The sequence below is a fragment of the Erythrolamprus reginae genome, chromosome 1, assembly GCF_031021105.1.
Source record: "Erythrolamprus reginae isolate rEryReg1 chromosome 1, rEryReg1.hap1, whole genome shotgun sequence".
Classification (NCBI taxonomy): domain Eukaryota; kingdom Metazoa; phylum Chordata; class Lepidosauria; order Squamata; family Dipsadidae; genus Erythrolamprus; species Erythrolamprus reginae.
This window is the reverse complement of record NC_091950.1, coordinates 199,575,586-199,636,533: the sequence shown is the minus strand read 5'-3', so window position 1 is coordinate 199,636,533 and position 60,948 is coordinate 199,575,586. Positions and strand designations below refer to the sequence as shown.

Here is a 60,948-nt window from a genome sequence, read left to right as displayed (position 1 = left end):
TAATTTATGACATATAAAATGTCATTACTATAGGACAATCTCACAGTAGCAAATTGCTTGGTCAATTCCAGTAAATTCCTTACTAGAAATATAAACCACTTCACTAAACCATTTACATGCTTTCCATCTTGATAATCTGGATCTATTTCAATATAAATTTTAATAATTTTATGAAACACTTATCAAGCAATATTTCAAGGCTCATTGGAATAATTTTGTTCATGAAAACAACAAATGTGACATTATTTTAGCTACAACCCAGAATTCTCTCATCCTTAATTCAAGAGCTTATTTTTCAGATTTAGGACATTATCAAATTTAGCAAGATACTGTGATTTACCAATTTTGATATATTCCTTCCGAAATCATAGATAATAATTTTAAAGGCAATCACTATGAAAACCTGCTTCTTAATAAGTTGATATATGCAGAAACAGAGTTGAATATTTAGATTCCTGAAAAAAAAAAAACTTAATCTATTAGTAAAAAAATTAAATCACTTTCAGAAAAAAAAATCAATGTATTTATATTTCATTATAGTTTGTTTGATGTAGCAAAAATGAACACTGGAAAAATAAATAGTGCCATCACAATTCATTCTCTATAAATAACATTAATAGGCTTGTTGAACATTTACTTTTGCTATGAAGAAACTTTTTCTAAAGGAGAAATATTAAGATGTCCAATTATATTAATATTCCCTTTGCAAACAGGTATGCTGTGATATGTTGTGGTACTTAAAAAAACATATGTAATCTTAAATCCATAAGTCTCTGCAGAGTTGGGAAATTAAGGCAAAAAAACCCCCATGAGGAGTAATCCAAAAAAGGGCTGGAGGGAGAAAAGGACTGACAAAGAAACAACTGGATTTGCATTTATGTATAATTTATACATGAAGTAAAAAAATAATGGCAATCTTGAAGAGCCATTTTACTATATCATTATATCAGCTTTGTTTCCTTCCTTAATCCAGTTGGAAGCCAGTAGAATTCCAGGAAGATTTCATTTACTAGTCTACAAGCTTCAATTTTACATTCAATATCAACTTACAGTAAAAAAGATTGTACACACTTCTCTGGATATGGAGCAAGGAGTTGCCTTTTAACAGCTAGATCCAGCAGTGAAATTATTTTAATCCCCAGTGTTCTTAATCCTCTTTCCAAAGAATAGGTTTTTGGATTTGTACATAGGCTGTTGATTTCAAGCTAGACACAAGAGACACTTTTGAAATGAATATAAAAGCCCAATTTCTAAGACACATCAAAGTTCACATCAGTCAGACAGTCCTCTTACATCATTGCTTTGCAATAAAACATTAGGATAGCTTCTGAATGCCATAAAACAAAAGGCAAAGCAAATATTTAACGTTAATCCGCCTGGCTCATACATTTTATCTAAAATGCCAATGTAATACAGTAACTCATTTTTCAATTATGTGCAACTTGTTTTTACTTTACTTCTATATAAGAAAGAATGCTAGAGTTCTCCACTAAGGCAGATGACTCAAAGCAGAAATCTAAACTATCACAAAAATTACAGTAGAGATCCATAGAAGAATAAATTTGGGGAAATCTCGGCTCATTCTGGATTTTTGGTTTGGTTTTTGGAATCAACAAAAAGGAGGGATATGCATTTGTATTCAGAATCACTACCTCGAGATTACAGCACAAACTGCATTCATCTGCAAAACTGCTTTTGTTCAAGTCTACTGTTGCCTGCAAAACATGCATGTATACTGGGATCAATATTTTCAATCATATAGCCTTTATTTTACACTTTTGTCAGTCAGTTGTGTTTAATATGGAAAACAGAGCCCCATTCTAGAGTGTCAATTTATGAGTCTCCATCATGAGCATGTTTGCTTTAAAAATTTCTGATCAATTTCCGCACAGAAAACAACCATTTCAATCTATCATTATACAATATATATATCTTAAAATTAAATCATTTAAGCACACTTAACTTAGATGCAGTTGTGCTTTGATCTCCTTCAGGACCTGACAGCAACATTCAACTTTATATTCTGTGAAAAATTAGCTAATCTTCTACTTTTGACATTTCATTACAATATCTGTAAAGGAATATTTTCGGTGTATTATATGGATAGTTTATTATGAAACTGGTTAAGACTGAATCAGAAAAATTGGCGAAATATTTCTGCTTTAATGTTCTTTCCAGAATCACATGAGGAACCAAGCACACTCCATTTTAGATAAACCAGATGAAGACAATGTTTGATTTGCCTGTTCATTCTTCTAAATCAAATATGATTTGCTTGTTCATTCTTCTAAATCAAGTGTATTTAGTTCTTCTTCTAGTTCTTCCAAGTCCTCGCCAGTAAATAGATTTTCATCAACAGGTACAGCATCAATTACCCCATTTTCAGGGTTGTCTTCCATGTCACTGTCAGGATCTAAATCACTTTGCTCTCCATTTTCAAGTCCACCCCCTGAAGCTTCACTTAACTTGTTGTCTGAAAAATAAAATAATTCTTATTAGCATTTGTGTATGTGTGTACATTTCAGATCCTGTTAACCTCTGGCCACTCCCCAAAGTAGTCCCTGCAATTTTCTTGGCTAAATTTCAGCAATGATTTTCCTTTGTTTGCTTCCTAGGCTGAGAGATTGTGACTGGCCCAGTGTCCCAAAATTGGCTTCATTTGTAAGGTGGGATTCAAACTCAACGTCTCACAGTTTCTAGGTCAGTTCCTTGATCACACTACACAAACTTGTCTCTATGTATTCACCAATCATATTTAATATCATTAATAAGACTTTAAGTACCTGAAAAATATACCAAAGCTAAGAAACTACAATGTAAACCCATCAAAGCATAATAAACTTTGCAAAGCATTATAAGAAATAAACTTTTGAAAAATCAGGTGTCTACTACTTTACCTCCTAGACAAATGTATGTATTTCAAAAGATGCAAACAGTTCTTTCTGAGCAAACAGATTTAGGACTTTAGCTTTATTTTCAAGAAGAGGTTTTTTATGTTATAACATTTTTATGTTATTTGGGGTAACTTAAGAAACATTCTGTACTTTTGGGGGAAGAGAACCTTGTCTTTATATTTTTCTATGCATATGTTCTTTAAATTGGGTTGCATATTTCAATTCCAGTTCTTTATTTTAAAATAATACAATTTAACTGATGTCTAAGATTGAAATCTAGAGTGACAGAGCCATCTCCAGTCTCTTTTATTCTACAAATATTTTTAATTTAAAAAATGCTACCTAATTTATTACTGAAAGCACTACTTTTCTCTTAAATGAGTTGCAGATAGCTGTTTATCCTAACTTTGTTAGTTAACTCAAATTTTATTTCTTTCCATTTCAAATACTATTTTTTTATATGAATTGGGAGACTACATATGTAATAAATAAATATTTTATAGGATTATTAGGATTTACAAAGTATTCTGTCTGAAGAAGTCAATTATCCAAACAAATCACATATGCAATAGGAGTCATATTTTGGGATTCACTAATAGAGAATATTCAGAATCCAAAAATTACACAACTCTTCCTCATTAGCATAAAACAGGTTCTTAAATGCCTTACCATCTTTCTCAGTAGAAACATATGTGCTAAATCGCTCCAAACTAGCTACAGTAATTCCAGTCTCATCCACATCTTTTGGAACATAAAGATTCAAGTCGATATCATTTACACGGACAAGTTCATCAACCTGAAGTGGAAGAAACATGGTTTTCCACAATTATTCTTTTATAGCTTAAAAATTATTTCAAAATTAATCATCGTATTTAATAACATTTACACAGGACAGGGGTAGGTTGCTCCCAGTTGGATCGGTCTGCCTGAACTGGTAGCGACCTGCTGGTGATGTCACCGAACTGGATCAAATCAGTGCCAATCCATGGGCACCACCATTTTTTATTTTTTTTTATTTTTTCCCTTCTGACCATGTGTGCACAGAAGCAGAGTTTCAGAACTGTGCATGCAGTTTTTTCGGCTTTGTTTGTTTGTCTTTTGTTACTGCCCATGGGTGTGAGAGGGAGTGAACCGGCACGAGGTGAGTTGGAACCCACCCGACACTGGACTACAATCATAAAACAAATCCTGATAAAGGAGTTTAGCAGGTGCATTTAACTACAGGATTCTTGAATTGTGGAAGACTTTTTTTCTCACATACACATTGCTCTTACCTCATCTTCTCCTGTCTCTTGAACATAATGGGTGTCATCTGCTTCTTCATCATCTGCATCAACTAATTCTGGACGGAACTCAAACACTTCACGCCCGCTGATCTAGGCATGGAGAAAAGGACCAACATTAAGTGGAAATGTAACAATTACAGAGAGATGGATTTCAAAACAATGTGCATTAATAATGCTATGGCTTAATTTTGCTATATAAAAAAGCAGAACATACCACCAATGCTTTACCAGCTTTAAAGTCCGCTTTCCTTCTTTCCATATCTTGCTCAGCCTTATCAATTTTTTCTTGTCTTTTTCTTTTCTTCCATGCAAGAAAAGACTCTAAAGTAATTTTAGTAACATTTGCTCCTAAGGCAGAACGCTGCAAAATAAAAAAATGATCACTGAGTGGGACCTAAAAAGATTTCCTTTTTTCTCCTTTCTCTCTCTCTCTAGTACAATAAAATATAAATGTATCATCAAATGTAAATCTTTTCAGCAAGATGATTAGTGAATATATATGGCTTAAATCCCTTGAATTTCTAGGCAGGACTTCATGTTTTTAAATTGTGGGTTCCAGAATTAACAAGGACTTGGAAATATAAAGTATAAATTAAAATTAAAGTTAAAAAAAACCCTCCACCGATATTAATTTTATATTATTACTATCTAATGACTCATGCAAGACAAATTTATTACCATAAGATACTCAGTTAAGATAAATGGGTGCCCCCTGGAGGCAAATACTAGTAATCATTTTCATAATGTCTTAATGTTACAGAAATTAAAAAGCTTAATCTATTAAAAAGCTAATAGAATACCACAGCTCTATAAATATTTCCCAATAATTAAAAAGTTATTGCAATTTAATAATAATATCTTTAAATTTAATATTGCCAGCTATACTCAATTAATGCCCAAATTCATTGCCCAAATTACTGCATTCACTCTCCCACTCTCTCTATTTCAGGATATGTGTCTACATTACCTCTTTTTCTATTAGATCTTCTAAAGAAATTTCTTCTTCTTTTTCTTCTTTCTTTTTGTCCTTTTTGAGCACAAAACCAGGAGGAAGTGCATGACGGTACATACAATTGTCACCTCCACCAGGACAGACCCAAAACCAGCCGTATTTATTGTTTTCAATAGCATCAAGGAAATACTTGCACACCTGCATTAAAAATTTAGCAACAAATTCTGTTTTCTATTTTATACCCACAAGAGAATGCTTCTTATTCCTGGGGACAAAATGCAAACATGAATTCACCTGGAGAAGTATTAAAGCCGCTTGAGAAAGTAATATGGCAATGTTTGCTTTATTTGCACAAAATGAAGTGTCCACGTTCCTCCCCCTCAAGAATATAATTGTTTTAGTTAAAATGCTCTTATTTTTGTATTTGATACCAATCCCTTCAGATGGTATTACATTTCGTATCCCATTCTCTAGGCATATTAGCATTATCATAGTTACTTAGTAACTATATAATCCTGAATACATCTGAAGTAGCTCTTTATGATTGGGAAAAGGTAGTTTATACAGTACCTATATTTCCAAAATTATTCCTTTATACTGACACATGTATCATTCCTTGAAATAGGATTTGTTTTCTCTACATAAATCTCAAGCCCACCTTCATGCCTTTCATGTCTAAAATAAAATAGAAGTAGTAAAAACAATGTTGGAATTCCATTCAGAAAACATTACTATGGCAAAATAATTATATGCCTGAGATAGTTCTTATTCTATGGATTCCATATTTATTTGCATTGTATTATGTTTATATGCTATTACTGAGGTTAATTTGTCCAGGCTAAAATAAACTATCCTTTTGAATTGTGGATTTTTTGAAAAGCTTCTTCTATTATTACAATAACCTTCCATAGCACACAGTGAGTATTTCAGTTCATTTTATCAACAGCTTTCTCTTGTAGTATTATCTTCTCTTCGAGAATACACAATGAAATAACATGTAAATTTACATAAACTAGTACAAATTCTTCAATTAAGAATCAAAAATACATACAATTTGTGTTTTAGGTTTTTTCTTTTCAGCTTCCCCATGCTTCTTGTTCACTACCTCCTCCAGCTTTTTTTCATCCCAGTTATCCATTGTGTCTAGACAGAACAGCAAAATGTTTCATGAAAACAAATGTTTTAAGAAAGTGCCTTAATCGCCGTTAACAACCTCTCAATTACATGCAAGGACAAAGAAATATTTCATCTGTATGTTTGTGAATATTTAGGATGTAAAGAGGAAAATGAACAAAAAGAAATATTAAACTTTTAGGTATGAATTCGTTTATACAAAAAACAGGGAAATATTGTCAAAAAGATAGTAAATGTTTGATTTGAATACCTTAGCAAATATTCATACTGGCATTTTAGACAGAATATGATTTAGCATTATATTAATGAATTATACATTCAGGTAATGTCATCCAATCCCCTTTCCTAGTTGATTGATAAGACTTGAAATTTTTCATTGACAAACTGCAAATCTGTATTTTCATGCACTACTCATGAAACTGAACAAGCCACAATATTTGTCTAGATTTAGTTATAGCACTGAACTGTGGTTGAGTAAAAAAAAATCCATCCCCCCAAAATGATCTCCTTACAAATATACCTAAATAGTAAACAAAAAGCACTATTCCATGCTTAATAAGATGCACTTACAATACTACCACACTGTTTCTGTTATTATGAAAGCCTTTACCAACAGCATGATTTGAGGTTTTTTTAAAAAAAATATTGTTATTGTTCTGAATTCACAGGTAGCCAAGATATATCTTGTTAAAATGGTAGAAAACAGATTTCACAGCTATTTAAAATTACAAATTCAACTAAGAGAATACCTATCCTAATTATGGAACTGTTTTTCAGAAATAACCTACCTTTTTCAAGCTCGTCATCTCGTGCATCAATGTAGACACTTCTCTTTTCACACTTTCTCTCTAAAGACAAGTCATGAGAGAATTTGCACTTGTCTCCTTTTGTGCATTGTCCCTGCTTGAAGAAGGCACAGACTACCGATTTTGGATCTGCTCCTGTAAATTTTGCACACTGTTTAGTCTATTTTTTTTTTCATATTAAACAAATAAAGCTGAAATGCAACAACTAAAAATATGTAGATTTATTAAGAGAATATTACCTTTACTTATTTTTTGGGCTGCAACAACAGGTTTGAAAAGTTCATTCAGTTCTTGCAATTCTTTCTTCTTATCATCTTTCTTAACTTTTTTGTCAGCATCTCCTTGAGCAGCCTAGTAAAAAATATCACCATTAATGTGCATAAGTTATGGTTTGGTATTTAATTTAATATAAAATTATACTATCCATAGTCAAATGGCTATAACTGTAGATATAATAAAGCAATCAAATCATGATATGAGCAAAGGGAAAAGAGGGAAGCCTAGTAAATATATTTACTTACCTGCCGTGGGTTTTGTTGACCAAATTTAACTTGGTGGGTCACTGCCTTAATAAACTTTTGTTGTTTTGCTCCTTTCTTGTTCTTTAAGCCAAATGTTTTATCCTAAATTTGAAATATTTACATCAATGTTAGCATTACATTTTACAAAATTTATATAAAGCAATCCAGTTTTTGAAATTTATCCTTAGTAAGAACAAACTCTAACTAAAAACATGTTATTAGAATACAATTAACATTTAAGAGTTTGTCCTCTTGAATAATAAAACCTCATTTTTAATGAGAAATGCCAATTCAAAGGAAACATACAGACTATTTATTGATTGATTTATATGCCATCCAGGGACTCGGGGCAGCTTATAACATATAAAAAGAATAATACAATACAAATTCTAAATCCAATTAATATAAAATCCACTTATCTAAACTAAAATCCCCATTATATTAAAAATCAATCATTCCCATTCAACAACAACATACATATCATTTGTCAGCCAGGGGGCTAGCATCTACTGGCCCCAAGCCCAGTGGCATAGATGAGTCTTTAGACTTACAGAATGTGAGGAGGGTGAGGTCAGTACGAATATCCAGGGGGAATTGATTCCAGAGGGCCAGGCCCCCCACCAAGAAGGCTCTTCTCCTACATCAGGGGTAGGCAAAGTTGGCTCTTCTATGACTTGTGGACTTCAACTCCCAGAATTCCTGGGCCAATCAAGCTAGTTCAGGAATTCTGGGAGTTGGAGTCCACATGTCATAGAACAGCCAAGTTTGCCTACCCCTGTCCTAGGTTCCGCCAAGTGACATTGTCTAATTGACGGGACCTGGAGAAGGTCGATTCTGTGGGACCTAACCGGTCGCTGGGAGTCATGCAGCAGAAGGCAATCCCGCAGGTAATCTGGTCCAATGCCATTCCTTATCCATCAGTCCAACTTCTTGCAATATACAGTGGTCCCTCGATCATCGCAAGGGTTCCGTTCCAGGACCCCAAGCGATGATCGATTTTTCGTGAAGTAGCGGTGCGGAAGTAAAAACACCATCTGCGCATGCGCAGATGGTGTTTTTACTTCCACCGCCGCCCACCCCGTTGCTCGCGCCTGGGGTTTCCCCGCGCGCGTGCCGCCCGCCCGCCCACGCCGTTGCTGGGGCCGCTTCCCAGCTGGGAAGCGGAGCTGGGATGTCCCCAAGCGCGCGCGCGTTGCTGGGGCCGCTTCCCAGCTGGGAAGCGGAGCTGGGGTTTCCCCAAGCGCGCGCGCACCGCCCGCCCACGCCGTTGCTGGGGCCACTTCCCAGCTGGGAAGCGGAGCTGGGATGTCCCCAAGCGCGCACGCGTTGCTGGGGCCGCTTCCCAGCTGGGAAGCGGAGCTGGGGTTTCCCCAAGCGCGCCCGCCCGCCCACGCCGTTGCTGGGGCAGCTTCCCAGCTGGGAAGCGGAGCTGGGATGTCCCCAAGCGCGTGCGCGTTGCTGGGGCCGCTTCCCAGCTGGGAAGCGAAGCTGGGGTTTCCCCAAGCGCGCGCGCACCGCCCGCCCACGCCGTTGCTGGGGCCGCTTCCCAGCTGGGAAGCGGAGCTGGGGTGTCCCCGCGCGTGTCGCCCGCCCGCCCACGCCGTTGCTCGCGCCGCCGCTGGGGTCTTACCGGGGCAAGAGGGGGAAGACCCAGGGAAGCCGCCCAGCAGCTTATCTGCCCGGCGGGAAACTCCACCATCTACGCCTGCGTGGCCATAGAAAAAAGGCACGCATGCGCAGATGGTGGAGTTTACTTCCGGGTTGAAAACTAGCGATATAGCCCTTTCGCGATGCTCGAGGACGCGAAACTCGAGGGATCATTAATTTTCTTCCCAGACACAATGTCTGGGTTTTATCCATATAAATACAGTTGGTCATTGTGTTTGATCTTGGGTCATAAATAAAATTGGGAGATTTTAAATTGGTTTTAAATAACTGAAAGATTTTAATTTCTCAAAGCCCTGCAGATTCAGGATAATGATAAACATGCTTAGGTAACAGAAAAACTCAAGCAAAATATTCTGCCTACAAAAGAAGCTAAAAAGAAAAAAGAACTGTGTACATATATTGTAAAATTCTATCAACAACAATATCAGGCTTTTAAAGTAGATGGATTACAGATATTTGAACATAATTAGGGTGGAAGCCTTTAAGCATTTTTATTTTCCCTTCATATAACATAACATAACATGCAAACAGCCATAAATATAGTTCTGAATACCTCTTTGGTTTTTCTCTGCTACAGTGTTACAGCTCAGCCAGTTAAATCCCACATTTTTATAGGTTAATGTATTTTTCACTCCAAATGAGTCAACCTTGAAACTTGTCTCTAAACTTTCTTTGACAACAACAATCAAGTTATCCATTTCTATTTTTAGCAAGATATTCAAACTTTTCAAAACCTGTTAGAAGATCGTAAGATAAATCTCTCACTTTGTTGTTTAAAAAATGAGTTCAATTGATATTATATCCATAGCCCTGTGTTGTCTAATTATTACTTTATTTTGCCTTATCCTGAGGTTTATAAATTTGGCAATTATTTTGTATAATACCTTATAAAAAAATTAACAAGAGAGAAAGAAGCAAAAATGATACCTTAGACTAGTGATGGCGAACCTTTTATTCCTCGGGTGCCAAAATAAGGCACATGCACGCTATCGCCTGCGTGCATGTGCCCACACCCATATTCAATGCTCCCCATGCGCCCCTCACTACCCCATATTCTGAATTCCAATGGGCCCGATAGGCCCATTTTTCACCTTCCCCAGGCTCCACAGGCTTTCTTGGAGCTTGGGGAAGGCAAAAACACCTTCCCCTGCCCCCCTGGAGGCCCTCCGGAGGCCAAAAATGCCCTCTCAGAGCCTCTGAGCAAGCCAAAATCAGCTGGTGGGTGCCCACATGTGCGCTGGAGCTGAACTAGGGCAACGGCTTACGTGCCAGCAAATATGGCTCTGTGCGCCACCTGTGGCACATGTGCCATGGGTTCGCCATCATGACCTTAGACTTTACTGGAGAATGATTAAAATTTTAGTAAGAGGAACACTTTCTGCCTAGCAAATTAATTTTTTCAGATATAAAGTGATTCAAGAATATTGTTTCTAAAGAACTGCAGCAATGTGTTGAGTTATTCCCAGAAAGCCTGAATATGCCAACTGATGTAAATCTTTACATTGCTTAAAATTTTAAATATCATAGAATCAAACCACACTTTCTTCCAAAGTTTCATTCTTACTCATAATATTACCCTTCCTCTACTACTTTCTCTTAGAGATAAGTCAAAGCCAATCTTTTCGAGTCTTTTAAAACTAGTCTCTTTCAAACCTTATTTAAACTGAATCAGAGGATACACAATTGAAATAATCTTACATTCTTCCTATGCCTCCACTTCTTTTCCTCTGTAGTTTCACTGTCTCAATTTTAGATTTTAAATACTTTGAAAAATGGACTTGTGAAGTATTTTATTAGTTAAGTATCATTCACTTACACAGCTCTATATAATAACTTAATATATCCATATCCATAGGTTGTTTTAGTAGTCTAAATTAACGACCCAAAGTCATATATATATATATATGATTGTATTCTGTATGTATGTATGTGTGTGTGTGTATACATATATATATACATATATACATATATACATATATACATACATACATATACATACATATACATACATATACATACATATACATACATATACATACATATATATACATATACATATATATATATATATATACAGTGGAACCCCGACATAAGAGCTGCTCTACTTAAGAGCAACTCGAGATAAGAGCTGGGAGGGGAGAGATATTTTTGTTCTACTTACAAGCCCAAATTCGAGATACAAGCGCCAAGGAGCTGTCTCCTGAAGCCAAACGCTAACTTCCGCGTTCGGCTTCAGGAGACAGCTGCGAAGCGGCGCGCATGTTTTAAAAGGTTGCAGCCGGCCTGGGGGGCTCGGGGGGGTGCTTGCAGCTTTCTTTCTTGCTCTTTTTCTTTCTCTCTTTTACCTTCCCTTCCTCTATTTCTTCTTTTCTTTCTCCTTCCCACCTTCTTCCCTCCCTCCCTCCCTTCACTCATTCCTCTCTTACTCTCCCCTTTCATAAGTTTCCTTGCTTCCTTCCTCTGTTCCTGTCCCTTCCCCCTTTCTTTCTTTCTTTCTTTCTTTCTTGCTCTTTTTCTTTCTCTCTTTTACCTTCCCTTCCTCTATTTCTTCTTTTCTTTCTCCTTCCCACCTTCTTCCCTCCCTCCCTCCCTTCACTCATTCCTCTCTTACTCTCCCCTTTCATAAGTTTCCTTGCTTCCTTCCTCTGTTCCTGTCCCTTCCCTCTTTCCTTCCTTCCTTCCCACCCTCCGTCCATTCATTCACCCATTCCTCTCTTGATCGCTTAAAGCCGGTCCCTGGTGCAAAAAGGGTTGGGGACCTCTGTCCTACAGGATTGGGTGGCAGAGAAGTTGAACATATGTAAATTTAAAAGTTTAAGAAAGTTTACAAGTTAAGTGAAAGAAACTTCATTATTCATTTATATGTACATGTACATTTCTTCATTAAAAACATGTCTTTCTGCATAATTTAGACTAACTTTGTGAGTTTTTTGAGGGCTGGAACCAATTAAAATTATTTACATTAATTCCTATGGGGAATTTTTCAACCCGGAAGTCAAAATACCATCTACGCATGCGTGCCCATTTTTTCTATGGGCACGCATGCGTAGATGGCAACCGGCTTCCCTGGGTCTTCCCCCTCTTGCTGGCGTCAGCGAGGAGTTTCCCCACCGCCCACGCAAACTCCTCGCTGCCGCCCGCCCTTCGCCCGCCCACGCGGTTCATTCTCGCCGCTTTCGAGCTGAGTCCTGAAGCGAATTCGCTCCAGGACTCAGCTCGAAAGCGCGGAGAGCCAGCGTGGACAAGCCGTTCGCTAGCGCTGGCTATCGGCGCTTTTGAGCTGAGTCCGGAAGAGAATTCGCTCCCGGACTCAGCTCGAAAGCGCCGAGAGCCAGCGCGGAGGAGCCGAAGATTGGGGGCGGCGCGGCTATTTTAAAATGTCGCCGCCGGCATGGGGGGCTTGCCAGCACCCCCCGGACCCCCAACCCGGGTTTGGGGGGCTGCTAGGAAGCCCCCCATGCCGGCGGCAAACAGCCGCGCCGCCCCCAATCTTCGGTTCCTCGCTAGCGCTGTGGGAGTAAAAACACCATCTGCACATGCACAGATGGTGTTTTTACTTCCGCAGCGCTACTTCGCGAAAACCCGCTCGTTGCGGGGGGTCCTGGAACGGAACCCTCGCAACGAGCGGGGGATCACTGTATATATATATTGCTGTATTCATTTTGGTATACTATACTATAATATAGTATACAGTATAGCAGGGGTCGACAAAGTTGTTCAGAATCTAGGAGCCAGCCAAAAAATTTAGGAGCCAGAATTTTTTTTAAGCAAACTTGGTTTTTTGCCGAGTCTCCACCTGACATCGCTTTCACCCCCTCTGTCTCCTCCTTCCTCTCTCATCTCTTTCCTTCCTCTCCCTCCCTTTCTCTCTTTCCTTTCTCTCCCTTTCTGTCTATCCTTTCTATCTCTCACCCCTTCTCCCTCTTTCATTCCCTTTCTCTCCCTCCCTTTCTCTCTCATTCCTTTCTCTCCCTCTTTCCTTCCTATCTCTCTTTCTTTTTCTCCCTCCTTCATATCTTCTTTCTCTCCCCCTTCCTCCCTCTTTCCTTTCTCCCCCTCCCTTTCTCTTCCTTTTTCTCTATCCTTTCTACTTCTTACTCTTTCTTTCTCTCCCTCCTTCATTCAATTTTCTCTCCCTCCCTTTCTCTCCCTTTCTCTCTCTTTCCTTTCTCTCCCTCCCTTTCTCTTCCTTTTTCTCTATCCTTTCTACTTCTTACTCTTTCTTTCTCTCCCTCCTTCATTCAATTTTCTCTCCCCCCCTTCCTCCCTCTTTCCTTTCTCCCCCTCCCTTTCTCTTCCTTTTTCTCTATCCTTTCTACTTCTTACTCTTTCTTTCTCTCCCTCCTTCATTCAATTTTCTCTCCCCCCCTTCCTCCCTCTTTCCTTTCTCCCCCTCCCTTTCTCTTCCTTTTTCTCTATCCTTTCTGCTTCTTACTCTTTCTTTCTCTCCCTCCTTCATTCAATTTTCTCTCCCTCCCTTACTCTCTCTTTCCTTTCTCTCCCTCCCTTGTTCTCCCCTGGGGCTGCCTGTGCCTGCCCTGCACCACCCAACACGGACGGACAGCCCCCGGTCGTCGGTTCGTCGCCCCCCACCCCCCCACGGAGGGAGATCAGGCTGGCGAGGGCGGTAGAACTACGTCACCAGCCACTGGAGGGAGATCGGGCTGGCGGGGGCGGCGAATCCACCTCCCCAGCCGCGCGGAGGGAAATCCGGTAGGCGGGCGGGTGGCCGCGGCTCCCTGCGCGCCCCTGGAAAAGCGTACAGGGAACAGTGCCCGGGGCCGCTTTAGCCGCCCCCCGCTCCCCCCGCCATCTCCCCGCGACTGCCTGTGCCGCTGCAGCCGCGGCCTCCCCCGCTCCCACCGCCAGTGCCCTCCCGCCGAGCCCCAAAGGACACTTGCCGATGACGACAGGGAACCTTCAGCTGGGCGGGCGCTGCCGTGCCGGTGCCTCCGACCTCCCGGTTCCTGCTCGATGCCGCGGTTTCTGGCGCTCTCCTGCTGGGCCCCAAAGAAGGAAGGCGGGAAAAAGGCGCGAAGAATGGAGCTCTCCTTCCTGCCTGCCTTCTTTGGGACCCAGCAGGAGAGCGCCAGAAACCGCGGCATCGGGCAGGAGCGGAGAGGTCAGAGGCACCGCAGCGCCCTGCCCAGGCGGCACACCGGTTGGGAAACGCTGACATACAGTACAGCAGGCAACATTTTCTAGGCGCCAGACAACATTTTCTAGGCGCCACTGGCGACCAGGCGCCTGGGTTTGTCGAACCTTGCAGTATAGTATACTATAATAGAATACTGGCCTTGTGGGTGAACATTGATGTCCTTGATTACTATTTCAGCAAACATTAATATAATTTCTTTTTGCACAAAATCCAGTTCTATCAGTTTTATCCCAAGATTCAAGATGACATATCATCTGTGCTGTTGCACCACTAAAACTTTTTTCCTTCCTCATAACATCATAAATTAGCAGTGTAAATCATAAAATAGTTCAAAATAAATTTGGCTTCATGTGATTGTTATATAAAGGCTGTTCAAAGCTTTAAAAAGATATTCTTGTTTCAAAGATTTAGGCAGCTTCCGTTGATGCTGCTTTGCAGTCCCTTCAAGGCAAACTACTCCAGCACAGTAGTTATTTATGGGTTGAGGTGGTTTGAGTGGAACTCTGCGCACTGAACAACAAGCCATAAGTCCTGGAGCCCCTTAGGCACATGCCAAATATTGTCCAGACAAAGTTGCTTCAGTGCATGTTGTATCCTGCTGCACTGGTCCCAACTATTTATAAACCCAATGCAAATTACTTCACAGAAATAAATTGCATTAATTCTAACCAAGAATCCCATGAACCCCCATAGTACAAATCTATTCAAGGAAGGAAAACTGTTACTCAATATAGGTTTAATTAATATACTTTTATAGCTAACTCCAATATGCATTCTGTTGTATACAGGTACAAAACAGAACTTTAAGCCTGATACTTTGATTGATGGTGTTAATGTCTTGAAATTATATCCATGTGTTTGTAGCAACACTCCAGTGTTGAAGTTTTTAGCTTCATATGTAAAAATCTTTTTTTGTTAATTCTTTTTTGATTTTTAACTTCTATGAAAGGATTCACTGGGGCTTGTGAACCAGCACTTTTCATAAATTGGTGTAATTTCAGTCAATATGGAGAATTAGGGAAGCCTTGGCTCAAATATTCTCTCACAAAGTTCACTGGGTGACTTTGCACCATTCCTTCTTTTTCTCAGCTGCACTGACCACACAGAACTGTCATTGAAAGAATTAAATTAGGAGAGGTTACCATATATCCATCCTTCATAGTACCTAAAATAAAACATTAGCTATATGGGTAATAAATCCATAATAATAGCTGGATATAGAACGATTCTGAGAAAGCTACCTACAATTAGGAACATTTTCATACAGTCCAAAATCAATTCTAGCATCAGTTACAAATGTCAACAGATGCCTTGGTTTCTTTACATATCTTTTTTGTTGTTGTTTCATCCCAAGCTTCAAACTAAGACTGAGATTAAAAAAAGGCTTCTAAAAGTTTATTTAGCGAGTAACATAAGTCTGTTGTATATACTGTACTTTTAAAATCTTAATAGAACCCAGAGAAGTCTTTGTCTAGCCAACAGGTAGCCCTTAACTTACAACAGCTTGTTTAGTGACCTTTTAAAGTTACAACAGCATTGAAAAAAGGGACTTTTGACCATACTTAACAACCATTGCAGCCACACTTAACCATCATCATGTGATTGAAACTCAGTTGCTTAGCAACTGACTTATTTTTATGACAGTTGCAGGGTCCCAGAGTCAAACGATCCCCTTTTGTGCCCTTCTGATAAGCTGGGGAATCCAGCTTCACTTTTAACAACTGGGTTACTAATTTAACAACTGCAGTGATTTGCTTAACAACCGGCAAAGTCTTAAAATGGGACAGGCCTCAGGACAAATTTCTCATTTTAGCACCATGCATTCTGGGGCTCAATTGTGGTCATAAGTTGAGGTACAGTCCGTCTACGGTAGCGACCAAGAATAGCACGCATTAATGTAACATGCAAAAGCATTTCTATTTGTATTTTAGCAATGTTAAACTCTAAAGAGTCTCTGTGGTGCAGTGGTTAGAGTGCAGTACTTCAAGCTACTGCCAGCAGTTTGAATGTCAGTAGGCTCAGGGTTGACTCAGCTTTCCATCCTTCCAAGGTCGGCAAAGTGAGGACCCAGATTGTTGGGGGCAATATGCTTACTCTCTGTAAACCACTTAGAAAGGGCTCTAAGCACTATGAAGTGGTATATAAGTCTAAATGCTATTGCTATTAATCTGCAGTGATTCGTTCACTTAACCACCATGGCAAGAAAAGTTGTAAAATGGGGCAAAACTCACTTAACACATTTCTCACTTCGCAACGTACATTCTGGACTCAATTGTGGCCATAAGTCAAGTACTACCTGTACACTGTCAAATTTTCAAATATTGTTTCTTTTGCTCCCTCAAAGGGTTGTCTAAGGAAGGCAAAATGAGTCCAAAAAAAGAAAAAGGGGGAGGACTTCCTCTACACATTTTTTCCTCTATTAAAAGTAAACCCAAGGAGGGGGCATGGCCTTTTGGGTCTAACAGTCCTCCATTTATACTCCTCCAGGCAGAAAAATGTCACTACAGAGCACTGCACACCAAGACAACTAGACACAACAGTTTTTTCCTGAATGCCATCACACTACTAAACAAATAATTCCCTCAACACTGTCAGACTTTTTATTAGTTTTTTTCTCATCATTCCTATCACCCATTTCCTCCCACTTAGGACTGTATGACTGTAACTTGTTGCTTGTATCCTAAGATTTTTATTAATATTGGTTGTTTCTTCACTGCTTATTTGACCCCTATGACAATCATTAAGGGTTGTACCTCATCCTTCTTGACAAATGTATATTTTCTTTTATGTACCACTGAGAGCATATGCACGAATTTGGCCAATAAAGAATTCTATTCTATCCTATTCTAAAATTGGCATGTCAGGGAGAGGAGAAGCCCCGTTTCCCTTTTCCCCGCCAATGCTCCTTTGCCACAGGCAGGCAGGCAGGGAGAAAGCCGGGAGGGAGAAACCACCGGGAGCCATGCGTGAAGCCTCCCCGGCTGAAGAGGACTCAGGCCCGAGGACTCACCTCAATTATCTTCTCCTTCTTTTTCTGATCCGCCTTTTTATTCCCAGGCGCCGATGGCGGGGGTGGTTTCTTCGGGGGCATTTCGGGACGGGAGGGGGGGAGGAAGGGGAAAGAGAGGGGGGAGAAGAAAAAAAAAAGGCCCTGAAGGAAAAGCAACCGCTCGCTTTGGCTTAACGGCAAGTGAGAAGCAGAGGGGCGACCGACGAGCTAGTGACGAAACGAGCGGGAGGGAGGGAGCACGGCCGGAAGAAATGCTCCAAGTTTTTGCGACAGGCCGTCAGTGAAGGAAGCGGCGGAAACGCAAGACGAGAGTGCGGTTGCGCAGAAGCGGAGGCGACGGGCCAATCGCAACGCCGGCGAATGTATTCATTGGACAACGCCCACAATGCATTTTTGCAAGGATAGCTCTTCGTGTATTACGTCACGGAGTTCTTCCGATTGCGAAATCGGGCGTGTGTGTGTGTGGGGGGGGGGGGGAAATAGAGAGAGGGCGGGATTAGGGCGAGATTGAAAAGGCGACGCGTGCCGAATTCACGCTCCCCCCCAAGTTGAATAGAAAAGAAAACAGAAAATAATAGAATGGAATAGAATATAAAACAGAATAGAGTTGAATAGAAAATAGAGAATAGAATTCTTTATTGGGCAAGTGTGATTGGACACACAAGGAATTTGTCTTTGGTGCATGTGCTCTCAGTATACTTAAAATAAAAGATAAATTGCGGACGTTCATAGCTGGGTCCGCACAAAGGGATCTGCTATTACCTTCTGCATTGAGAGGTCCTGTATCTCAATCTCCTCTCTGAGCTTGCTTTTTTTTTTTTTGCAGACGTTTTATTACCGAAGCGAGCTAACATAATCAACGCTGCTAATGTTACCTAGTTTGGGTAATGAAACATCTGCAAGAAAACAAGCAAGCTCAAAGAGCACCAAGGATCCCTCATGTCAAGCCTCAGCTACAGTTATGTTCTTTATATTTTCTGGATTGGGTTATTGTTTTTTTAACGTCTCACTCTAACCCTTGGAACATCTCTGGTGACTTTCTGTCCAAATCCTAGTTAGCCTCACATTTGCCTAACTTCAAAATTGACAAGATCATTGATTTAAACCTTATGTCTATGGTATTGTCCTTTCCACCCATATATCATTGTGTATATGGGAGGCAGCTTTATTACACCAGAGGCTTCATGAACCTCCTTTTGTAAAGATATCCATTGAGATTGCGGCAATGTAGAGAACAAGAATATTAGCCAGGATACTGTGATTTTGGTGGTTTGGAAAGATAAACCCCAAAACTTGATTGAGCTGTAAATTGATTTCTCATCCCATTTGTATTTTGGATACTTCTGATTTTGGAATTCAGACAAACTACTTATGCCAGTGGGAGGATATTTTGGCTCTACAAATTTTGAACTCTGCGCTTGACTCATTATTTCTTCCCCATTTTTGCTTAGTAAAAAAACTGATGTAGGAGCATGTTTGGCTTTTGGTCAAAAACTAACTGTAGCAACAAAGATTGTTTAATGATACAAGAACCCAAATCCTGTAGGCTTCAGTAAATAAAATGAGTATTAGGGTTTGGCTAATACTTGCCTGCCTTCTGTAGTTTCTGTTCATGCTAAACAATATATCAGGCTCTGGGCCCCATCAATTCAGCCAGAAGTCCCCAAAATTGGAAACTTTAAGACTTGTGGACTTCAACTCCAGAATTCTCCAGCCAGCTTGGCTAGAGAATTCTGGGAGTTGGTCCACAGGTCTTAAAGAAGTTTGAAGACCTTTGAATTAAGCAGTGCCAGCCTGATGTAATTGAGAAAATGGATTTTACTGGTGTCTGCCAACTGGAATGAGATTCCTTCAGAAATGTATATGCTCCAAGTTGACTTTATTTAGCTGAATCCTTAAGACCTGGTTCTTCTCAGTCTTTGGGCTAGAATGGGAGACAGACCTCACCTTGTAGGTTGTGTGAACTGTAAAGTATTGGTGGTTCTTTTTTGTACTTCATGTAAATTGTTTTATTTTAATTGTTTTGTATGCTAACCAGAACTTGGCAGCTTGTACATTTAAATAAGAACTTTTCTTTGAAATGTTTATTGTCTCTCCATCTCTGTATTTGATTGATCTCTTTTTTTAAGGGAAAATATAAGAGATATTGATGCTGACACAGCTGTTCTTCCTTATTCAAAATATTATGAAGATTCTAGAATCAATAAGATGCAAACTACAAGACTATTTTTATATGTTTGAATATATAAAAGAGTCAAATGTTTGTATATATAAGGGAGTCAGTTTCTTTCCTCCTTAACCTGTAAAAGGACTTGCTTGTAAAGAAAGACAGATTCAAACTTCCACCCTTCCAAATTAGCAGCTATGCTTCTCATCTTACAAGGAACCCTGGGTAGGATTCCCATTAAACATTAAAAGTACTGGAAACATAAAAACTTATTAAAACTATTTAAACTGAACAGATTAAAATGGGTACAGTTAGAACTATGTGTCAAGCCTACAAATCTTTTTTGCAGGTAGTCTCTATTCTGGATAATTTTGTCTCCCAACTGTAATGGCTTTTGTTGATAGATTTATTTTATTTATATGTTGCCCATCTCATTCTGCAAAGTGATATTGGGTAGTTTGCAATTAAACTCACAAGTATAGAAAATATTTAAATCATTAAATACACAGGCAAGCGGAAAAAAGATCATATCAAAAAGATTAACTGGAGCAGCCTCTTGCCAGTTAAGCCAATCACCTCCAACAAGTGCCCCTGTCAAGACCCCAGACTAACTAGCAGAGACAAATTTTTAATACCCTTCTAAAGGCCTCAGACCTCACCTCAGGTAGGAAGATATTCCAGAGAGCAGGAGCCACAGGAGAAGTAACTCTTCTAAATTAGGATGGTGTATTTGTTTATTAAACCTTATTTTGGTGCAACCCAAAATCACCATATTTTTCAGTGTATAAGACGCACCTTTTAACCTCAAAAAGTGCTTTAAAAATTGGGTGCATCTTATATAGTGAATGTTGCTGAGGCTGCCTGGCAGCCTCCGGCGGGAGGCCAGCTGCTCGGCCCCAGGGATGGCTCCAGTAACACCGCACACAGGGGGATTGGCTGTTGCTTCGTCCCTGCCAGCCATACAGTCACTAGAAAGTTGCTCGGGTAGGCCTTTGCCCACGCTCCCTTAGCCGGAGCCACCAGTAACCCTGTGGCCTGTGGCAGGTCCTAGGGAATGGGCTCATCCAGGCTCTGAAGCACAACCGCTGTAATTGTAAATGATTCTATCACTAGCCATTTCTGTGACTAAAGGAAAAACAATTGTCCTCGTGTGTTTGTTTTGTTTGTTTTTTTGAGTTGGGTCTTCAAATCTGGCAAGTTTAAGGCTTGTGGACTTCAATTCTCATTTCTGAGCTAGCATGACTGGTGGGGGAATTCTGGGAATTGAAGTCCAGAAGTCTTGAAGCTGTCATGTTTGAAGTTTGTAAAAAGTATACATGGTTTTAAAAAGTATATATGGTTGTAAAAATATTCTGCTACACTGGTATTTTATTAAACAGTATAATACTACACCATTTGGTTCAGAATACTTTTTTCCTTGTTTTCCTCCTCTAAAATCTAGGTGTGTCTTATACACCAAAATTATGGTATTACAGTGGAACCCCGACATAAGAGCTGCTCTACTTACGAGCAACTCGAGATAAGAGCTGGGAGGGGAGAGATATTTTTGTTCTACTTACAAGCCCAAATTCGAGATACGAGCGCCAAGGAGCTGTCTCCTGAAGCCGAACGCTAACTTCCGCGTTCGGCTTCAGGAGACAGCTGCGAAGCGGCGCGCGTGTTTTAAAAGGTTGCAGCCGGCCTGGGGGGCTCGGGGGGTGCTTGCAGCCGGCCTGGGGGGCTTGCCAGCACCCCCCCGAGCCCCCCAGGCCGGCTGCAACCTTTTAAAACACGCGCGCGGCTTCGCAGCTGTCTCCTGAAGCTGAACGCGGAAGTTAGCTCTTTTTCTTTCTCTCTTTTACCTTCCCTTCCTCTATTTCTTCTTTTCTTTCTCCTTCCCACCTTCTTCCCTCCCTCCCTCCCTTCACTCATTCCTCTCTTACTCTCCCCTTTCATAAGTTTCCTTGCTTCCTTCCTCTGTTCCTGTCCCTTCCCTCTTTCCTTCCTTCCTTCCCACCCTCCGTCCATTCATTCACCCATTCCTCTCTTGATCGCTTAAAGCCGGTCCCTGGTGCAAAAAGGGTTGGGGACCTCTGTCCTACAGGATTGGGTGGCAGAGAAGTTGAACATATATAAATTTAAAAGTTTAAGAAAGTTTACAAGTTAAGTGAAAGAAACTTCATTATTCATTTATATGTACATGTACATTTCTTCATTAAAAACTTGTCTTTCTGCATAATTTAGACTAACTTTGTGAGTTTTTTGAGGGCTGGAACCAATTAAAATTATTTACATTAATTCCTATGGGGAAAAGTCGTTCGAGATAAGAGCTGCTCGACTTAAGAGCCCAGGTCCGGAACGAATTAAACTCGTATCTCGAGGTAGCACTGTACTTTAAAAGTTCAGCTTAAAAAATCCATGTTTTTTTAAAATAAACAATATAAAATATTTTTTTCGAATGCAATATAATGGTACATTTATACTCATCATTAATTAATTGTTTCTGGGAGGTGGGATGAGTAATAAAAATAATGAGTACCAAACATATTTTACCCATAAGGAATAACGTAGTGAGTTACAAGGCAGATGACAGTGACAAAATCTAGTGTATGTGTTGAGTAACAAACAAACAATGAATACAGCACAATTTTTGTGTGTGTCAAAATGCATTGCATACCAATTTTGATGAGTTTCAAAGCAGTTCGGTACCAAGATAACACAAAAGTAGACATGAGGAAATTCCCATTGGGAAAGCCCACTGAGACAGGACTCTGACGTGATTCTGAATTTTAGTGCATTTATATCAGATTCTGCCTGCCTTTTAGATAGTTCTTGCTTTTTTCATAAAATTTGTTTAGCACCATTTCTTCAGTTATGTCACATGTAAACATAGCCTTGAATTCCTGAATGATAATTCATGTAGTTTTTGGTTGCTAGCCAACTAAACCTATGGAAGCAGGTTACACAACTTCCCTGATTTAAATGATAGATAATTTGAACAGTAATTCCCAGGCTGAGAATGGACTTTTTGAGAGAGAATTCATTCTGTGTTGATACATACATAGATTAATTTTTAAGAAAAGAAGAATAAGAAACAAGTACCCACACTCATGCAACACTTATGTCCATGAGGTTACCAGGAATTGAGCTTGACTTAAGACAGATTTTACTTTTTAATGAAATGAATGATTATGTGTATATAAGAACTACCATACACATTTCTTTTAGATATGCTAATTTATGATAGTGGTGGTAATGGTAGAATATTTAGTCTACCTTCCACCTGAAATCTGACATCACATAATATTCCTGCATTGATTGATCCTGCATTTTATTAGGCTGAAAAAACCTTATTGGAGCTAGATGGACATGTAGAAGTTTTCAAGGTTAGCAGCAGATGGCAGTCAACATCTGCTCCAAGTAACAACACAATTTTAATTCTTTTTATTTCAAAAGCCAAAGAATACATCAATATTGAAATACTTTAATTGAAGCTTAAGTATGTTGAATGGAAAATTATATTTCATTTATTGAGAAATATTAGAGTCCTTGAGGAATTGATAAAACCCAGTGATATATTCAAAGGGACAATGCCTGCTTTAACTATTGTTATTCATCCTAGCTCTTGAAATTTTGAATAGAGATGTAAGATGTGATGAAAGTATTGCTGGGGTGAATTTTTTTAAAAAAATAATATAACCTAAGGACATTTGCAAATGATTTGGTTTTAATTCTTTTATAGTAGATGTTAATGGACAAGAACAAAACAAAATGCAGATATAAAAAAATACAAAAGACCCCAAAAATTAGTTATTCAAAATTGTTTTCAGTTTTTAAAAATAATGCATTAATTGCTTATTTGACCCCTATGACAATCATTAAGTGTTGTACCTCATGATTCTTGACAAATGTATCTTTTTCTCTTATGTACACTGAGAGCATATGCACCAAAGACAAATTCCTTGTGTGTGCAATCACACTTGGCCAATAAAGAATTCTATTCTGTTCTGTTCTATTCTATTCTATTCTATTCTACTGTACTCTACTCTACTCTACTCTATTCTAATGAAATATCTTTTGGGCTTTTTGCTCACTTGTCTTTGATTCTCAGATACTCCTTAGACAGGTCTCTGCAATTATCTTCACAAGATTTTTAAGCAATGGTTTGCCATTGCCACCTTCATAGGGCTGAGAGTGAGTGACTGGCCCAAAACCATTCTCCGGCTTTGTGCTTAAAATGGGATTAGATCTCCTGGTTTCTAGTCTGATGCCTCAACTACTACACTAAACTGGCTCTCAAAATACCTGCATATTAAAATGTAATTTTAATGTGATAAGATTTGTACATTATTTCAAAATAAGTATGTAAAGGTTTGGAATTAAATTAAGAAGTATGCACTAAAATGGGAAAAGGTAAATTCATTGTTGGGGAGATGTTGTAGGATAATGATTGTACTATCTAGAATGATTGTTTTTTAAAGCAATACATGTTTTTACAAATGACACACCTTTTAAACAACGGCAAAAGATGTATTTAGATTTATATGGCAAGGAAGAAAACAAGGTTTAAATATAAAATTCTCCAGAATACAAACAAAAGAGGAAGATTAAGATTATCTGATTTTAAATTGTAGTTTGAAGCCTGCTGTTTAGTTTGAATGAAAGAATGGGTGATTCTTGACCAATAAGAGAAATTTAGAACTAGAAGGGAATGACCTGAGATTTGAATGGCATGGTTTTTATGATATGATAAAGTTAATGTAAAGGTAAAGGTAAATATTTCACTGCACAGCTCTATGGGCAGTGGTAATCTCCCTTCCTTAGTCAAGGGCATCAGCATTGCCCAAAGACGCTTCCATGATTATAGGGCCAGCATGGCTAACCTTTACACCGAAGTGGTACCTATTTATCTACTTTCAAACTGCCAGGTGGATGGGAGTTGCGGCAAGTAACGGGAACTCAACCCATCAAGCTGTGCCAGGGTCTCAAACCCAGGTTGAAGATTTAAAAAATACTGTCTTAGAATATTAAATAGATATAAATCCAGGCTGTGCCAGAAAATGCCTTTATTTATTTCAGCACAAGAAGCATTTTATATAAAAAAATAAACAGCAAGGAAAGAAAATAGTTAATGTATCAACATTAGCTAAAGCAGGAACTCAAAGAACTTAAATTAAAATCAAGAGATCAGAGGGATTTAGTTTCTAATAATTTTACTATGCATCAAGTCTTCGGAGAGGGGCGGCATACAAATTTAATAAATTATTATTATTATTATTATTATTATTATTATTATTATTAATTATTAAAAGAAAAATTTAATGTAACTGAAATTGATGATAGCTGAAACTGAAGAACATAAAATGAAATTTGAAATGGAATTATATACAGATGATTAATATATGTAATTGCTAAAATATATAAACTTTTGCTGAGTCTTGAAATTGAAGAATGGGTTAAAGAATTCATGATAAAATGGGCTAAAAATTGTTATAATGTACTGTACTGTACCCCAGTGGGAAAGAATATGATTAAAATGATTAACATTCAAATTGAGTCATAATTTAAGAGAGAAGTTTTATAAAATAATGTATCATTGGTATATGACAAGGATCCCCAACTCCTGGTCTGTGGACCAGTCCCAGAAACCAGTACACAGAAACACGTAAAGCCCCATCTGTGGGATGAACACAAAACCACGCCCCCTCTGTCCACAGAAAAACCTCTCTCCATAGAACTGGCTCCTGGTGCCCAAAAGGTTGGGTACTGCTGGTATATGGCACTGAGAAATTACCTAACGTATATAACTACTTCTAATCAATATTGGAAGTGTGGAAAACATGAAGGATCATTTTACCAGTTCTTGATATTATTGAACTTGAATTCCCAGCCATCCCACTCAGCAAGGATTATGGAGTTACAGTTATAGTTCATCAATTTTCATATTGCCACATTTTTCTCTCGCGTTGAGATAGGACCCCTGTATACATGATTGGGAATATTGCAATATAAAGGAAGGGGGAGTCTGAGGAAATGCATAGCATCTTGTGTATATTTCTAAGATCACTATAGTATTTCCAAAAAATAAATTATTTTGAAATCTGCTTGGAATAGGTAGGTGATACGTAGATAGATAGATAGATAGATAGATAGATAGGTAGGTAGGTAGGTAGATGAGAGACAGACTGGATGGATAGATAGACAGACAGACAGACAGACAGACAGACAGACAGACAGACAGACAGACAGATAACTGCAAGCCCTGGAATTCCCTTTTAACCTTGAATTTGGGGCTGTGATTTATTAGTTCATAGATAAGTTCTTGAATTATATTAGGATTTTATATGAATCAGCACAGTGTGTGGCATTTGATTAACTATGTAACAAATGTTTAGGAAGATGATGAAGAATGACAATTACCCATTTGGGTTATTGCTCAAACTAATTGAAGTTGGCCATGGGCCAATATTTAAACTCATTTTAGCACATTTAAAGCATATGCTGATTCCTTCTTCCTAATATCTAGATTGGGACTCTGCAGATAATAGATGGTTCCATATTAGAGTCATTTACCACTGCTGGGTCATTTATTTTTTCCCCAGTGATCTTGAAGCAGAAATGAATGGAAGGTAGTTTTTTGTTTTTTGATTTGCTATAAATATTAAATATTATCTGGCCCTCTCCTCAAGGTTCTCCTATAATCTTTGAAACAGGCAAATCTTATCAAGTAGCATTCCTCTTGTAGATTCCTCTGTTTTGTTATCAATGTTTGTCTTGAAATCAGTGATGGACTCTCTTAATTGCTCTCTGGGCAATCTTTCTTTGTCACTTCCTCTTTTGGAGGTGGGGGCATGAGGCTTAATTATCAATTTTATTTTTTCTTAATTTTCATAAATATTCTTAAAATTACTAACCAGGAACAAAATAATAGTTTATCCATATTTATAAGCTGTAATAAACAATCAGAAAGCAAACTTAGAGCTATTTTGTTTGAAGGACAGATATAACTTATAGAATGGATTTGGTTGGGAAAGGAGTTTAGTGAAGACTCTACGATGTGCTTGGTCAACATAGCAGGCCAGATGCTCTCCATATGAATTATGACAATTATAACACTTGAAATAGAATGGCAGACCCAAAGATGACCTTTATCTGTTAATTCCAATAGCCAAAGATTTGTCAGGTAATTATTTTCACATAAAATGTTCAGGGAAGTGTCAATTAAGGCATGGCATCTAAATTAGAGGAGGAGGGAAGGTAGAGTTGGCAAATAATGAAATTAGTGTCATGATACAACTATATCCCTTTTTGTACATGTCCATATGCTTAAGGAATGAAACTCAATTCACACTGCTTGGTTTCTTGTTCTTGAATTCTGTGCATGCCTCTGAACTGAGATGTATGAATAATGGATATAAACCCATTCTGACTATGTTGCTCTAGCATAGAAATGTAAAGGTTCTATAGATAGAATTTCCAAAGGGGAGAGGAACATCTTGATGTAATTCCAGCCAATGTAACAGCAACACAGGTGCATGGACAGGTGCATCATCACAGTTGATTTTCTCATTTTTTCTTCTTCTTTCCATCATGTCTACTAATGCAAAATATGCAGGCAGTCCTCCATTTTTTTGGAATAATGACCAATAAAATAAGTAATGTCAGAGAAATCTATATAATCTATATCAGTCATTGGGATCAGAGGTTTAGTCTTCTGAGCTTTTGGACTCACACTGGAGCCCATCCTTAGGGAACTACTTCTCTAATTTTTAAAAAGTTCCCTGAGGATGAGTCCAAAACCTCAGAAGACAAAACCTCTGGTTCCAGTGACCGACCCAGATTGGATCCTGCAACATTATTCTGGGATACACATATTTGCTTTCATTTGTGTTTTAGTTATGTCATACCACATATTTTATATTGCTAGAATGTATAGGGCAGTGATGGAGAACCTATGGCACAGGTGCCACAGGTGGCACGTGGAGCCATATCTGCTGACACATGAGCTGTTGCCCTCGTTCAGCTCCAATGTGCATATGTGTGCCGGCCAACTGATTTTTGGCTGGCACAGAGGCTCTGGGAGGGCATTTTTGGCTTCTAGAGAGCCTCCGGGAGGGACGAGGGAGGGCATTTTTACCCTCCAAGGAAGCCTTTGGAGCCTGGGGAGGGGAAAACATAAGCCTACTGGGCCCACCAGAAGTTGGGAAACAGGCCATTTCCATCCCCAAGAGGGCCTCCGGGGGTGGGAAAGTTATTTTTGCCCTCCCCAGGCATTGAATTATGGGTAAGGGCACTCATGCATATGCGATAGCATGCACACATGCTCTTTCAGCACCTGAGGAAAAAAAGGTTCGCCATCATTGGTACAGGGAAAGAGGATGACAAGATGTTGAATATTTAATTCAGTTGTAGCCGCACATATCTTACAATCCTGTCTAAACTCATGGGGTTTCTAGAGAAAGCAAACTCGAAAAGTGCAGTCCTCTAGAGAAACTTTCCTTTAGGCTATTTACACTTGCCTGGCTGATAATCGCAAGATTTATAAGGAAATAATTTTATTTCTAAATTAAGCAGCAGGCATACTGTGCAATGTAATTTAAAATTGATTTCATTTCTCAGTCTAACTGAAAAGTATTAAGGGTGTCAGATTGATGCATGGTATCTAATCAAAGGGAGAGTATCCTAGTGCAGCTTTGTATCATTAACATTTGAATGTTTTCATATGATAATAAATCCTTGGTGCTTGCAAAGTTCTTTGATATTCCAATGGTAACAATATTACTCCAGCAGCTTCATTGTGATCGTTTTAATGTGTTTTCCTTTTCGGAGCTTGTTTGAAAAGCAAATGACTGCCATTATGAATGCTGCCAGGACAAAAGAAGAAACGTTTTGAGGGTGTTATGGATATTTATGCATTGCTCAATGTATGGGGAAAATAGTCTAAAAGCTGGGAATTTTTTAGTGAAATATGTTTAAGTCACTTGAATGATCTAATATTTATATTTTGATATAAATTAACTGTTTTGGGACAAGAAATATTTTCTTGAAAGATCCTTAAAAATAATTAGGGTTTTGCATCATGTTCAATTAATTTCTCATTAAAGTTTGATGTAGACCAAATACGTGATGCAGAATGAAGCACCAAAATCAAGCTCTGAAAGTTTTGGAAATGATTTGGTGATTCAGATGGGTTTGGACTGGTTGAATTAGGTGCTTAAAAGCAGCTAGATTGAGAAATGGAATCAAGTTCTAATCACAGAAGAAAGGTTCACTGTGGTGTTTGGTAAAGCAGAGATGATGGATGGCTTTTCAAGTGCTGATATGTTAAACGTTTTACCACTTTTTCCATGGTAATGAACACTTGGATGTCAGGAATTGTACCAGCACAACTTCAACTCTTTTGGACAAGGAAACGATGAGAGTTAAATGCCTATATGCATCCTCAATTCCCAAAGAATTTTTTCATAGAGCATATAGCTATCAGGGATAGAAAGATTGCCCATCTATGATGACCTAGTGGAAAATATTCTGCCATTATGGAATATTTTTGTTCGGACTGCAGTACAGCATCTTATAAATTTACAGGGTATTTATGGTCTGTTTGAATACCTGGATGACTAAAATAGCATTGCTCATGCAAAGAAAGAAGGAACTTGTATTGTCAGGATAATCTATTCAATGAAAGAAACAGAAATGGAAAGACAAAGAAAAAAGCAAAGAAAAAGAAAGGGACAAATTCCTTCCCAAAGCTGATGAGTGAACATGCTCAATGACCATGCAATATGGACCAACAGTGAGAAATGGAAAAGAAGTTGCCATTTGTTAGACAGTATGTGCCACATTTTCTCCAGAGGTTTTCAGGACCAATCAGTAAAATGTTTTCCTCCATTCCCCTTTTTCATCAATCTTAGAGGGCAAGTTGGCTGAGAATTCCAGTCATTTAGTGAACCTTCATGACTGAAGATGGACTTGAACTTGGATCTTATTGTCTTATTCAGCATATTCACTGCTATATCATACAAGCTATCACAGAAGATGGGATTTCAGCCTAGCTGGCACTTGAATCAAAATTCCCTACACTATAATGTTATGTTACAGAATCTGATTTTTATATACAAAAAGAGAGAGAGTTATAACATTTTACTGTGGACTTTTTTTTACACTTACAACATGTGATACAACTTCCTCCTCCTCTTTTCTCTCTTTCTTTTTATAGACTTCTTTAAAAAAAATAAAGTTTCAGTATAAGATAAAAATATAGAAAAGACAAAAGTTAGTAAACTAAAATAAAGTGGTAACTTCTGACCTTTTTCAGTGCAGTAAAATAAAAAATAAATAAATCTTCAACCTTTTGGTTTACATTTCCTAACATTTCAAGCCATCTCTATAATAACAAAATCATTTTAATAATCAAAATCTAAAATCAACATTTCTTTTTTTTAGTTTTGAACAAAAGTCCAGAAGCAGTTTCCTAGACAAATTTATCTAGACATTTTTTTCTCTTTAATTACCTAAAACAGTTTTACTATAACATCATCACCTTTACCATCTACTCTTTCATTGTGGGAATTAACATATATAAGAACAAAATCCCAAATTTTCTTTCAATTTCCTTGTCCATCAAACCTAAAAGAAAAAAAAAACTTCTGGTTTTAATTTTAGATTTATTTTAGGAGTCATCTGTATTGGAGTAGGAATCTGGTTCCAGTACTTCTTTGCTTTATCAAAAGTTTCTTTCTTTACAATTGAAATGTGTGGCAGAAGGTTCTACCTATCTCCTAATTAAAAATTTAGAAGACCATTGGGAAACATAGGCTTTTGCTCTACTCTTGCTCTACTCTTACTGGTAATATAAGCATTATCAGATAAACTATCAGATCTAAGTGGGAAATGGACTGAGCACCCCTCCCTGATGACCAATCCACAGTGTTGTTGACCACTTCCTATTATGCACAACAATTTGCACAAAATTTTGTAATTGCAGAAGTAAAAGGCTGGGACTGTTGGGAGAGAGTAGACAGTGGTGCTACTGCCAGCTTAGACTATAATACGAGATAAGAGTAGACAAAGTAGGAGCCTGCAAGGAAATAGGAATTGGAAGAATTGGGGTCGTAACTGAGCCCCCATCTGCTTCTGTTTGCATACTCAGCGGTGTGTGTGTGTGTGTTCCATTTCTTGCCCCTGGGTCTCTCATTCCGCCAGTTCAGTCACTCCAACTTTATTCACTCTATCCAATCCATCCACATCATCACACAAACATACAAGCACATACCACCAAGGACAAAAAAATATAAGTATCAAGCACAGCAAACAGTTAATGAAGGGAAATTCAGGGAAGGCATGGAAGGCATATGTACTAGCCCCCCAAACCAGCATGGGTTTGTCTTTTCTGGAGGGGAAGATTTTCTCCACCTTCAAGACTTTCTGTAGCTGTTTGTCATTCTCTCCCACAATGATGTTGGTCCTGCAATTTTTTGTAACATAGTAACAGGCCTCGGAGGAGTTGGTAGTATAGAAGCCAACAGCAATCCCCTCCCCACCAGCAAAAATGGTGCCCATGTCGGCCAACAACCACCCCCCACGAATTGAAGCTGCCTTCGCTTGAGGAAGCAGTTAAGCAGTTGGAGTTAAGCTTGGATTGCTTACATCATGATAAATAATAAACTAATGAAAATGTTAATAAAACATAATCTATGGATTGAGTGAATGAGAATTGAATGTTTTTAAGCTTTTAGGATGTTTTTTAAGTCTTATAACACTTATTAATTGGATCAAATTGTTTTATTATGTATTCTATGTTTGTTGTGAGCCGCTCCGAGTCCACGGAGAAGGGCGGCATACAAATCCAATAAATAAATAAATAAATAAACAAACAAACAAACAAGACAATGATGGCAAACCTTTTTTTCCTCGGGTGCCAAAAGCGTGTGGGCGTGCACTATCACACATGCGTGAGTGCCCATACCCATAATTCAATAACTGGGGAGGGGTAAAAACAGCTTCCCCCACCCCCAGAGGCCATGTTTCCCAACTTTTGGTGGATTGTGTTTTGCCTTCCCCAGGCTTCCCTGGAGCCAGGGGAAAGTAAAAACGCCCTCCCCTATTCCCCCTGACGTTCTTTGGAAGCCAAAAATGCCCTCCCAGAGCCTCTGTGCAAGCCAAAATCAGCTGGCCAGCACTCACATGCATGTTGGACCTGAGGTAGGGCAACGGCTCACATGCCAGCAGATATGGCTCTGCATGCCACCTGTGGCACCCATGCCATAGGTTCGCCATCACTGCTCTAAGACATCCCTTCTCCTTTGCTTAATTAAGGTTTAAAGTTTCTGAAACTGTAGATCACTTTTCAAAATAATGTGTTGTGAAACATTCCCAAAGAACACACACCCTTATTGATCATTAAATGAATATATATAGCATTTTTATAAAGTGGAAATGAAGTTATTTAAACCAAAAGGATATGTTCTCTTTTAAAAAAAATCTTTGTAGATAATAGCTTAACTCCCCATCTTAGATATTGAAGTGAAATTCACAACCCATATCTGAGCTTTTTTTCCTCCTGCTCAAATCCAAGTCTTTATGTTTCAAATGGGCAAGAGTAATCACCAGCTGTGTGTTCTGCTTTAAAAGAATTTATTCAGTTAGAGTAATGTGTCTTATTTTAAAAACACCAATTGTAACTTTCATAGCAGCCTTTTCTTTTTGTTCATTTTTAGTCAGTAACATTGCTATGCCTGGGCAGTTTTCCATCGCAATCTCAAGTGTACCCTCACCATGATTTAGAATATACATTTTATTTTTAATTTCCTGGGTTATTATGATCCTGTTGACACTTTGACCTTTTAGAATAGTACCTTCTTAAACATTCCATATGTATTTTCCTATCATCGTTCCCAGTTGGTTTAGCAGAGGAAAAAATTACTTTTCTTCCCTTCATGCCCAAAAGAGGATATATTTTTTGGATTCTTACACATCAAATTATATGCCGCCCCGAGTTTGCGGAGAGGGGCGGCATATAAATCCAATAAACCTAACCAAATGTAGGACTTCACTTTTGGTGATACAGCAGCTGATGAAAAAATCATCTTTTTTTTCAGCATGTAATCACCATCCAGTAGTCTAGGAAAACCCAAGAGAATACATATATAAGAGTAAAACATAACAAAAACCTCAAACCTCCTTCTCCGCCATTTTATAACATGAAAATGAAGGCAGAGAAAAAGCTGTACAATTCCCAAAGCCGTGTGAGAACAAGGTACAGAAATGAAACCTGTGTTGCAGAACAAAATAAACCAGAATCAGATTTTAGTGTAACGTTACTTTAGGGGGGGGGAGCGCAAAGGGCTTGTTTTTTCTGAAATTGATTGAACATGGAATGAACACTTACCGTCATACACTGAACTTGATGTTAGTGTTCCTGTTAGCATTTTAGCAGTTCTTGCCAACAACGTACATCTGTTTCTTCCTAAATAATTTCTACTTTATTCTAGAAAGTGTGTTTACAGTCTCAGTCCTTAGTTTATGAAGGTTCTTCAGGCTGTTTAGAGTTTAAAGCAGCTCTTTTCTTTATGAGCTATTGACATCCCTGTGTGTGGCCCTTTCATTAATCGTTTCTTGAACTCTTTTTCCTTTCAGCTACCAGCGTTAATGAAATCAGACCTTTAATTGCACAATTCCTCAGGGCGGCCATAACTATCCACCTTTCCAATTTGCTTGTCATCTGTTTTATTCCTATACTTGAACCAGAGCAAAAACCATGTTTCATTTTTTTAAAATCACATTTGTGCAAAGATAAAATGGGAGTTTAAAATAAATGAAAGGAAACAAAAAAAATTGCTGTTTACGGAGGCGATGCATAATAATGGCACTGCAGCAGGGAAATAAATGGCAAGCGATGGAGCAAGGCAAAGCTGTGGAGATCACACCATCTCCTGCTTACACTAGCTACTGCAAAAACACTGTGATCAACCAACATGGGTAGTCTAGAGATGGGTTCCACCCAGTTCAGACTGGTTCACCCGAACCAGTAGCAAACAGCTGATGATGTCACTATGACATTACGGAACCGATGCTGATCTGTGAGCACCACTATTTTGGGGGGAGGATTTTTTTGGAATTTTTAATTTTTTCCCCAGTTTTTTTTCCTTCTGTGCATGTGCAGATGCCAAGTTTCCAGCACCATGCATGCATCACCATCTTGGTTTTGGCTTTTTTTGGTGGAGAAATATTTTTATTTTTTCAGCATTGCGCATGCGCATGAATGCACCCATGAGTCATGGCAATGCAGTGCTGGAGGAAGCAAACTGGCAGCGAGGTAAGTTAGAACCCACCCCTGGTAGTCTAACATTTCAATCTGGCTGCCTGTAGTCAGAGGAGAAAAGAAAAAATAAAGTTGGGAAATACAGAAATTCGAATGGCTGGGCTATAATATCATGTGCATTTTTTTGTGTAATAACTAAATGAATGAAAAACAAAATAACTCCCTTTGGAACAATACATACAAAGACAATATGAAAATCTATAACTCATTAAAACAAGACAGTCCAAAGAAAAAACAAGAAAGAACTGAGATACAACGTAGCACATTTCTAAAGACACCACACACACACACACACACACACACACACATTATTTATTTATTTATTTGATTTTTTTTTTTTTAATGCCACCCTCCTCCTTAGACTCAGGGCGGCTTACAACGTGTTAGCAATTAAAGTAATGAGCTTTTCCATTTCTGTACAAATTACCTTTAAAGTTCACAATTCATCTCAGATTTTATCAATCACTTCGTAGGGAGATCAATCCCCAAATGATTCCTGCTTTAGATCCTTATTTTATGTTCCATTCAATATAGCACTCTCTCCACTGCACCACCTTGGCTCTTATACATATACACATACATACATACATACATACATACATACATACATACATACATACATACATTACATACATGAATGAATAATAAAACGACTGTAATAATACACAAATACACCATCAACTAAACAATGCTGTTTGGCGGGAGCCAGGGGAAGAGCCTTCTCTGTGGCGGCCCCGACCCTCTGGAACCAGCTCCCCCCAGAAATTAGAACTGCCCCCACCCTCCTCGCCTTTTGTAAACTCCTTAAAACCCACCTTTGCCGTCAGACATGGGGGAATTGAAACATCTCCCCAGGGCCTATACAGTTTATGTATGGTATGCTTGTGTGTATGTTTGCTTTTAATAATGGGGCTTTTAGTGTTTCTTTTAAATTATTAGATTTGTTATATATTGTTTATTATTGCTGTGAGCCACCCCGAGTCTACGGAGAGGGGCGGCATACAAATCTAATAAATAAATAATTAAATAATTAAATATATATATATATAGGCACTTGGCCAAAAAGTCAAGATTAACTAGAGTGGAGACTGATTTCCTATGATTTCATGAAAACATATGTTATAATATGGAAACCACTGTCTTTCTGAGATACTTTCCCCTAACCTACCAATATAGACTACAGTACAGTAATTTTTTGTCCTCTCTCTTCCAAGTAATAATCAGGAATAATTATGCTTAGCTTCTGGGAATCTCCCAAGGTCAAAAGTCCAAGCCCATAACTGGGGAAGTAAGTGATAAATGAATTGGAAATATGGAAGCAGATTATATGTAATGGAACAGAAAATAAGCATCTAAAGCAGGAATCATTTGGGGATTGATCTCCCCATGAAGTGATTGATAAAACCTGAGATGAATTGTGAACTTTTAAGGTAATTGGTACAGAAATGGAAAAGCTCATTACTTTAATTGCTTTTTCTGTGCAGCAGCTCAGTTCTCATTTAAGCAAGCAAATAAATGGAACAAGTGCCTTGTTGATTCTTGTTGGCTGCCTATAGTGTGTCCCTGAAAAATCTGCATTTCGGGTAGTACTTACGTCTAATTATTTACAAGGGCAGCGCCGGACTTACCCGGCAGGCAGGCTTTGCTGGAGGGACCGGGAGACACGGTCCCTCATGGCGGCCGCCATTTTGGATCCCGGGCGAAGTCTCGCGATGCGAGACTTCGCTCGGGAGATCGGGGCCTGATTGGCCAAGGCCCTGATTGGTCCGGGCGGGGCCTGCTTGCCCTATATAAGGGCGAGCAGGCCCGAGGCTCTTCCTTTTCGCCCGGACCGAGCTACTGAGCAGACGTTCGTTCGTCTGCTCCGGCGGCCATTTTAGGTGGCGACCTCGTGCGAGGCGCCATTTTGTGGCCTGTGGTCAAAGCGAAGAGCCTTTCTCAATAGCAGAGCCAGCATCGGCTGGACTCCGCTCCGGTTTGGAGCCTCATTGCCTGTTTGGGGGTGGTGGGGGGTGCTGCCTTTGGGAGGCCCCGCGGGCTTGCGTTATTCTCAGGGTGGCTTGTGGCCTGGGATAAAGGCCTGGTGTCGGGCCTTGTGGCCCACGGGGAGGAGGGATTAACCTCCTGAGGGGGTTTTTGTTCTGCGGAGGCCTGCTGCTTCAGGTAGGCCTTTGCCAACGCGGGGCAGGGTCCGTTGGTGGCTTTGTTCTGCCCTATCCCTCCTTGTTAAAGTAGGTTTGTTCTTACTGTAATGGCCCCTAAGAAGCGGCCAGCTAAGGCCCTCCCGGCCCAACCAGTGGTGCGGCCCAGGAGGGCTGCCAGGCCGTCTGCCCGGGCTCGGGCGGCGGCAGAGGGGCCCCCGGGGGGGATCCCGGTGGGGGTGGTGGTTGGGTTTATACCCACAGTCCCTCAACCCGCGGTGTCCCCTTCTCTCTCCTGGGCCAGGGTACTGGAGCGGCTCGATGAGTTGGAGAGGTGGCGGTCGGGGGCAGGCCCGGAGGGGCTTTCCTCGGCTGCCACCGCAGCATGGGGCGCAGACCCTGAAGAGGAGTCGGCCCCAGCAGGGCAAGTGGCCCACGAAGTTCAGATGGCGGGCACCGGACAGGCGGGCAACATCGGGCAGACGGGCCATGCTGGACAGATGGCCCAGCCTGGGCAATGGTCATCGTTCCAGGGCCCAACCAGGATGGGCCCACCGTGGATGTCGTCTACCCCTTACGGGGCAGGTGAGGTTGCACCACATGCAGGCACATCTCCGCTCCTGCCCATACAGGGTCCCGGGTTCATCCCGCCAGCTTTGGGGGGTGGCAACAGCTTCACGGGGGCTGCTGCAGGCACCTGTGGTCAGGTCTGGTCTCCGCCAGCTCCGCCTGTGGGGGCGCTGGGGGTACCTGTCCCACCTGGGGCGGGGGTGGGGGGTTGGATTCCTCCCCCACCGGCCATTATGCCACCGGTCCCATTCATGTATCCACCGGGGCTTGGGGTGCTGGGCTCGGGGGCCACCACGGTGTGGGACCCGTTCGCCAGCATCAAGCCTGGGGCCATCCCTTGTGGGTTGCCCGCCACACCTTTAGGGTACCATCTGCACCCGTCAGTTAAGGAGGCAATCTGGCGGGGGGAGTACGTTGATTTGTTCTCCATCTTGAACAGGGAGGTCCCTAAACAGGACAAGGAGGTGGTCCCTGGGGAGAAGGTGAAAAAGACAAAGGTCACGAAATGCTTCAGCTCGTGGCTGTATGCCTTTCTGACCTTTGCGTCGGTGGTCATTCAGAGGCAGCCGGGGAGGGCCGCTGCCTTGCTGAAGTACATCGACCTTATAGCTAGGGCCCATTTCGAATATGGGGGCACCATATGGAGGCATTACGACAAGGGTTTCCGTATGCATATTGCCCATGACCCCTACTTGCCTTGGGATATGGTGGTTCCGGACCTGTGGTTCCAGGCCACGCATATGTCAGGGAAGGAGGGCTGTGATAGGACCGATAGCGGTCACTTTATGGAGGAGGAGCCAGCGACGCCCGCGCCGGCCAAGGCCGTTGCGGGTGTGGTTGGTAAAGGGGCCTCTCTAGTGTGCCACGAATTTGCGGCAAAGGGGGCATGTTTTCGCCCCATTTGCCGGTTTCGTCACGCCTGCGGAAGTTGTGGGGGAAACCATTCCGCAGCCGTGTGCCCCCGCCCCAAGGAGGGGATTGAAAAGAAAGGCTCGGGTCCCCCAAAGCCTCCCCCACCTGCTGGGGGAAAAGGGGCCCAGCCCAATTAATTTAGTGGTGCTTGAGGGTTGGTTGGGTGACTACCACCCTCGCTCGAGAGCGGCCGCTCTCTTGCTAGGTTTTTCAGAGGGATTTAGGATCCCTTATCAGGGTGTTCGGAAGGCCTTCATGTCTGACAACCTTAGGTCGGTTGTTGGTCATGAAGACATTGTTAGGGAGAAGATTGGGAAGGAGGTTGCCGAAGGCAGGGTCCTTGGGCCCTTCTCGGAGCCGCCCTTCCCGAATCTTCGTGTGTCTCCCTTAGGTGTGGTCCCCAAAAAGGCGAGTGGTGAATTTAGGTTGATTCACCATTTGTCTTTTCCAAAAGGGGAGTCAGTGAATGATTTCATTCCTGACGAGTTGTGTTCAGTCCGGTATGCATCCTTTGATGCAGCCGTGACTATGGTTAGGAAGTGTGGGGTGGGAGCCCTTATGGGTAAATGCGACATTAAGTCTGCATTCCGGCTCCTCCCCATACACCCAGACGACTTTGAGCTGTTGGGCTTCCATTTCGAGGGGGGCTATTACGTGGACAGAGCTTTGCCCATGGGGTGCTCTGTCTCGTGCTCTCTTTTTGAGAGTTTTAGCACCTTCTTGGAGTGGGCGCTCAGGAGGCAAAGTGGTCTGGGTACGGTCGTTCACTACCTTGATGATTTCCTGTTGGCGGGGCCTGCGCATTCAGAGCAATGTTTTGCTTTGATGCGGGACTTCGAAGCCCTTTGTGCTCAATTAGGGGTGCCTTTGGCCTCTGAGAAGACCGAAGGCCCCGCCACCAGGATTACCTTTCTGGGTATTGAATTGGACTCAGAGGAGCAATCTTCCAGATTGCCCCTAGAGAAGTTGGTTAAGATTAAGCGGAAGCTTGATGAGGTCCTGGGCTGCCGGAAGGTGACCCTACGGCAGCTTCAGGAATTGGCAGGCATTCTTAATTTTGCCTGTCGGGTAGTTGTTCCTGGAAGGGCTTTTTCCAGGAGGTTGTATGATGCGATGAAGGGGCTCCGTTTGCCCCATCATCGTACCCGCCTTTGCGCTGGGGTCAGGGCTGACCTCGGCGTGTGGCGGGATTTTTTGGATAGATTTAACGGGTTGTCTTTCTGGAGGCACGAGCTTCTGTTGGAAGCTGAGTTGCAGCTCTGCTCTGACGCCGCGGGGACTTGTGGTTTCGGGGTAGTGTTAGGTGACCAGTGGTGCTGGTCGGCATGGCCTCCGGAATGGAGTGCCTCTTCGTTGGTTAAGGACCTTACGTTCCTGGAGCTCTTCCCCTTAATAGTGGCCTTAGAGCTTTGGGGGGAGCAGTTTAGGGACAAGACCGTGCACTTTTGGTGTGACAACCTAGCGGTTGTCCATGTGGTGAATGCCCTGTCCTCGAAGAGCGACAGGGTCATGCGGCTTGTCCGCCATTTTGTGCACGGGTCCTTGTCTCTAAACGCATTGTTTTTGGCTAAGCATGTCCCCGGGTTAGATAACGGGGTTGCGGACGCCTTGTCCCGTGGTCAGTTGTCCAGGTTTCGGACCCTGGCCCCGTGGGCCCGAGAATTGCCAGAAGTGTTCCCCAGCCACCTCTGGAGTCTGGGAGGGATCCAGAGTGGTGGAGAGTCGCGGCATCCCGGGCAATCCCCTTGTCTGTAACGCCCGGCACCCTTGGGGCATACCAGCGTGCGGGTAAGGAGTTTGGGGATTTCAGGCAGGGCAGGGGTTACCAGCTTAGCTGGCCCGTCCCTGTATAGCGCCTGGCCGGGTTCTGCGTCCAGCTTGGGCTGCGTGGCCTGTCAGTTAGGACGCTCCGGTCCTGGTTAGCCGGCCTCGCCTTTCTGTCCAAGGCGGGGGGTTTGCTGCTTGTTTCGGGTGACTTTGCATCCGGCAGGTGCTGGAGGGCTGTATGGGGAGCGAGCGGGGGCCCCTGGTGACACTCGTCAGGCTCTGACGGTGGAGCAGCTGTCTTTAATCAACGTGGTTTTTGGCAGTCTGTGTTCCTCATTGTAAGAGGCCCGTTTTTTTGGGGCAGCGACTGGTGTTATGCTTGGGGCCCTTGGGGTCAGCGAGGCCTGGCCTCATCTCAGGCTGGCAATTCGCTCCGTGCCTTCCAGCACGCTGATCTGGCCGTTAGACAAGGGGGGGTCCCTTGTGGTAAGGCGGTCTAAGTCAGATCAGCTACGCAGAGGGGTTACCATCTACCTTAGTGCGGCCGCCGACCAATTGGTGTGTACGGTGGCCGCCCTACAGCTTTGGTGTTTTCTGCGGGGATCAGGTCTGGGGTACCCGTCTAGGCATTGGGACGGTACCCCTTCTGACCCGTTTATACTTTTGTGCGTTAGTACCCAGGGCAATGGCCCAGGTGGGCACGGATCCCGCCGGTTATGGAACGCGTTCGTTCCGTATCGGCGCCGCCACTAGCACGGCACTTTCTGGTTTCCCGGCCCACTGGATTCGGGTGATCAGCCGCTGGCGGTCAGCGGCATATTTGGGTTATGTTAGGCCCGCTGAGGATCCTAGGCAGGGCTTAGGCTAGGTGACCTCTCTGCGTGTGTTTCCTCTTGCAGGTCCCCAGGCTGACGTGACACCGACGGCGCTGCTGGGTGGCCACAGCATGATTTGCTGGGCCGGCCGCCTGGCGGCCAGGAGCGCTGTCGGGACCCAGCCGTCCCTGGGGCGGTGGGTCAGGGTTGCCTGGATGGGCCGGAGAGGTATGCGGTGGGAGGGTCTCCTACCGGTGTGGCTGGGCGGTCAGCTTTTGGTGGCTGCGCCCGGCAATATGGGGGGCGGCTCCTGGAGTTGCGCCCAAAGGGGTCTGGGTGGGCAGCGTCCTGTGGCCGCACCCAGGTGGCTGGTATTGCACTTAGGTGGCAATGACCTGTGCATACTGGGAGGCCTGGCGCTGCTCATCCAGGCACTCGGAGACCTGCGAAGGCTTCGTGAGGTCTGGCCCACCACGCAAGTGGTGTGGTCAGAAATATTACCTAGGCTTGTGTGGAGGGATGCCTCTTCTCTTAGGGCCATTCACCGGGCTAGGCGGCGGGTGAATAGGGCTATGGGTAAAACGGTTAGAGAATTGGGTGGAGTGGTAGTACCTCATCCCCTTATATCAATAGATAAGCCATGGCTCTACCGTGATGATGGCGTTCACCTGTCTGACCAGGGGAACGCCATCTTCTTACAGGACCTGCAGCGGTCTCTGCGTGAGCTGGCGCAGCTAGAGGGGGGAGTCGGGGGGCCAAGATAGAGATCTGACCCCCGCTCCTGTGGCAGGTTAGGGGCGGAAAATTGGGTGGTTTAGCAACCGCGCGTTCTCCCTTGGGCATCTTTGGGGATGATTGACAGGTTCTCCGCAAGCTCATGGAGGGAGTTTCTGCCTGAGCAGCTGGGGGGAACCTGTCTTTGGGTCCTACACCTTTAATTCCCCGATTCGGGTTAGCCGGTGGGACCCCCCTCATGCACAGCATGGCAGAAAAGGTCACAGGTGACGGCCTGGCCCTCACCTGGACCTTGCATCGAGATACGCCCATGAGTTGCCCAGGAATGTTTGCTGGCATACGTCATTTCCGCCCCGGAAGTATTTGTTTGACCCTGCAGGTCCAGTTCCGGGTCATAGTTGTTTATGCTAATTTATGCAAAAGTATTTGAATAAATTATGCAAATTTATGTTAATAAAAATGACCCAATTTTAAATCCAGCTCTGGTGTCCGTGTCGTTACTCCGTCTCTCCAGCAAGGGCAGCGCCGGACTTACCCGGCAGGCAGGCTTTGCTGGAGGGACCGGGAGACACGGTCCCTCATGGCGGCCGCCATTTTGGATCCCGGGCGAAGTCTCGCGATGCGAGACTTCGCTCGGGAGATCGGGGCCTGATTGGCCAAGGCCCTGATTGGTCCGGGCGGGGCCTGCTTGCCCTATATAAGGGCGAGCAGGCCCGAGGCTCTTCCTTTTCGCCCGGACCGAGCTACTGAGCAGACACCCGCCCGCCCTCCACTATTTTGCAGTGTGCTTCGGGGTCGCCCTTAGGGGGCCGTATGGGAATTTTTTGCAGTTCTGCCTCTTAGCTGAGCTGTTTTTTCGCCCATTCCACACTGGGGTGATGGATGTGCGGTTAGGGGGTGCTTGCATTAATTAGGTTAATTGGCTTACCTTTGGTCATTTGGGTAGGCAGGTTAGGGGCGGAAAATTGGGTGGTTTAGCAACCGCGCGTTCTCCCTTGGGCATCTTTGGGGATGATTGACAGGTTCTCCGCAAGCTCATGGAGGGAGTTTCTGCCTGAGCAGCTGGGGGGAACCTGTCTTTGGGTCCTACACCTTTAATTCCCCGATTCGGGTTAGCCGGTGGGACCCCCCTCATGCACAGCATGGCAGAAAAGGTCACAGGTGACGGCCTGGCCCTCACCTGGACCTTGCATCGAGATACGCCCATGAGTTGCCCAGGAATGTTTGCTGGCATACGTCATTTCCGCCCCGGAAGTATTTGTTTGACCCTGCAGGTCCAGTTCCGGGTCATAGTTGTTTATGCTAATTTATGCAAAAGTATTTGAATAAATTATGCAAATTTATGTTAATAAAAATGACCCAATTTTAAATCCAGCTCTGGTGTCCGTGTCGTTACTCCGTCTCTCCAGCAAATGAAAACTTCACCTGTTACCTTTAAAAAAAATCTGTTTTGCATTGTGGCCAGGCTCTCCCTGGAAAGAGTTGGCCTATTGGTTTTGCTTAAAAGATATCTAGAAGCTGGATATCTGCTTCATTGCATAGTTCTCGACTTAAATCAATTTGTACAGGGGCCGAAGTTCAAAGTTATGACATCACTGAAAAAAGTGACTAACGACCATTTTTTCACATTTATTACCATTACAGCATCTCCATTTATTTATTTATTTATTTGTTTGTTTGTTTGTTTGATTGATTGATTGATTTTTATGCTGCCCTTCTCCTTAGACTCAGGGCGGCTTACAACATGTTAGCAATAGCACTTTTTAACAGAGCCAGCATATTGCCCCACAATCCGGGTCCTCATTTTACTCACGTCGGAAGGATGGAAGGCTGAGTCAACCTTGAGCCGGTGGTGAGATTTGAACCGCTGACCTTCAGATCTACAAGTCAGCTTCAGTGGCCTGCAGTACAGCACTCTACCTGCTGTGCCACCCCAGTTCATGGTCCCATGATCAAAATTCAGATGCTTAGCAATTAATTCCTATTTATGGTGGCAGTGTCCTGGAGTCATGCGATCCCTTTTGTAACCTTCTGACAAGCCAAGTCAATGTGGAATCTACATTCACTTAACAACCTTCTTACTAACTTAACAACTGCAGTGATTCACTTAACAACCGTAGCAAGGAAGGTTTTAGAACGGGGAAAAACTCACTTAAGTGTTTTCTGAAGAAGATGAAAAATATGCCAGAGGTTCAACCATATAAGACAGATCTCATCAGAGGAGCCAGGCAAAGAGTGTCTCCACCATAAACAAGACTGAGTTGTAATTTACAGGCAGAGGTGGATTGCTAAAGTGGAACGGTGACGTATGCTCAAACCCGTGGCTCTGACTGCTAGTGGAGCCCAGTGCAATTACCTGTGCAGTTAGCAAAATCACACACAGAGACACAGGCGTGCCCATTTTTCAGCACTTTTTTTTTGTTTCTGCACAAGCACATGTAATGTGATCGTAAAGGTCTCCCCTTCTCCCTCTGATTACTATCTGCTACTTTATTTATTATTACTAATTGGACTTATATGCCCTTCTCTGTGGACTCGGGGTGGCTCACAACAAACAAAAAGATACAAAAAGATACTTCTGGTTTATCTGTGCGACTATACTGTAGAACAGTGTGTTCACATGATGGTTTAATGTATTTTGTAAGTAAGGCTTATAGTATTATTTAATGTGTTGAGTGAGGCTTATAATATTGTATATGCATTGTGAGTATTGACTGATGTAATTGTGTATTATTAGGATTGTTCTTGACTAAGATATTTGCCAAAGTAAATCATGATGAGCCGGGGTGGCGCAGCAGGTAGAGTGCTGTACTGCAGGCCACTGAAGCTGACTTGTAGATCTGTAGGTCAGCGGTTCAAATCTTATCACCGGCTCAAGGTTGACTCAGCCTTCCAGCCTTCCATCCTTCCGAGGTGGGTAAAATGAGAACCCGGATTGTGGGGGCAATAGGCTGGCTCTGTTAAAAAAAGGGCTATTGCTAACATGTTGTAAGCCGCCCTGAGTTTAAGGAGAAGGGCGGCATAAAAATCGAATAAGTAAGTAAGTAAGTAAGTAAGTAAGTAAGTAAGTAAGTAAGTAAGTAAGTAAGTATGTATGTATGTATACTGTACACTTAATGTATCTGATTTGTCTTACTGAACCATTACTCACATTTCTGGGCTATCAGCTGGATATCTGCTAGGTCTCCACATTTCCTCTGTGCACCATTGGTAACTCAAGGGTTACTCTGCTTAACATTTAACAGTAGTGTATACCTAGACACAGCAGAACAGAAGAGAAAGAATCCACGAAAGTAACAAAATACAAAGATCTGCAAATAGAAGTAGAATGACTGTAGCAAAAGGAAACAAAGAGAGTACTGATAGTAGCAGGTGCCTTGAGGGCAATCCAAAAACATCTGGGGCACCACTTGAACACCATAAGCATTGACAAAATCACCACCAGTCAATTGCAAAAGGCGACTTTACTTTGAACAGCTTACGTACATTCTACCACTCTCAAAATGGTAAAATCACACTCCACAAATAATTCCTGATATATGAGTGTCACCAAATGAAATCCCGAAGGATGTGTGTTTGATCTAGTAGCAAATATTTCTCTTTGCCTTCATGTTTTTTGACAGACAGATATATATGGTTATGACCTTTCTTTGCCCAGTTGCTAAGCAAATAATTGCAGTTGATAAATTAGTAATCCAGTTTTCCCCAATGGCTTTGCTTGTCGGACGGTCGCAAAAAGTGATCACATGACCTTGAGACACAGCAACAGTCCTAAATATGAACCAACTGCCAAGCATCCGAATTTTGATCAGGTGACCATGGGGGTGCTACAAAGGTTGAAACTGTGAAAAATGGCCGTGTCACTTTTTTCAGTCCTGTTGTAACTTTGAACAGTCACTAAATGAACTTTTGTAAGCCGAGGACTATCTGTATATTTATGGGATAAGATTTGTGAGAGGATTTGAGGCAGAAGGGGGAATTCTTCAGTTGACAAGAAACATCATTCATAGCACCAGGGAAGGAATGCATTTACTATAAATAGGTTGGGTGTTACATGTGACTATTAGTTAGTCTAAAACTGCCAATGAGGTGTAAGAATTTTCATAAGCTCTGCACGATTGATTTGCATGATACAGGAGGTTTCATATTATACCGCTTTTTATATTAATCTTTTACTCTAGGAATTTAATATAAGCCAATTAGAACTGCTGTTTTTAGGGCATAAGATTTAACCCAGTTTTTTTAAAACAACAACAACAACAACAACACAGTCTTTCTTCCTTTTTATTCATAGGAAGAATTTTTTTTCATAATGATAACATTTATTGTGTTACTTATGCAGTCTACAGATATGCATGGATGCATTTGGTCTGAACAACAACAAAAAACTTTAAACATAATGGACCATAGCCTTATAACAAAAAGTATGATTAAATAAATCATACAGACTTTACAAAAAGAATGATAGCGTAAGGGATCTCAAGCATTATATCCCCACCTTATCCACTTCAAATGGTATATGTACGCCTTCTTCTTTAGTTTATCTTCCTGAAAACTGCCCCACATACCAGCAGATGGCAGTCCTGATCCATTATTATTAACAGAGGTTTTGGCCTTGAGAAAAAAAAGTATTCAGTTGCATTGCAGAAAACTGTTAGGTCCCAAGTCAAACATGCTACCAAGGAGGTGTCACATGTGGAAATGTAGTAATTAAATATATACCCACAATGCTATTTTATCTTGTGGGATAAGTAATATTATGTTAAGCATGGAAAAAAATCAGTAAAAGTACTAAATCAAAGAAGTTAGAAGCTGAGATGATAAAAGGAAGCGGAGCTAAAAAATAGTTTGTATTTACAATCGTTAAATACAATACAATACATACAATCGTAAAAACATCCTTCATTATGCTTCCCTATACATGTCTAATCTTATAAATAATCCTTGCTATAACCAAGTCTATGCACATTGCTTTCTGTTTCTTAAAATTATCATATAAATTCCATGTAAATGTTGTGGGAAGCCCCCCTCTCCCGGAGAATGAAATATTTTGAGGAATATTAAAAAGGCAGGATATTATATTTCTGCAAAGGGAGACATGTAAGCATGCTCTTAAGGAAGACAGAAACCAGCCCAAGCCTCCCTGGTCCCAAGCAGAAACTGAGAAAACCAGCTTTTAGAAATGCAGATTTGATAATCCACTCAAGACAGGATATTTTGACACTGCTTGGCATAATGGTAGGATTAGAACAAATGGACCCTCACCCAAGATCCAACACAAGACCAAAGCCATTAGCCACAATAGGAATCTCTCTCTCTCTCTCTCTCTCTCTCTCTCTCTCTCTCTCTGTTTCTCTCTATCTCTCTATCTCTCTATCTATCTCTATCTCTCTCTCTCTCTCTCTCTCTCTCTCTCTCTCTCTAACTCTCTCTATCTCTCTCTATCTCTCTATCTCTCTCTATCTCTCTCTATCTCTCTCTCTATCTCTCTATCTCTCTCTATCTCTCTATCTCTCTCTCTCTCTATCTCTCTATCTCTCTATCTCTCTATCTCTCTATCTCTCTATCATCTATCTATTTATTTGATTTTTTTTAATGCCGCCCTTCTCCTTAGACTCAGGGCAGTTTACAACATGTTAGCAATAGCACTTTTTAACAGAGCCAGCATATTGCCCTCACAATCTGGGTCAGAAGGATGGAAGGCTGAGTCAACTTTGAGATTTGAACCACTGACTTTCAGATCTAGCAGTCAGCTTTAGTAGCCTGCTCACTCTACCCATTGCACTACTTCTATCCATTGCCCAACACCCTCATGAAACACAAGTCCCCTCCATTACACCACCCCCAGAAAAGTCCAAACTTCAAACTCACAGAAACCTATAAAGATCCATCCACTCATTCAATCATTTGGTCAACTGACCCAGAATCACATGTGGTTGGTGGTTCTGCTTCATCAATACACTTTTCTTTCCAACCGGCTTCCAGCTGTCTCCCAGCTTGGATCTGAACCCGATGGATTTTCCATCCAATAGCATGACTGTCTTGGTCTTCCTCTTCCCCTCATCCAGGGTAGGTAGGTTCTAACTGACTTCGCTGCTAGTTTGCTTCCTCCTGCTTCATTCATGGGTGCAAACATTTTGCACTGTGTAGCTGTGCCACACGCTCATGCGCAGTGCCAAAAATCAAGTAAAAGTAATTTATGTGCATGCACAGAAGCAAAAAACAAGATGGCGGTACCTATTAGAGCCAGTTTGGGGGCATGGCCAACTGGCGATCACTCCTGTTTGGATGAGCGGGAGGAAATTCCAGATACCAGTTCTATAGAACTGGTCCGAACTGTCAAATACCATCAGTTTGGTCTTCGATACACCAGTTTTCATCTAGAGGTTTGTCATTTTATCATTCAATTTATCTAACGGTTTCTGGAAATAATTTCAGATTCTAAGCCAAACAAGATTTGTTTGTTTTTTTAAAATGTATTGGTCACTGAACTCCAATGCTCTCTGGGCAACATTAAAAATTAATATATTTTAAAAAATTAATGAATATTTTTAAATAAATTAATAAATATGTTATCTTTGGGCAACATATTTAAAAACATAAAAATATCAAGCAAATGACCCAGACTAAAATGCTGTAATAAACAACAAAATCAACAAAACAGGGGACCATTGGACTAATAACAATAAACTTCAACCCAAGGCCTAGGACCAGAGTTTTTCAGAGTTTTTCAGAAAATCAGGAGCAGGGGTGCCATCCCTATCTTTGGGGGGAGGGGGAAGCTGTTCCATAGTGTGGGGGCCATAACAAGGCATCATCTTCATATAAAATACACATACATTCATGGCTTCAACCAAAATCATTCATAAATACATCTAACAACTAAGCAGATGCCACATATCCTTCTTGCTCACTGGTGAACCATATAAGCATTCATATGGTTAAGCATAGTGAACATTCATTTATTTCCATTAATTTTTCACTTCCCTTATACAAAATGAATTCAGATTCAGCAACCAATTTTCAATGCCATATTCACGTAAAACATTCAAATATTAAAACCTATTTTTCACCATGAACTCTCCAAATAAAAAAATAACCATGGAACATATTTATTCTTAAATTCATGTTTTTCTTAGTGACTTTCTAAAGAGCAAAAAACTGTTTTTCACATCCCCTGCCTGACATAAAATCATTTCCCTTCTCACATTTTTTCACTGTCACTTTTCAATTAGAACTCTGAAAGCAATATTCTTCAGTCATAATTAACACATGTAGCCTTCACACACATCAATACTCTCCACAAGGAAATTACCGTATTTTTCAGAGTATAAGGCATACCTCCACTTTCCCCCAAAAAAGAGGGTGAAAACTGAGTGCATCTTATACACCCAAGCAGTTTGGCAAGTGGTGGTAAATTTCCACTATTGGTTCTAAAGAACCAGTCTGAACCAACAGTGATCCACCACTGCTAGGAAGCCCAGATATTGCTGAAGTCAATTTCCAACTCTAGGAAGCATGGGCATGGCTAAAAATATATTACAGATTATTCTAGGTTTTAGATGTTTTTAATATTAGATTTGTTTCATTGTAATATTGTTTTATTATTATTGTGAGCTGCCCCTAGTCGTCTTTGGAGAGAGGCGGCATACAAATCTAATAAATTATTATTATTATTATTATTATTATTATTATTATTATTATTATTATTATTATTCTTTAGGCATATCAAAAATGTCATAGATAAGCCATACGCATTTGGCCTCCAGTTAACCCAAACATAAAGTACTGTATATAATATACACCTACCTGAAGCAAATTCATGAATACAATAAGAATGACCTGACAAACAAACAAACATACAACAAGTAAACAAAAGATCCACACTTTTAAAGAATAATATTTTTAAAAAACAAAACTCTGGAAAATTGTTACATAGATAACCCCCAACCTATGACCATTCATTTAGAGACTATTCAAAGTTTTTATTTATTTATTTATTAGAGTTGGAAGGGACCTTGTAGGTCATCTAGTCCAGTGATTTTCAACCTTTTTTGAGCCGCGGCACACTTTTTACATTTACAAAATCCTGGGGCACACCACCAACCAAAATGACACAAATCTAATAAATAAATAAATAAATACATACATACATACATACATACATACTTACACACATACATACATACATACATAACCCCCTCATATATATAATCCCATGTAACATCCCCTTATAAATACAGTCAATCATCAATCATCCCTCCTAAAATTTATACCACTGTCTCATTTATGGGTACTTCTCCTGTCTTTCCCCCTTTTCTCTCTCATGTTTCTCATTTCTCTCTCTTCCTCCCTTTTTCCCTCATTCCTTCTCCCTTTCACTTCTCCTCTTTTTCCATCCCTGTCTCTCTCCCCCCCTTATGTGTGTGTATGTATACACACTCCAACCATTTCCAAAACCAGGTGAGGGCTGGGGTTTAATTCTCTTTTATTCTTTTCAAAAACAGGTGAGGGCTGGGGTTTTTTTCTTATTATTTGGGTGCTTTTTACCATATGCTTCAAGAATCACCTCTCTCTCTCTCTTGTTTCTCTCTCCTCTCATTCTCTGCCTCAATCATTTTCTCATTTCTCCTCCCCTTTTTGTTCTCATTTCTCTCTCTCTCATTTCCTCTTCCTGTCTCTCTTGCTTTCTTTTTTTCTCTCTCTCTCTCTTGCTTTCTTTCAGTATCTCTTGCTATCTCTCTTTTTCTCTCTTGCTTTTCTTCTCTCGTGCTTTTTCTTGTTCTTTCTCTCTCTCTGTTGCTCTCTCTCATTCTCTTATTTTCTCTCTCTCTCTCTCTTTTCTTTCTCTCTCTCTTAGTCTCTCTCTCTCTCTTGCTCTCTCTTATTTTCTTTCTCTCTCTTTCATGCTTACTCTCTCTTGTTCTTTCTCACTCTCTCACTCTCTGTTGCTCTCTCTCGTTCTCTCTCTTCCTTTCTTCTCTGTGGAGGCCAGCGAAGGTTTCCCTTAGTTTGAATGTTCCGAGCAAGCAGCCCCTTTACTGACAGCCCGGGACGGGACTGTGAGAGGGGTGGGCGTTCCCACAGCGCTTGGAGCGGCTAGCGGCCGGATCGCCAGCGCCGCTGCAGCCACCGCTGTGGAAGAAGCCGCACCCAAAAAAATCCGGAGGGAAGGATCGGGCGGGCAGGGACAGCCACAAGTGGAAGCCTCAGCCCTGGAGCCCCCTCGCGTCCATGGCTTCTCGTCGATGTCTCTGCCTGCCCGATCCGCTGGAGTGCTAATAGCAGTGGCGGGCAGGAGCCCCCCCGCTATTCCCGCCGCCGCCACCGCTATTAGCACTCCCGCGGATCGGGCAGGCAGAGGCATCGACGAGAAGCCATGGGCGCGAGGGGGCTCCAGGGCTGAGGCTTCCACTTGCAGGAGCCCCCCCCGCTATTCCTGCCGCCGCCGCTATTAGCACTCCCGATGCCACAAGTGAAAGCCTCAGCTGCTGCTATTGCCACCGTGGGGAGGCAGGGGAAGCCGCGGCTCCCTTTACTCCTACTGCCGCACCTCCCTGCCCCTGCCTCCCCATGGTGCCTCTGGCCAAATGCGCCCCTGGCTTCTCCGCCCTGCCCCATTGCCCGCCCACTCTCCTCCGCCGCCGCCTCCTGCCTTGGGGCGAGCGATCCGGGAGTCCGGGACTGTGTGGCTTTGCGCCATGAAGAGAAAACGGCAGCAGGGAAAAGTCGGCCGTTTTCTCTTCATGGCGCAAAGCCACACAGTCCCGGACTCCCGGATCACTCGCCCCAAGGCAGGAGGCGGCGGCGGAGGAGAGTGGGCGGGCAATGGGGCAGGGCGGAGAAGCCAGGGGCGCGTTTGGCCGGAGGCACCGTGGGGAGGCAGGGGCAGGGAGGTGCGGCAGTAGGAGTAAAGGGAGCCGCGGCTGCCCCTGCCTCCCCACGGTGCCTCCGGCCAAATGCGCCCCTGGCTTCTCCCCCCTGCCCCATTGCCCGCCCGATCCGCCCACTCTCCTCTGCCGCCTCTCGCCGCGGCACACCTGACGGTGTGTCGCGGCACACCAGTGTGCCGCGGCACACCGGTTGGGAAACGCTGATCTAGTCTAACCCCCTGCTTGAGGATTTTTTAAAAAAGTGACTTACAACTTACAATTGTTGGACCATCCTGATGGTCACAGGGTCAACATTTGGGTGCTTGGCAACCAGCATGGATTTAAGATGATTGCAGCACCCCAGGGTCATGTGATCACCAATCACAACCTTCCGAGCAGGCTTCTGGCAAGCAAAGTCATTGGCAGAAACCAGATCTACACAATGACTATGTGATTCACTTCAAAACTGCATGATTTGCTTAACTACCAGGACAGTAAACCTTGTAAAATTAGGCACAACTCACGTAACAACTATCTTGCTTAGCAACATAAATTCTGGCCCCAGTTGTGGTTATAAGTCAAGGACTATCTATGTATTATTTTGATAATGCATAATGTTTCCAAAGCTTCTTTTTACTTTTATTATCAATATTCTTAATTAACTATCATCCTCTTTCTACTGTACTCTTCCTCTTCTATGCAGTCTTAAAAGTCTACCAAGGGCAGATTCTTAAAAACAGAAATATTAACATTTTATGACTTCGCAACTTAATAGAAGATTTTTCTATCATGGCCTTATGTGTTTACTGATATTTATTTATTTATTTATTTATTTATCTATCTATCTATCTATCTATCTATCTATCTATCTATCTATCTATTTATTAGATTTGTATGCTGCCCCTCTCCGTAGACTCGGGGCGGCTCACAACAATAACAATAACAATGTAAAAAACAAATCTAATAATTTAAAAAACACTAAAAACCCCATTATTAAAAGCAAACACACACACAAATGTTCCATGTATAAACTGTATAGGCCCGGGGGAGATGTGTCAATTCCTGCATGCCTGACGGCAGAGATAGGTCTTAAGAACTTTACGAAAGGCAAGGAGGGTGGGGGCAGTTCTAATCTCCAGGGGAAGCTGGTTCCAGAGAGTCGGGGCCACCACAGAGAAGGCTGTTTAGTCGATGGGACCCGGAGAAGGCCAACTCTGTGGGACCTAACCGGTCACTGGGATTCGTGCGGCAGAAGGCGGTCCCGGAGGTATTCTGGTCCGATGTCATGAAGGGCTTTATAGGTCACAACCAACACTTTGAATTGTGCCCGGAAATTGATCGGCAACCAGTGCAGACTGCGGAGTGTTGGTGTAACATGGGCATATCTTGGAAAGCCCATGATTGCTCTCGTAGCTGCATTCTGCACGATCTGAAGTTTCCGAACACTTTGCCTACCCCTGCCCTACACTGCTTTCATTACATACAAAATAGAAACACACATGGTTGGAGAACAGAGACATGTGCAAAGCACACAATGTTAAATTACTCCTTGTGTTTACCAATGGGTAAAATAATTGAGCACAAACTAAGTTTAGGAATACGGAGGCAACCATAAGACTTTGCAAAGTCTTAGCAAAGTTGACTGGAAATGGCTTGCCAGGATTTTTACAGCTTTATCTGGAGATGTCAGAGATTCAATGTGGGACTTTCTCTACAGAAAGCAAGTGTTCTGCCAATGAAGGATTGCTTAATGGCTTTTCGGACTAGGTTTTTATTAAATAATGGGGGTTTTATGGTAATGGTTTAAGGGAGTGTGTCCCCAGTGTAGTTCTGCCAGATCTTCACGGTCAAAAAACATAAATAGCAACGATTCCAGGAAGATGCTTCATTATTGTAAGTAGAATAGCAAAATATTTAAAGCATGCCAGGGTTTCTCTATTCCCCATTTTATACCGGAAATCAAGGTAGGCTTGTTTAAATTCTCTTTTCATGCTTTCCACTTTACCAGGACTGGGAAATATCCCTTTTCCTCCTTTAATAGTTTGGGAAACTCTTTCTCCTTCCAACGATCTGATCTACATTCCTTTGTCATTATAGATTAGATTAAATTTATTGGATTTATATGCCGCCCCTCTCTGCAGACTCGGGGCGGCTCACAACAATGGCAAAAACAGTACAAAGTAACAAATCTAATATTTAGCAATCTAAATTACAGTTTTAGGTTAAAAAGTTCATAAAAGTAACCCCAATATATATAAAAAACAAGCACACAATTAATCATACACCAAAACAACATGGGCAAGGGGGAGATGTTTCAATTCCCCCATGCCTGATGGCAGAGGTAGGTTTTAAGGAGTTTACGAAAGGCAAGGAGGGTGGGGGCAATCCTAATCTCTGGGGGGAGCTGGTTCCAGAGGGTTGGAGCCACCACAGAGAAGGCTCTTCCCCTGGGTCCCATCAGACGACATTGTTTAGTCGACGGGACCCAGAGAAGGTCGACTCTGTGGGACCTAACCCGTCACTGGGATTCGTGCGGCAGAAGGCGGTCCCTGAGATATTCTGGTCCGGTGCCATGAAGGGCTTTATAGGTCATAGCCAACACTTTGAATTGTGACCAGAAACTGATCAGCAACCAATGCAGACTGCGGAATGTTGGAGTAACATGGGCATACTTAGAGAAGCCCATGATTGCTCTCGCAGCTGCATTCCGCACGATCTGGAGTTTCCGAACATTTTTCAAACATTTATCTGCACTTATTGGCTATCTACCATATCAGATAGGGTTCCCAATTATGCTTCATTGTGATTCAGGAAGCTCTCTTTCTCCTCCTCTTCCCTTTAAGACAGAGGGTTTCAAACTGGCTGCCCTTGTGCTGAATGTGTCATGTGCAGGCCACGCCCACCCCAACTCCGCGAATGAGGAAAACATCATGAAATGTCTTGTGATGGTAACATGACACAGCGAGCTTGAACCCGTGCTATAAGATGCATGGTGTCTTGCAGTGTTTTCTGCTTTGCATGTCACAATAATATGACAAAGCAAAGACATTAAATATCTTGACATGGTGTGTGTGTGCGTGCGCGCGTGCGCGCCCCTTTCTATTCCAGTTCAGATAGTCACATTTCTTAAGCCAGTTTTGATTGGCACATACGAACATATATATTCTTTTGATTGTGGCTATCAGAGCACATGAAAATAAGGATTTTTGCCATAGTAAGAAAAAAATAATTGTAAATCTGAGTGATCCCAATCATTTTCACAACCATTGGGGAATCCTCTGGAGTAATTTAACATATTACAATTGGTATGCTAGACCAGATTATATATATATTTATTCATCCATCCATCTATCTGTCTGTCTGTCTGTCTGTCTGTCTGTCTGTCTGTCTGTCTGTCTGTCTATCTATCTATCTATCCATCCATCCATCCATCTATCTATCTACCTACCTACCTACCTTTCATTCATTCATTCATTCATTCATTCATTCATTCATTCATTCATTCATTAGATTTGTATGCCACCCTTCTCTGAAGACCTGAGGTGGCTCTGGCACCACATTCGGAAGAATTACACCACCTAAATGGCTTCATTTATTTAGATCTGGAAGAGTGGTTTTAGAGAGATCCAATGGTCAGTGGTAATTTTCATTTAAATCCCTCTAGCTGAGAAATTACAAAAAAACAAAATCCCTTCAAACTGACCAGTTTTTTCTCTTAACCCATTCTTTAAATTTCAGTTGACCAAGTTCATTTATCTAGTTAATAGACTTATTTTTATCTCCACTGCCACATCCAAACATCAGTCTTCCTTATGTGGAAATAATAAAATACTATGGTCTGGAAACATATTTTATTTCATACTAATATTGAAGATACTTATTTTGCATTTGAGAAGGTTCTTCCATTGACATCTATAGTATAAAAACATTGTATTTTTACATTACATCATATATGGCCTTTTTTGCATTCTAATCTCAGGCTCCAGTGAATGCTACATCAAGCAAATATTCTATGTTCAAAACTATGGAAATGTTGTTAACAATTTATCTGACAAGGCCATGTTTACGAATAAATGAAAACGTACCATACCTTAATAGCAGAAGCACATAACCTTGGTTGGCTGTCACAAGTTTTAAAAATATGTCTTGGACCAGCTCTTTTTTAAAAAAAGAACCTTCAGAGCCACCAATTTAAATGATTCAAGAATCTAAGAAGGCCCCAGCTTTGGTGGAAAGAATGCATTATGTCACATCCTGATCTATTGCAAGGTGAGAGCAATGAACACAGTGCTACATTGCCCTGGGCAAGGATTGCATTGCCAAACAAACTGGTCTCCTTGAGAAAAAAGGGGAAAGGAAGAAAAAGAAGGGGAAGGAGAAAAGAAAGGAAGAAGGGAAGAAAGATATCCTTCATTTTGTGAGACTCTCTCTCCCCCCATTCTTTCTTTTAACTCTCTCCCCACCTCTCCCTCCCTCCCTTTCTCTAATTTTATGAAAAATGGAGGCAGGTCCATTTCTTCAGGAAGTCACAAATGTATAGAAAAATTTGGGATCTAGACCAGAGGTGTTTACAGACTTACCTCATTGCTGGTTCGCTTCCTCACATGCCGTGGGGGCACACATGCATATGCAGTGCTGAAAATCCAGCTTCTGCGTATGTGCAGAAGCAAAAAACAGCTTCTGCACATGCGCAGAAATGAAAAACAAGGTAGTGACAGCTATGGTGCTACTGAGAGTGCTGGTTCAGTGTGTAGTTAGCCACCAGGGCTGGCTCAGCGAGCAGAGAGAAAATTCCCACTATTGGGTTTATAGAACCAGTCTGAACCAACAGGAACCCACCTCTGATCCAGACAAGTATTTCCAGTTTTACTCTCCAATGTGCTTCTTTTCTGATGCTTTTCCTATCATCATCATCATCATCATCATCATCATCATCATCATCATCATTTCAATTTCTATGCTGTCCAATCCCAAAAGACTCGGGGTGGCTTACAACAATATAAAAGATACAAATGCAATAAAAAGAAGTCAAATATAAATAAAGTCAGGTCTTTGTAGCCTTTCAGAATTGCTGGGTAGAAAAATCCTTTTTTCAGTGAAATGAAATGTTTGGCTTTATATGGAATAGATATAAAGAAGGGGGATTTGGTATAAGGAGAAAACAGAATCCAGTGTAAATGGTTTCATTATTATCAACTTGATTTGTGTCCATTTCAAAATATTATTTTAAAAGTATATTTAGAGATCTTATACGTTTCATGACACAATGTTTCATGAAACAAATGAATAAGATTTTAAAAAGTTATGTTGTAGAAATTTAAGAAAGTCAGGTTTAAAGAAAGGTTATTTGGGGGAAATTGCATCCAACACATGGAACTTACCTAATATTTGAACTTTTTTCTCTGTGGCAAATCTGTCCTTGTTTTTCAAATAATTTGCAGTTCTGGGAGAATTTCCAGAAATTTGTTTAGAACTGAAGATCAGAACATAATTTCACTGAATCATAAATTAGCTTATTATATTACCAGAAGCACAAGGATTAAGGAAGTGGGTATGCTACCCCTATATAGATATTTATTTATTTATTCATTGGATTTGTATGCTGCCCCTCTCTGACTACAGTATGCATTTAATCAGACTAGCACTGGATTTATTGGGTTACAATCACTGTTCACTCTAAGGTGCATGGCTGCACGGCCGCGCACCCCAAAATATGATAAATAAGGGGTTTATGATATGTACTGTATGGTTTTATGAGTTTGTATTATGAATTTAAAATATACTTGGAAATGTAGAAGATTGATGAAAGTTAATAATAGTAAATGCTAAGTGCCTGAAAATTAATTGAGCTTGGAAATGTTGAATGAAATTATAGAAAAGTATAATTTATGGAAATATATTAATTGATGCATTGGTGTTCAGCTAGAGTTTCATAGTATTACTAGATTACTACAATACTATGATAAATATTTAAGAATGAAGATTTTAAAGCATGGATTTATTAAGTTGTGTTTTTGGTTTTGCTGGTTGTTTTAGTTTTAATAGTAATAGATTTTGGTTTTGTTTTATTATTAATTTATTTTAATAAAAAAGAAGGTAATTTTTTTCTTATTTATTTATTTATTTATCTATTTATTTATTTATGTATTTTATTTATTTATTTATTTATTTATTTGTACTTCTATGCCGCCCAGTCCCAAAGGGACTGCCGCTTAGACACTATACTTTTCCGCCCACACCGAAAAAAAAATTAGAGGGAACATTGGTTACAAGTATACATTACTAATAAGGTCAGAATCAAAGTTGTTGGAGAAGAGTATAATGGCACCTCTAGAGCTGAACTAGACAATTTAATAATATAACGGTATATGAGAAACACCTTGAGAAAATGGCCCAAAAATGCTTTTTAGGGAATAATCAGATAAGAAGCCCACCTAATCTGCATCCAGACAGTGGTTTGGGCAAGAGGCTCAGAAGGGACCCTTCTTAGTTTCTCAAGCTTTAAAGGAGTAAGCAAGAGAATTGTACTTTCAATCTTGCAAGATTCTGTTAATGTAACTTTATAATAAAGTAAATGTATCTGGTCATGTTTCCTATCCGGTAAGGCTGACAAATAATGCATTTCTTTCTTCTCTATTTGTTATCCTTATTTCCCAGCACATTTACTATCCCTTCCTGTCTGAATAAACATTCCCTTGTCTCTGATTGCATCAGACCACGTTTTCCGCAAAATAAGACCTGATCCTAAATAAGCACTACAGCTTATTTTTGGTAAAATACAATTTCAGGGTGATCAGCCTGATTGGGTGTCATGCCCCCTGGTGCACACACTAGATATAGCAAGTGCACAGGGACCAACGGTAACTAGCAGCAGCTGCAGGCCACTGGCTCCTTAGTCAGTGCATTCTGGGGCTCTACAGTCCCCCTTGGCCACCTGCCCGCTCTGGCCCACTGACTCTCAACTTTCCTGTAGTCTGCCTGGCATATTTGGATCGCCTTTCGGCCATGCCTCTGTCTCTGTCTGTTGCTGGTGTTGCCATATGAAGATGAGCCTCCTGTGCCTGCCCATTGCTCCAGCCCCCCAACTCTAAGCTTTCCTGCAGCCCACACAATGCATTCAGATTGCGTGTCACCTCCCGCCTCTGCTTCTACCGACTCCTTGGACAAGTAAACAACTCACCTCACTGTACAGGCCGCAGTTGACAGACACTGTTGGCCAGCATGCATTTGCCAACCTCCTGTGCTGACCACACACACACACACACACCCTTCACTAGGGCTTATTTTCAGGGAAACATGATATACATGCATATATGTATTTGTGTTTGGTTTTGTGTGTGAGAGGGGGAGATAGAAAGAAAGGGAGGGAAGGAGGGAGAGTGAGAGCACTAATAGTACATTATTGAAAAGAAACCAGCAAAGAAATATGGGTTGAAGAAATATGGGTCCGACCGATTCCCTAATGAAAGCAGGAGCCTCAAGCAAGGTTTCAAGAAAAATCCAGTTGTTTATTAGGAGCAACATGTCAGAATGGATCAAGTGAAGCTGGCTCTGACCTCCCTCAGTTTGCACCTTGCCCCTGTTTCTTCCTCTCCCAAGATGTGTCATTAGTCATGTTCCCCAATGAAGCAATTTCACTGGTCATAGAAGTCACTCCCTCTGGACAATACTGGTTTCTGTGGAGTTGGCCTTGACAGCTAAGATGTGTGTTGTTTTGACTGAGGCTCAATTCCCCATCTATGGAAACTTCAGAGCATGACAAGTTGACAATATGTTCTTTCTAGGCCTTTATACTGGCTCTTGATTTGTGTAACTCAAACATTCATTAAGATCTCTAGTGTTATTGATTTATGTATTTTGTTTTGTTGGTTTTCCCCATCTTTCCCCCTCTTTCCTTTACCCTTTCTGAATCTGTTTTGTTTTGAATTTGTTATTTTGCCTCTTACTGTAATTTTTCTTTCTCTTCATTTTTTCATTTTTGCAGAATTGCAGCAATAAAATTAATACATAAATGAGAGAGAGCAAAACTTCAGCTACTCTATTGTGTAAATGTACTGCAAAGACTCTGTTGGTTGTTTCTAGTGAAAAGAATTAACTCTGTTTCTTAGGATAGAAGTAATTTCAGAGCAAAGACAACCTATGCCTAGTTTTCTTCTGTTATATTACAGTTAACAATACAGTTACAATCTTACTTGTATTGAGATTGTTTAGTCTCAGTGCCCCTTCCTCTAATAAACTCACAATGGGATTCTTGCAATGCTCTACACTTGAAGATGGTCCAGAAGCTGGAAACGATGAAGAAAGCAGTCCTGCACGGACCCATCCAGATCATTCAAATCAATTGCCATTATTACAATAGAATTGGATGACTGTCATGTGATGGCTTGTATGTGAGATAAGCATAATGACTAGCATAGACATATACAGGAGCAGGCAAACCAAAGTTAACTGTTTCCTGAAGACAGAACAAACAGATAATAGAAATCAAATGCTTGTCTTCCCTTTGGTCTGAAGGAAGGTGGTATATACAGTATTTGTAATTAGGCCAGAGATGGTATTTTCCAGCTCTCTGAACTACTCAAAATTTCCACTACCGGTTCATGAGAACCGGTCAGAACCAGCTGAATACCACCTCTGCTGATTAAGTACATTGATAGTAGTTATAGCAGGGTCAAGGATAGTATAATCTCAGAGGCAATGACGTTCCAAAGAGTGGGCAACATGGCAGAAAAATCTCTCCTTATCAGCTGTTCCCTCTGATATTCCTAGCCAACCCCAACCAGAGCATGCCACTCCTGCTGAATGGGGTAAGACAGGTAAAATAGACATTTCCATGAATAGCCCAATCTCAAGCCACATATGGCTTTCAAGGTGACTGCCAGCATCATAAATTGTACTGGGAAACACACTTGGAGTCAATGCAGCTTTCAGACTAGTGGTATCACACATGCTGAATAACCAACATAATTAAATCCCTGTGCTTCTGCATTCTGCACCCACTGAAGCTTTTAAATGCTCTTCAAAGACAACCCCATGTACAGTGCAATCCAATAGTTTGGTTTAGTTGTCATGAGGAACAGGCTTCCAAGTTCAGGAAAGGGAGAAACCCAAAGTTGTGCAAAGTCCCTCAGTCAGGAACTGCAAGTTCAGATGGACCTCCCAGACCCCCATTGCACTGGATCTGCTAGGGGCAGTGACACCATATCCAAACCAAAGAAGGGAAGTCTAAAACCCAAAAGCTAGACCTAAAAACCAAGAGCTGTTTGTTCTTGCTTGGGTTGAACCAAAGCCTGCTTTGCCTCAATCAGACACTCCCATGGCTTCTAATGAGTGAGACAGAACATCCACACCATCACTTAGATGTGGGGTGGAAATGACTATCATCAGCCTACTAATGATTCCTCACTCCAGACTATTGGATGACCTCATACAGTGGCTTCATGTGGAGTGGAGAAAGAACCAAACCCCATGGCACCCTACATGATGGTGCCATTGGCTGGACCTTTCCCTTCATCAATACCAATTGGAAGCATCCACAGAGGAAGGAGGAGAACCAGCACAATACCATTCACACACCTCCATGCCTCTGAACTTTCTCAGAGAGAATGTTGGCATCCAAGACTTCTGAAAGATCAAGAAGAGTAAAGACACCCTGTGCTCTCCAGAAGTCATCCAATAATTTGATCAATGCTGCCTGAGCTCTTACTGAAAGAAGTCCAGATAGTCCACTTCTTTCAGATCCTCAGAAATTTCAGCACAGCTACTTTCAGCCTTCCCTCAGTAATAATAATTGTTCTCAGTAATAATGTTGGTGCAAATGAATATGTAACTTATTAAATACATAGAAAAGAAGCATTTATTCTTACAGTTAAAAGGAAAATAATTGTTCAATATACATTTGAAATGAAATTCAGTTTTTATTTCCTCCTGGCTCCACTTGTGCCAGAGTGGGATTCCAGCATTAAGTAAAGTCTGTTAAAGATTGTACGCATCTATTTTAGCATGTGGACCGAGAATGGCTGACAGGGCATAAGAAGAAAACTCTTTTGTGTGATGCAGGGCAAAAGCTGCAGCAGGGGAGCCTTTCCAATTTTCCAAGCAGGAAAATTAAAAATAAGAAGCATTCTCTAGATTGTAAAAGAGGCAACTCACATTTTGGGGACCAAATATGCTCCTGATATAAAGCCACAGATTTCAAACAAATAACACTGTGGAGACCATTTCATTCCTCCAAACTCAGG

General features: G+C 41.4%; 1 protein-coding gene across 1 annotated transcript; it reads right to left on the bottom strand.

The window, feature by feature from the left end:
- Nucleotides 1-868: 868 nt before the first annotated feature.
- ZC3H15 (zinc finger CCCH-type containing 15) lies at nucleotides 869-17,705 on the bottom strand. Its single transcript, XM_070731899.1, has 10 exons — nucleotides 17,430-17,705; nucleotides 7,594-7,695; nucleotides 7,312-7,423; nucleotides 7,055-7,207; nucleotides 6,184-6,275; nucleotides 5,148-5,330; nucleotides 4,395-4,541; nucleotides 4,169-4,270; nucleotides 3,564-3,690; nucleotides 869-2,473 (listed from the first exon to the last, which is right to left on the bottom strand). Exons 1-10 carry the CDS (start codon nucleotides 17,508-17,510, stop codon nucleotides 2,280-2,282), a joined length of 1,293 nt encoding a protein of 430 aa, XP_070588000.1. The 5' UTR covers nucleotides 17,511-17,705; the 3' UTR covers nucleotides 869-2,279.
- Between the last annotated feature and the right edge of the window lie 43,243 nt (nucleotides 17,706-60,948).

Bases quoted from the DNA above. Each gene is read 5' to 3' on its own strand.
- ZC3H15 (XM_070731899.1), bottom strand. From the start codon at position 17,510: ATGCCCCCGAAGAAACCACCCCCGCCATCGGCGCCTGGGAATAAAAAG. The intron at 7,696-17,429 runs GTGAGTCCTCGG...TTTCAAATTTAG, and splicing joins AGAAGGAGAAGATAATTGAG to GATAAAACATTTGGCTTAAA. The intron at 2,474-3,563 runs GTAAGGCATTTA...TTTATTTTTCAG, and splicing joins TGTTTCTACTGAGAAAGATG to ACAACAAGTTAAGTGAAGCT.